This window comes from Pleuronectes platessa, chromosome 22 (genome assembly GCF_947347685.1).
Source record: "Pleuronectes platessa chromosome 22, fPlePla1.1, whole genome shotgun sequence".
Taxonomy (NCBI): Eukaryota; Metazoa; Chordata; class Actinopteri; order Pleuronectiformes; family Pleuronectidae; genus Pleuronectes; species Pleuronectes platessa.
Window position 1 is genome coordinate 6,171,744 of NC_070647.1, and position 72,089 is coordinate 6,243,832.

A 72,089-nucleotide genomic window follows, 5' to 3' on the forward strand; every position below is an offset into this window, starting at 1 on the left:
GTCTTGATTCTTGTGTTAATCATTAAAAAAAGTGTTCAGATATTACCAAACGTTAACTCTATGTCAGAAACGATACGCTAGAGTGCGTCGAATGGGATTACGAGCGAAAAATACGTCATAGTCACACCATGCCCATGTAGGGAGTCTCGCTACATGGCCTTTTAATTTTGTGCATATATATATACATGACACATAGACAGCTCTTTTAACAGTTTCTGAACTGTTGACATATTTGAAGATATTTGGAAAGAATAAACAACATTAAAAGTCAGACACACTGTTGTACTTAAACATTACACCAACGTTTCTGTGCTGCAACAAAATCCAGCATGAAGTTAAACATGTGCGGCCTCCTCTCACACAGACTTGATCATCATTCTGTTGGTCTTGACTGAGTACATCCTGTGAGATTTCCAGGTTCGCCAGTGGAGGCCGGTACAGTGTCAATGTGATCACCAACAGGATGCCGGTGACCATTTCAGCCTATTTGCTAGCTTTTGGTTTTAAAATGAGTAAGGATTGTGACTTTAATCCATCTTTCTTTCTTTCTCTCTCATGCTCTGTCATCCCAATGTGTACATTCGCTTGTGCCACCTCATACATTTTGTGATTATAACATACACTGTGCTCAGAGTGTCTTCTTAAATGAAAACTGTGATTAAAAAGTAAAACGGAAAATTCAATATCTATGTCTTGTACAGATGCTTTCACACTGACATTTGACACAAACACAATTGCCAAGTCCCTCTTCCTGTACGGGGGGGGGGGGGGGGGGGAGCAGGTGACGTGGATCAGAGAAAGACAGCAGTGTGTCTCCCAGGTGCTCTGTCACTAAGGCCTCACCCAGTGCCACTACTGGGAGGTGGAGTGGCGAGGCCGCTGGGTGGAAGTCGGCGTGGAGATGAGAGGAATCCATAGAAGGACATGCTCTCAATTCTCTTGGTTTGGCTCCAACGACCAGTCCTGGACTCTGTACTGCTCTGAGGATCACTACAGCGCTCAGCACGACCACCAGTCTGTGGAGATACCAGCAACTCTATCTGGATCCCACAGGGTCGGAGTCTACCTGGACAGGCTGGGGGCACCTTCACATATAAATTATTATATGGGAAATAATTTAAATTTGAAGAAATTTGTATTTTTCTGGTCACATAGGGTGACTGTGATCGGAATTTAAGTAAGGTTGATTAACTTAACTTAATGCATGGACACTGTAAAAAGGATATTGGGGCTTTAATAGAATCTTCAATTAAAAAATGTCTTCCAAGCTTAAGGAGTCCCAGGCTTTTTGTTTTGAGCAACAACGCCTTTATGTCCAGACAATTCATTTTTCACTTTGACATAGAATATATATATATATATATATATATATATATATATATATATATATATATATATATATATACTGTATATGAAACATTTGTAATATATTATTATTTAATATACAATGCCAACATTTGCTTATTTGCACCAAACACAGAACATACGACTAATGTGGGACAAGTTAGCAATGTCCAAAGTACACGGCTATCCACCAAAACCATCAGAGACATCCTCTGGGTACCATGAATAACAAAGCCCATCTGTCAGATACATGGTCATCCTCTGGGGAGCATGAAAGACTGTGCTAAAAAATATTTTCATAATTGTATTAATCTGTGGCTTTTAAATAAGAAATGATCTATCCCAGAAAACACTGAGTTCTTGTAATTTGCATGCAAATTATCATAACTGTATCATTTTAGACTACTGGATCAGGTTTCAACAACACAGCCACCGTTTCCTATTCGACACAAGTCTTGCGAACATCTAGGCGTGAGATGACCAGAGCCTTGACCAGAACCTGCACCGCCTTCTGAGTGAGAAAAATGTAAAGGAACCTGTTGTTGCAGTAATGTTGGCAGAGGGAGTGTCACACCCAGATTCCTAGCATATGCTGTAAATAAAGGTTCCTATAGCAGTCTGGGCGGGAGCTAACACGGAGTGAAGAAGTTCTATGTTTGACTTAAAAGGTGCAACAAGTTGGGTAAGGTCAGAGAAACAAGTCTGTGAAGACTTGAACACCGCTGCAGCTGAAGATAATAATAAGTTATTCAGGAGGGAGAAGCAGGAAGTGGATCTGTTCCTCAGACTTTTCTCTCCTCCCTCGTCTGACGTCTCAGCCTTTACAGTAAGCTTGAAGGAGGTGTGGCTGTTTAGTCTGAGGGGACAAGGAGCCGGGTCTGTTGTGGAGTTTGACCTGAGCTACAAGTTTCACCGAACACACGCAGGTGAGTGTTTGGAGAAAGAAATGACTGACCAGAGGACTCATTTTGTTGTGCCTGTTTGGGGTCGCTGAGACTAACATGTCACTTTTAAACTCAGCTCAAAATGAAGAGTCTGGTTCCATTTGTTGGACTCATCTTGGTGCTTCTCTTGAGCCAAACAGATGCCAAACAGACTAAGGTAAAAATAAAACTACATAATATATATTTATTTAATATAGGCTATGAAGTCCTCCCTCATGCTGTAATGTCTACCTTTAAGTTGTATATTTTAGAGGTCTCACTTTAAAACTCTTTCTGTTATATAGAAGCAGGGGACGACAGTTTCTTCTCAAGGTACAGAGCATGATGTATGACAGTACATCATGCATATAATGGAAGGTACAAGTTACCCTATATTCATATTGACTGCTGATCCTCCTCTTGTCATTCTCTTGCCGTATAAACCACAGGCACAGACTGCACGCAGATCAAAGCTCTCTCTCCACATGCATCCAGTGGAGTTTATGTAATCCGCCCTCATGGAGTCAAGACCCCGTTTAAGGTATCAAGTATGACATTAAGCATTAAGCATTCTGTCATAGTGACTGTGTCCTGCGCTATGCTTCGCCTACATCTACAGTTTACAATTCTGTAGATGGGGGGGGGGCTCTTTTAAGACAGTAGTAGACCCAAGAAAGTTTCTGCTGCTGCTCTGCAAATCTTAAATAGTATGTATAACTACTTGCTCAGGTGTACTGCGAGATGCGGTCAGATGGAGGCTGGATGGTGTTTCAGAGGCGCAGCGGAGGAGAGGTTTCATTTGACAGAAAGTGGGCTGCATATAAGAATGGTTTTGGAAACCTGACACGTAAGTAAATCATAACACAGAACAGTATTAGCTGCAGTGCCAGGCTATAACCGTGACACGCCCGACAAAACACACAGTGATTCTAAACATTCCGTGATGTCCTTTGTTAGATTCCAAGGAACAGAGAGTACTGACACAATCAGGGGATCAATGGACTGTAAAATAACAACTTCACCTGTTTTTAAATCAATGATTAAAATAAATGTTTTTATTGAAAAAAACTTGTATACTGTATACTGTGTGATTTTTGTATAATTTTTCTATTTATTTTGTAAAGCATTTTGTGATCTTGTTTGGATTAGTGCTATGAAATAAATTATTATTATCATTATTATTATTATAAAGATGTAAGAAAAGCCCCTTCTTATCTAAACACAGGCCGCACTTAACTTTAGGCCTTAATATAAACTACATTACTCTGTTACGATACAGTATGCAACATAGAGGGAATGTGAGAAACAACTTCTACTACTACAACTACTTCATGCAAGCACAAACCTGATTCACTTGCAGACAAGAGTAATACACATCTTTACTGCAGCAAAGACAACTTAAATGGTAGAAAATATGTTTCCAACATGCATGTAAATCCTTTCACCGTGCTCTGCCGATTCCCTCAGACGACCACTGGCTCGGACTGAAGCAGGTTTTCACTGTGACCAAGGACAAGTCGTGGACCATGAGGGTGGATTTATCGGACCACAAAGGGGTCGCCGCCTTTGCAGAGTATAAAAACTTCAGACTGGGAAATGGGAAGAAAGGTTTCAAACTGCATGTCGGGGAATACACAGGAGATGCAGGTACTTTTTCCAAATGTCCCCCTTATTTGCTTTGCTTATATTACATATACTCTGTGTTTCTGTATATATGGATTTCATTTTTACTTTTCAGATCGGCATTTTGCCTCACTTGCCTGCTTGTTTCACGGAGTAAAATGCAAAAATAATAATTTCTTTATGAAAGAGGAATGTCATATTTTTCATCATTCTGAAGTTAGAGCTGCTCTGTGTTAGCAGCTTCAGACTGTCTTGCTAAGGTGGGACCAGTTTTTTTTGTGCAATAGAGCTGAGTTAAGCATTTACAAGCTAATGCAATCATTCAGTGGTTTACAGTTAATGAGAGGAATAAATTCCCTTCTAGAAATAATGAATCACTCATCTGTTTAGTATTCATGACAAATGTAAAATAAGTGGATTTTAAACTATTGCCAACTCTGTTTAAAGGTGATGCCATCCGTGGTGCCGATGGAGGCGTTGACCAGAACGGCTACGGTTTCAGCACTTTCGACCGTGACAACGATGGCTGCTCACCGTGCATCTTTGGTGACATTGCTCAAAACAAATGTACCATGTCAGAGGGCGGCGGCTGGTGGTACAGCCGCTGTGGTTCTGCCAGTCTGAATGGTCACTGGCATCCTGTTGGGGATCACATTGGCTACGGCAGCGGCCTCCACTGGCGAGCCTGGAAATCTCACAGGATGTACTCGGTGAAGACCAGCAGGATGATGATCAAGTCTGTGTGAGAGGAGACCGCACATGTTCAACTTCATGCTGGATTTTGTTGCAGCACAGCAAGATTGGTTTAAAGTTTTAGTACAAGAGTGTCTCTGCCTTTTAATGTTGTTTATTCTTTCCAAATATCTTCAAATATTTCGACAGCTCAGAAACTGTTAAATGTTAAAATAGATATTAAGGCACAAATGATTTCATCTGATGCTAGAGCTATGAGCATCATTTATTTACAGGAATCCCTAAAATTACAGCAATTTCTTTGTAATAGAAACTGCATTCATCTGATCTTTTAATATTTTGAAAGAATGGAAAGCAGGAAAAAGAAGTGTTACTTTGTTGTTGTTTTCAGTGAACTGAGAATTTTGATTCATTTAATGCAACAAAGTCGATATGTAAGGAGCAATTCGAGGCAATAGCAGTGCTGACAAGTCACAAAGTGCATTTCTGTCATTATGAATCATGTTTGTGCAAACATAGTAATTAAAGGCTTTTGGTTAACAATCACACGGTGAGCTTTGTGCCTGGCATCCATTATTTAGCGGAGAAAGATGACGAACAAAGATCTAATATATATTTGACCACATGACATTTTCCAACTGTATCAATTGTCAGGGATTTTCTGAAAGCTCCTTTGAAAACTGACCAACTGAGCAGAAAGTGTGATGAAGCCTTGTATTTTACTCCTTCGTCAGAGAAGTAAGAGATGCAAACATCAAGTTCTCATCCCCTTACTCTGTGTCCGAGGACAGGACAAGAAAAGATTGCCTGAAAGACGTCAAGATACGTCTTGAGGTGAAGACATCATGTAACTCAGCATCAGCTCTACTTTAGATAATACTAGAGCAGTGCCCGTAGTGACCCTGACTGTTTGAAATGGGCTGTTCTCTTGGGCTGTGTTAATGCTCCAGAGCTACATCAGAATAGTCATGAGTGAGTCCTCCTCAAAGAGCTCTACAGTATACTGTCACTCTTTATTTTTTGCCTGAGTTGTATGCAGAGTTGTTTTTATAAACAGTCCATAGTTCAGAGTGAAGTTAGAAAACAGTGTTCATCCTACCTGGTTTATCTGCAATGGAAAATTTGGCTCAGCTAAACGCCCATGTCAACAAATTCCACTTAACCAAACGATTTAAACACCAATCAATTAAATTGTCAAACAAAGCTGATACTGACGAGGATGTTCCTTCCTGCTAACAACACAAGATGGAAACTCAGCAACCACAGTCAGCATGATGTTGCAATGCTGCCATCTCCTGGAGATATTTAACTACTGCAATGTCCAGATTGACAGATTTCCCGCCTTGTCCTCTTCCACCTCACTTCAGCTTTCATTCCCTCCATCATCACCTTTCTTTCCAGTTCATATTTCCCACAGCTAACACGTGAATGTTCTGGTAGCAGTAACGTCTTCAATGTTAAAACTGTTGGTTTGGGAGTTGGTCGGTTTCTTAAGCCTTTCCAAAGTTAAACACACAAGAGAAAAAAATCTGTAAATTCTTGCATGTCTGGCTAACAACCTTATACCTAGAGTAGTAATCCGGGATTACATCCAGGCCAAGGAGCACTTCATACTTTATTATTTTACTGTCAACTGAGTGTGCCCCTCAGTGTTGCCAGGGATACATGAGCGTACACAGTGCTGAACTGGTCACAGTGCTGTGCTGCAGCCAGGGACGAGATGAAGACCGATCACCCATCATGCTGGTGATCAGGGCTTGTAAAAGAAGGGAGGTCAGCATTTGCCCTCTGCAGTACAGTGCCATCTTTCTTCTACTGGCTGTGTTTGTCTTCATCTGTCCACTACATAACAAGGGCATCCTGGAGGTGAGAATCTGCCTCAGAGAAAACCTCCTTGAAGACTCGTCCTTGTTTGAAATGTCTAGTTTTCGACTTCGGGAAAGTCCTATAAAGCTAAACACACATACGTTGACAGATAGATTTGGCTTCGTCAGCTGAGTCTGGTCCACACTCTGCTGAGAATGTGGAACCGTATAAAGTATTTCTGCAGCAGCTGAGTTATTACCCGACAGATCTGGGCTATTTCCCTCGTGTCAAAGGGCCTTTCCTCAACTAGAGAGTTTTCTCCCTCCAAGTTTTCTCTACTGCCAAGGCTGGAAGCCCCAGATTATGTACATATTGAGTCACTAGTTTAGCTTTTCCTTGCTCTGATTTGATTCAGATTTGCACTTTATAATAAAAAAAACTTTACAAAACTAATGTTAGCTAAGTAGAAACAAGAAAAACATACAAGTAGCCTCTTTAATCTTGAGTAAATGGTGCCTCTTACCCTTTTTCGTAGTATCATCATGTATTATAATTCATGTCATAATATAAAACACAAACGTTATGTTACATCCAACATTAAGAGTCTGAACTCTTGATCTAAGCTTTAATAAATCTTGACCTGAACCTGACCTCAGTGTCCAGGCAGTTCCAGCCATATCGCTGAGTTAAGACATGGATTTATCTGAATATATCATTTTTGTTATTGGAGAATTGTCCAAATAACTAACAATTAATATTTTACCAAATGAATTGAGTCAAAAGTATCCAGTGTTGGTGAAAAACACTGGCCACAGTGTACAGTCAGTGACATCGACTGTATGTGAAGATGGAAAACGCGTCTCCACTTCCTCCCACTATCAAAAACTGAAGCCAAAGATTATATTATAGTTTAGTCTTTCATGTTATTTATGTGGTCTTCATGGCCTACGTCTCAAAGCTACTTCGTAGTGTTCTCATTAAATTGGTATCTCAGAAATAATCCCTTTGGGACTATAAACGATTATGTTTTGCACTAAACAGATATTTAATTTAATGATTTCTTCTGGTGGCACGAATATTTCCCAGGGGAACTAAACACTGAGATCGCAGGAAGCACGTGGAGCAGCCACTCCTGCAGTCGCGCGTAAAAGACTGCGACATCACCGGCTCCACTGGCCCAGAGAGGCGGACACGATGGAGCGGAGCAGCTGTGGGGAGCAGCTGTGAGTCAGGGCTGAACACACAGCACTGGGTGTGCATAGACTGGTTTGGGATGTGAGAGATCGGTGGGTGGAGTTACTGAAGCTGCAGGTGCCAGGAGAAGTTGTCCCCTCCGCACCCCGGGGTCGTGCGTAATGCGTGTGGCCGCCCGTGAGGAGGATGCTGGAGCATGAGGCGGGTCCGGACATGCGACTGGTCCGTCAGATCAGCGCAGGAATGAGGATCCAGGCCGGGGCCGAGCACATAGGCTGCAGCAGCAGCAAGGTCGGGGAGAGCCAGGAGAGCCAGGTGATCTGTGTGCAGTGTCAGGACGAGCTGGTGCGGGTTTGTCCGGGGAGTCCGCGGAGTCCTCGAAGCGCCGTCGCCACGCGCCTCTCCTCCGGATCCGCAGGTAAGGGCATCACAGCAAAGAACCAGCAGAATGCAAATATTCCTCATGTTTCATCGATCAATTTCCCTCACAGTCAGTGTAAAGTGAGGGTGTGGTGCTACTGGGCACTAAGTGACGGCTTGGAACAACAAAGTCTCATAAAGAATTAGTGGAATATCACATTCCCTCCAAGACTTTTGAATTGGAACACATAAACATTTCAGTCTATAAGCTTTTAATATGGAGGGCAGGGAACATTAGATACCAAAGCATTAAGATGCTACATTTAATTCAGTAATTGTTTCTTATAGGAGTGTGAGCCACTTGAACAGTCACAATGGTCGTATTGAATTAATAACATATTACTATTGGAATAACTTTTGTTACTATAATCTGTACATTCTAGATTGAGATAAAATAAGTCTTCTCGTGCCAACTTGCTCCAAGACAACAGTCTCCTAATATATAATAGAGTAGAATAAAACAATAGATTATTAAGTTCCACACTTTTAATTGCATGATCTGAGACTGTGTTAAGGACACACACACACACACACACACACACACACACACACTTGCACTCACAAGTCTTGATTAGAGTACAGAACTGTATGTCGTCTTATCTGATGCTCCCGATAACACAGTAGTTAATCCATCAGCCTGTGAAGTTACACTCCTTTAAGACTGTTTCACTACTGGGGGATATTTAAAAAAAAAGCTGCTATAGTTCATAAAGTAGATATTGGCGTCAATATGATACTCGTACAACAGCCTAACAAAATGTTTATCTCAATGTAAAGCACCATCTGATGATGAATTATGAATGTCACTAGAAGCAGCTCTGCGGCTGATCCGATTTGTTAAGTCTCCGTGCTGACTTCCCACAGCTTTGGTAATAAATGATACCTCCCGCAGCTTTATCTCCAAACATGTAAGCGAATACGAGTGCCTGAGCTGAAAAGACTCCCAGTCAGTGATGGATGTCTGTGCTGCTGCCCTTGCGCTTCCCTGCTGCAGCTGGAGGTGTTAGATTGGAGCATAAGGAAATGAGAGTTTTCTATACGAGGTTCTCAAACGGCTAAACAAGCAGAAACGTTTGTATTCACTTCTCTGTGAGATGAAGTAATGTGAGGTGGTACCTGGCTGCAGAGCCACAGAGTCTTTTCCTCTGCTGACACAGATGACACAGAGGGAAATGATTTAACCTCTAAATCCCCAGATAACTAGGAGTTCTAAATTAGGCCTTTAACTTCCAGTGTCAAGGTTATTTTATTAATTGACCATGGAACCTACAAACCACTGTTCCTCATCAAGTAATTCTTGTACTTCAATACTCAAAAATGTTCACTGTATGTAGTTGTTGACTTACTAATTTTCCATGATGGTTATATGCAAGACACACAAGATTGTAAGGACCTTGGTTGATTGTGGTTGAAATTCAGCATATTTAAAGCTTGATCCTGTCAATAGAGTTATGTGCAACATTAAATAACCAGCGTATCGAGTTCAAAAGGGATTATTTTCACAGAAATTAATGGAATATAATATAAAGAATTATGTTTTCTTTTGTGCATAATAATCTGATACTTAAAATCGTTGTGTTTTTATTAGAATGAGACCCTATAGAAAAGGCCTTTCACATATTCGGGGTGCACCGCAGGTTCTCTTACATTTTTTGAGGGGAAGGGGTACCCAGTTGGCTGCAATCTGCAACCTCACCAATAGATGGCACTAAATCCTACACACCAACCCTTTAATTTGAATTGCAGATGATGAAATATCAGACCTTACCTCAGATAGCTATCTTAAAGCTCCACAGCTTCAGTCAAAGACAAACATCTGTGCTGATAAAGCTGGTACCTACCAAACATCAAATGACAAAGTTAGAAACTAGCTAAATGTAATAAAATGTATTTATCAGCTACAAAGTCAGATTCATCCCCTGAGGAAAAGGGCATGTGGAGGCCAACACAAAGCTAACATGCTTTGTGTTGGCTTTATAAGTAGGAAACTGCAGGCTTACAGGTATACCATCGCTATTTTATAGTGTCTGCATCGGTAATGTTAACCATCGAAGGTAGGTAGAAAGTCATCAGACCTGCAATCGAAGTGCAATAGTGCATAATCTCCTCATCTTTATCAGGGCTAATGATGGTTTTCTTCCTGCACATCTTCCAGGCTTATAGGCTAATTCCAATCCCACTTCAAGTGTCATGAATTTCATTCATAGTGTCCTACCACAGTGGATGACTCTGTTCCCTCTCTATATAAATTGGTAGACTAAGGCACTAAAGCTGCCAGAGTCATGGATTTCACTCCCCCAGCTCTGCCAAGGTCAAGGGTTTTCTCCCTGTGTAGTTCAATGTGCGGAGCAGGCCACTGACATTGCAGGATTAGGAGTTTCACTCTAACCGCTGCAGGGTCGGACTTTTACCCAGGCTCTAAGGAAGAGAACAAGGCTCAGTGGTTCAGTGAACACACTCAGAACTTTGGAACACATGCCACTGTGGGATAAAGTTTTTTCCATAATCATCTACTATAAAATCATTGGTTGTGTAATGTTTTACTGGTCACCCATGTTAAAAAAAAACAATGCTTTGGATAGAAGACTAAACTATGTGTGATCTCTGTTCCTCTCACAGACCGTGAGCCCAGCAGCAGCAGCTACAATGTCTCTTCTGGAGACTTCTACAGCTGTGTCAGTCAAATCACCATTGGTAAGTGTACTGTTGAATAACTAATACGCTTCTCTGTTAAAGAGGAAAAATGCTATACATGTTTAATATTTTCTAATATAGATAGAATATAATTTTGTACCTAATATTTTGAAAATACCCTCCAGCGTGATTTGGCGTTGCCATCCCTACACACAAGACAATCTCAGTTTACCTTTTCCCGATGGTGAATGTGCTAACAAATCCAATCAGAGCATCTCTCTCTCAATGTAAGAACCTCTTGAAGACTAATTTCTTCTGAGAGCAGCCAACACCTCCAACACCTCTAATGTCTAACCACCACTAACAGGATCTTCTGCACTTTGTTTTATTGATCATAACTGGTGGTCTCTCACTGCACTGAAGAGTGTGTACAATCACTTGTGAGTCAATTTGATTAAAAGCAACAACCGAAATAAGATTTCAGTAAAGGGCCAAGCAACATCGGATGCAACCGCAGCGAAGAGCAAAACAGTAAACTAACAATTTGTAGTACTTTATATTTATTCCAATCAAATGTTTTATCGGTGGAAAATCCTTTGAACGATTTGATAAACCTCATGGACGCAAACAAGGCATCAAGAAATATAGGATATTAACAAAACCCCTGCATGACATTAACAATATCCACAGGGCAGCTCTTTAGATGACCCCCTCCAATTTTACACTCCAAAGTCTGTGTTGGGGGGGGCCCCAGGGTGTTCTCTGCCTGAGCGACAGAAGTAAAGCCCTTTACGGCTGCAGAAGAAACTGCTCAAAGTCTGACCAATCGTCTCGAGCAGTTCGCTTTAGTCAGTGTCGTTTGGGATAGAAGACTTCAGGTTATAAAATAAAAAATATATCTATATTTGCAATATGAAATGAACTGAGCTTATTACCCGATGTCTTTGGTCTGTCCCCATTTCTGCTTGACGCTCTAATGTAGCAGCTAATGTAGCACACCTGAATTGCTGACCAAACTGTCGGCAGTCAGGTTGTGGTAATGTGGCTGCCAGGGTTCGATAAGGATGGCACTCAGTCGAGCACATATTCCAAACACTCATAGAAACCAGTTCCCTAAAAGTGCTCGATTTATCAAGATGCATGGATAATTCCCTCGGAAAACGGGGAGAATGTTTAATAATGCCCTATGTTATCCTTCAACAAAGTTTGGGTGGTGTGTGTGTGTGTGTGTGTGTGTGTGTGTGTGTGTGTGTGTGTGTAACATTGCCGAGATCATCCTGCTGAATAGTTTGCTGCTATAAATGATAAGCTTTCCAACAGCGGGCCAGGAGAAGGACTACAAGTTAAGATTTGCTAAGCAGTAAGGAAATTAAATATTTCCCCCTGACATCAAACTTATGTTTATATATCAGGGCTTTCAGACAGCAAACAATGCATTGTTGACGAAGCTGTCTGAAATAACTTTTCTGTCTGTCACAAAACTGCAGCCTCCTGCCATTTACAGTTTTCAGACGTCGCCCTGTTAGTGAGGGAAGCTGGAGGCTATGACAGTGAAGAGTTTGGGTTCAGCTCAGGCCACCATGCTGCTGCTGCTGCATGCAGGTGTTCCTCTCCTCTCGCTGTGCTTCATAAACAAATAAATACAACTAATGAAGGGCTGAGGGAGAGTTTGGGTCCGTTGAGATTCACCCTCTTGGTTTTACAAAGAGAAAAAATCGATAGTGTTGCCCTGCACCTGGAGATCAAGCAGACTTAGTGGCCCTCGTGTGATTTAAAAGCCCCGGGCTTTGTTTTAGAGGAAAATACTAGTCAGCATCACTGTAGGTTCTTAAAAGTCCTCATCGATTATAAATGTCCATTAATTCCACCGTTTTTCAATGTAGTCGGAATTTACTGCAGCTGTGCAGCTGACGGACGGAGCTAATCTCCGTCCGTCCTTCAGGGCTGTGCTGATTCTGTGCTTTTTGATTTATCAGGTTTATTGTCTGAATTACAAAAGAATATCAAGGGAGCTTTGGACTTTGTATAAAACAGACATTTATCGTCAACTTTTATAGATGTCTTAGTCACCTACTAGCTCTCTCTGTCTTAATGTGTCACACTGCACTGCAGCGCCTACACCTCTGAAATCACTCCCGCACATTGCTCTTGTAAATGATGGTAACTTTGATGCTACAGTAAATACAGTCCTGTGAAGAATGTCTTTTTGCAAGAGGGAATAAATAATCGAGACGACTGAATGAGACCCAGGAACCAAAGAGACCTAACGCTGCCAGCAGAAGCAATATCTCACTCCCAACACATCTCATACAAATGCTTATCCAGTTTATTAAAAAGTGACACCGAGGGGTTCTGACCAAGAGTCTTTATGTGACGACTTCAATTTTCTCAGCTAACAACCTTCTGTTTTTCTTCATATCTGCTGATATGGACCAGTACATCATTTCAGAGGACAGATTTGACAGCAGTTATTAATATCACATGTTTTTTAAATGCTTTCTGTCCTGATAGTGCTCATCCAAATCGAGCCCCCATTTCGAAAGCTGGCGAGCATGATGCATGATCGTTTTTCTGTAACGCTTTCACTTCATAGACCATTTAAAGAAACCAGACACTATGATTACATGAAGCTCCGGTTGGTAATTTATCTCTGAAACATCTTATTTGTTGAAATCCTCTTCTCGTCCTGATAGACATTTTTAAATAAAGCCGGTCCATTGAAGGACTGTAATTAACACGACCGTTCTGAATGAATGAAACGAATGCCTGTCTGTCACCAATCGATCTGCCTGCCTGCCCATGAAGGAGTCTTTACAAGCCAGAGAGAAAAACACCACTGCAGCAAAGAAGAAGTTAGCGAGCGCAATCGGCCTCTGGCATGTTCATGTGCTTTGGGGGGCGTGGCCTTGACAACAGGACGATGGGAGAGGGTGGGATTTATCCGTTGCATATTTTCAAAATGTCGTCTCCTCTTGCTATAACTCTTCCAGGATCACTAATTCCAGCTTTAAGCTTTAGGAGATCAGCTTCTGTTTTTGGCCACAGTACGACTCCAGGCTTGACAATGTCAGCTCATGCTCATAGAAGGCTGCATAACAAACTGGGATACACATTCATTATTGCCTTTGGAGAAACAAAGGTCATAAAACGTGATAATAACCGTATTAGTTTGAGGTATATATTCTATCCTTGACCTTGAAGAGTAACACCATCCTTTGAAGCACATCTAATCACTAAGTGTAGTATTTCACTGCAGGGACGCTACAGCAGCACTGACTGCCTGGATCACATTCATTCTTTCAATCAGACTTATAAACCCAGAGGAAACATTTAACACTGTCAGTTTATTTTCCCAGAATCCTTCCATCCACGTGAAGGTCTTCCACCGGTCTCCCCCCCGTGTGATTACTCATGAAAGTCCGTTCAGACTCGTCACGTGTGGCCCAGATACCTTCACCTGCGTTTGTTTTCTTACCTCCGAAGGCGCGAGGAAGTGAAGGTGCTACATATCTGGGCCTCGCTCTCCTCAGAGAGCCACGTGGGCACATTTTTCTGATGACTGCGACACAGATATCGCTTAGAACACACTACGTCCTGAACGGCTGCGCACCGTGAGTTTTTGGAGGTCGTCCGGATGGATGCCAGGTGTTGATTACCTCACCTCCACCCACCACCCACCACCCACACCACCCCCCCGGCCGCCATTTCAGGTCACTTTCATTGGAGGTTGGGGGTTGTCGGCTCAATGAAAGGTCTTGAACTTCTATGTGAAGTGCCTTGAGATAATGTTTGTTAGGATGAGGGGCTATGCAAATACAATTTGAATGGGTGAATGTAGCTAACAATTATTTAAAGGGGACATATTATGCCCATTTTACCACAGTTGATATGGTTCCTTGGGGTCTTAATGAAATGTCTGTAACATATTTTGGTCAAAATACCACAAGGATCATTTAAAACAGCACCCTTTTTACACTGTCTAAAACAGCCCTCCTCAGATTGACCTGTTTTGAGTGCCCCCCTCACCCCCGGTGAGCCTGGCTGCGAGAGCCCCAGCTCCCCAGCGCAGCCCCGCAGTGGGAGTAGTGGGAGCAGTGGGAGTTTGAGCTGGCGCAGCAGCAGCATCCTTCCACACTGTTGAGTCAACGTTTAGAGGTGTCCCGGGGGTCCCTTGTTTATGCGGCCACTTAAATGTCTGACGGGTAGCAGCATCGAGCTAACGCTAGCCGGGCTCCACTGGCCCGGATAGCACGCGAGCTAACGCTAGCCGGGTAGCCGCCCCCCCCCAGCCGGGCCGGTGGAGCCCGGCTAGTGTTAGCTCGCTCGTCCAAAGCCATGTAGCGAGACTCCCTACATGGGCATGGTGTGACTATGACGTTTATTTCGGTCGTAATCCCATTGGACGCACTCTAGCGTATCGTTTCTGAACTAGAGGAACCGGGAGTTGTTTTTTTCCAGAGTTTTCGGGATGGTAGACATGCCAGATACCTTTTCGGAAAGTCTGAAAATCCTCCGGCGTTGTAAGCGTCCATCAAGAATGAATGTTTGTTATAATTAAATGTTATGGGCTGACGGCCAATCAGTCTAATGAGAACCTTTTTTCCTCAATCAGCTTGATAGAGTCCCACATTAACACAACGTTTCTTGCCAAAGATGAAACAGTGGGTTGAAGTGAGTCATTTGGGAAATTGCAATGCGACACGTTTCTGAGCACCAGTCGTCGTTGAGCAACATTTGAATTAAATTTCCTTGGCTATACCGCTGGAGACCGAGCACGCCTACAAGACACTTCAAATATGTCAAATCAGATCAAACACAGATATTTTTGTAAACTGGAGAGGTCTCTATTTTGTATAGGAGTAAAAAGAAAGAATTTTATATGGAATATACTCCTTGAATGTTTTTATTTGCAAACTTTCGCTCACTTGAAAGAGAAAGAGAGAGAGAGAGAGAGAGAGAGAGAGAGAGAGAGAGAGAGAGAGAGAGAGAGAGAGAGAGAGAGAGGTTAGATTTATCTTGTTAAAAAGTGTTGTACTAGACAAATTTCCCTCCGGGACAATAAAGATCTCACTGCTCCAGTTTTTGCAAGTGCTGACTTGAGCATTAACATTATTCCAGGGGACGCCCGGCCTCACTGGCGTGAAAGCCCCTTTATACTTTTTAGGGGATTGAAAGCAGTAAAACAGCAGAGATGAGATGTGAAGCTCAGATGAAGCCTCTCTCGTCTTCCTCAGCTGAATGTGTGGTGTGAGGCTCAGAGACAGCCAGGCGTTCCTCTACCCCGCTATTGATTGGGCCGTGTTTGTTCTTTGCTGATGTGCCTCCGAAATCTGCTGGGCTTTGTGTTTCACAGGAAACCAGGAGTTGTGTGTGTGTGTGTGTGTGTGGGGGGGGTTCCTTAGTCCCACCTGCCCTCTGGTGTGTTACATAACAGCAGTGTGCAGGAAATCAATCTCATCATTTATACGTACTGTATATTATGCAACTCAGCATTGTCCTAATTCACAGAACTTTCATTTTAACTTCCATACATACTTAATTCAAAGTATGGTCTGATCTATACTTTGCTTGTGATGACCTGCTGGTTATGGATAAAGGAACTGTACATATTACTGCATAGTCATAGTCCCAACAAAGTCTATGAGTCCTGGAGTCTGACTCATAACCGATCAAAGTCTAAACAGTCACACAAATCATAGAAATGACAAAGCAAATTTTATCCCGAGACATTATGTCTACGTAGGCAGTCGCAGAGACAAGCCAGTCACTGAATCCCAGACTGCAAATATTTTGTTAATTTAGTACAGTACTATATGAAGTAATTAAATAGACAAATGATATTTAATTCAGTACAGTTTAAAATGATTATAAATTAATGAAAGTCTTATGGAGAGTTCAGGCATATAAAACCAGAGGAGCAAACTAATCCAGAGGAGAACAGGCAGAAATCCAACCCTCGGATAAAGCAGGAACTCCTCAACACAAAACCCCTCCTGAAGACGGCATACTATTAATAAAGTAAAATGAAAAAATGTTTTGTCTCTTTTACTCAAACAAAAAGATGTGCGTAAAAGCTAGAAGCTAGAAATATGTGCTTTTCTCTCGACAGCTTGTATATTTTGTTCTGCTAAATATGAGATTATCGTGAGTTTGTTGGTGTTCCATGAGTTACATGACATTTGTTGTGTTTAGCAAATCCTGTCCTGTGTGTAGCCATCAATAAAATACTGGGCAATGACCTCACCTTACCTTCAGTTGGATTTCTTTATGCTGGTGACAGCTTTTACCACTAGAGGGCAACATTGGTAAATACTTTACAGTCATACTTTTGACTGATTCTTGTCTCCCAGCATCATAAAGAGAAAGAGTTGTGTTTGTAAATACAAACAAAAAAAATCCCATATTTATCAAGTACAATAGAGAAGACCATTGTTGTTGGGGTTATGTTTCCTTTTTAGAGCGGAAATAATTAATCCAATTAATTATTTTTTAACAATTTTGACAATTGATTATTGGTATTGGTCTTGTTTTTTTTGCAAAAATACCAAAACTTGTATTGCTCAAATAAAAAGTAAAGTATTTACAAATGAAAGTATTTGATGCTTTAGTGTGTCATACATGTTAATTTATGTTATTTTTTGACACTTGAAAAATGTGTGTTCGTTTTCGAACATACCTCAAACATTCCTTTGGTCTGATTGCGTTTGCAGGGTTTGAGCTCGGCGGTCAAGTGGCTATCGAGTTCTCCCACTGGAAGAGTCCTTTCCCAGCGAGCGGTCCCAATCTTCCCAGTCCGGACTGCGTTCACTCCGAGGCCACCGCCATCCCGCCCATCAGCGAGCATCCCGAGCCAGTGTCCTGCCCGGCGTCGCTGTCCATCACCCCGCTGCCCACCTTCAGTGCGAGCCAGGAGACGCTCTGTGACAGCAGCACAAGTACGTGAAGATTAGTGAAATTCATTTTTAATAAACGGGAGGCATCAGGAGGAGCAGACTAATGTTTCCATTTGTAAAACCCAGATCAGCTCGGAGTGACTGAAATGCTCCATATTTTCCAATAAGCCTTAAACAGAATTAATATTCTCCAAAACCAGTATTTTACATAAAAACTATACTCATGAGTCATTCTCATGTCCACACTGGTCCAGATGACATCCCTTCCTGAAAATGAAACATTTACAGTCACACAATGAAATCATTGAAACCCTCCAGACAAAGTTTACCCCTGAAACTCCAGAAGTGTACCCCCCCTCCTCCATCGGCATAGTGGTGAGTAAATAATGAATGAATTAGAATTTTCTTCGGTGAGCTATCCCTTTAAGTGGGAAACACTTGTTGGAGATTGTGTATCTTTGCTGAGCTGCAGTAGAGTTAAGTTAAAGACTTGTACACTGGGAGATGAATTTGTTTCACGCAAAGCTGCTGAAGCTTCATATCAGCCATAACTTAGAAATGCTTTTTTTTTACACCTATGGCTCTTGTGTCCCATCACTTCCATTGAATCTGATTTCTAAAGGCTTCTCCTCAGACCCAGCAGCGACATGAGGAATACACTGACCGATACACATTTTAACTTACATATAGGCCTGTCAGTATTAAATTAGAATAAATGGTGATAAACTTTAAATCCAATCAAATTTCATTTGCAAAGCCCATAATCATCAATCACAATTTACCTTTTAGGGCTTCGCCAGATGTGAAATCCTCTGTCCCTAACCCTTGACTAAAGCATGAAAAACATAAGAGAGAGAGAGACACGTGTGAGCGATCTCTCTCCCAGGACAGACACAAGCTCAATAGATGTCACGTGTAACAGAGCACATCAACCAAATACCAATTTTTCATATTAATGAATGTGCAGTCAAATGTTTGCTGCTATAAAATGTAATTATAAGTACAACTGTGTGCGTTATGGTGTGTGTGTGTGTATGTGTGCACGTGTGTGTTGCCCTTGAGCCTCCATCAGAGGTACACACTGATACTGTGATCAGTGCCAACTGTCATTGTTTTGGGCGACGACAACACTGACACAGCCAGCCCTTTTTTCTCATTGGCCGCTGTCAGAGCAGCTTGACCTCCGATTGGTTGCCAGTGAAAAGCTGAATAGGAATGCCACAGAGCAGCATGCGCCTCCCCTCTCTCTCTCTCTCTCTCTCTCTCTCTCTCTCCCTCTCTCTCTCTCTCCCCCTCGCTCTCTCTCTCGGTCACTGTAAACATCATGCTCATGCTTGTGTGTTTTTTCCCCTCAGAGAAGATTTGACAGCTTGTGTTTTTTTTTTTGGGGAGCTTTTCTGCTGCCTGGTGTCAGCACCCTCACTATGTCACGTCCGTTTGTGTGAGTGTGTGTCTGTGTGAGGTGCAGGGATGATGGATCGGCCGAAGCACTGGTGAGGAGTGAGGAGTAAAAAGTGGGGATGCTGGTTTCCCTCGTGGGACGTTGCGCTCGTTTGCTTCCCTCAGAAAGGTCATTTGTGCGTTGGGGCTGGGGGGGGGAAGAGGGGTGACCGCTGTGTTTGTGTGTGTGTGTGTTTTTGCGTGTGTGTGTGTGTGTGTGAGCGAGTGTGCGAATGGGGAAGAGTCTTCTGGCTGTTTTGGCGTCTGCTGCGGCTCGGCTGGAAAGCCCTCCCCCCCTCACCTATTATTCTCCCCCCCTGAGGTGTGGAGCTGCCTCCCTGCCTCTCTCCACCTTCACACGGTGAGTGTCGTCAAGTTGTCTTGGAGCGAACGCAGCTTGTTCTCCAGAGTGGCTGTGTTTTTGCTGCAGTGCTCTCTCTCTCTCCCTTTCTCTCTCTCTCTCTCTCTCTCATGTGTTGCTCACTCTCCTCTTTGCGCCGCTCCATCTCTTTTTTTCGCAGTTCCCTGTGACCAGACAAGCGTTTGACCTTGACACAAACCCACACTGTCTCATTTGATCTGCAGGGTGTCCCCCATTCTCCTGATTGTAAGCGTGTCTCACACTCTTTTCCCTCCATGATGTAGGACTTGTAGGACGCAGCAATGGGACATGCCGCTGCGAGGAGTGTGTGTGTGTGTGTGTGTGTGTGAGCATGTGTGTGTGTGTGCGGCTGCAACTGTGTCACCAGCAGCAGGTCAGCAGGCACCAAATCTCCACCGCTTGCCTTCAGGGAAAATATGCACCCCCCCGTCAACCGTATCCACCACCCCAGGGCATGATGGGTGCATCCAGATGGAACGAACGATCCCTCCTCACAAGTGACTGACACCCAATCCCCTTGGCAACACGTCACACACCCCCACGTCCTCACATTCTTCTTCATGTCACCCCTCCAGTCTTTTATTGTCAATCAGTGGGAGCATCTCCAGGCTGGGATGTGCTACGAAAGAAACCATATTGTTACAGAGTGTTTTTTATTTATTCATTTTACATATTTGTTTTGTTTTTGTCTGTCACACCAACTCGGCACAAACAATAAGTAGATGTCCCCAGTTATCAAATGAAAATATGTTGACCCAAGTAAATTTTTTACAAAAGAGCTTTTTACAAAACCTAATTCTATGTCTATTTAAATCGTATTCATATGTCCTGGTGCTGATGTTGGGGCACTGCAGGGCAATTGAAAGAGTAATTAAGAATCAAAGAATTGTATTTTATCAGGGTATTTAACATCACATTTTTCTTGAAGCAGAAAGGGAAAAACATCCTGACATTAAGTCATTGATATTGATCGTAAGCTCCAGCAAGGCAGGAGTCTTTATTACCCTCAATGCTAGATTCCCCATTCTTAATTTAGCTCAACTTTAGCTGCTTTTAGACCTGCACTGAACTCAGGAGGGGGGGGTTAGATAGAGATGAAGCAAAGGGCCTCAAGTCAGAATCAAACCCAGAACTTTTGCTGCCAGCTCCACTGTAGAATGCCTGGACTGGAAAATTCATAGCAAGCGAGTGGGCGTGTCAATGACGTTTCCACAACTAGGGCGTATGGATCCTCTTTCGCACAGGGTGTAAAAGAGGAGACCCTCATGTAGAAGACACAGACGAAGATTTCATCTTGGAAAGACAGCGAGACAATAACATGTGACAGGAAATTATACATTATGTCCTCCCTCCTGCATGCTCTACCCAGACGCCCATCCTTTAACTGAATGTTCCAGATATTGTCCTGTTGTTGTGAATGCTTCTGACCCAGACTATTTTCTGTTATGTTCCTCATCTGTGAAATCCTCTGGACATTGACCCCAAAATTGGGTCTGACAATAGTTTTGGTGATCATCACTATTACTGTCAAAACTTTGTGTTCAAATCTGCAGGATTGTTTGTGCTGTCCATGCTATTTGCCCCCTTATACACAATGCAGAGTTGTTGTACGCTCTGTATAGCAGAGTGGCAACAAGTTTCCCTGTGCATGTCTTTTCTGTTCAGCTCCGACTCTAAGTGGAGTCGTAACTCAGTGTTTTTATCGTCTCCTTCTTTTCATCCCTGTATGAATGAGTACATATGTCTCGCTCCAGTTGGATCAACTGAACCCGCAAGGCCACGTCCTGCACCGCCCAGGCCAACTTGCATTTAATGACATCGTTCTTTAGCATAATTTGACAACCAATAAAGGGTGAGGGAGAGATTTATGACACGGTCCTTGACTGGAACAGGAACATGAACATTGCGGCATCGACACATTCGTACTTTAATAAGCAGCCTTTAGAGCCACAGAAGACACGATACAACTGTTTTTATCCAATTAAAATCCAGTTTGTATCCATTCATCAAATCCAGATCCTTTAAAATCCAGTAGCTGATTTAGATGTACCACTATCATATTACATAAGACCATCTTACTCAAACCGTTCCTAGACATGAACTGAAGTTTGTCTTTCACACATTTACAAAGCGGCAGGAGATTCTCTGCCCAGAAGCAACAACACAGAAATCCTCGGAGGATTGGGGCGAGGAGTGGTTCAGCAGGCGTAGGAAAGATGGAACATATTCATTCTGCTGCAGAAATTGTGTGTTTTTGTTTACAGCACATAAGACACTAGCATCGGCTCTTATAACCACAAAGTCTTTTGACATCTTCGTCTTTGTCTTCTAAGCTTATGGCTGCCCACTGCTCTGTGTGTCCTGCAGCAGATGGGTTAAAAGCAGAGGACAAATTTCCCTCAATTGCATGAGTGTGTCCGTGCATGTGTTTGGGATAGATAAATGTATCTTGTATGGCGCTTCTCTTTCATCCTGAGATATTTCTTTTCTTTCCGTTTTTTTAACGTTTCATCTGTTGCGTGTTAGAAAGGTCATCAACTCCCCCCCCACTTGCTCATGAGTATTGCAAAGGATCTCCTCCAGACTCTCTGCAGACTTTATACGGACATTTGCATTCATACATACACCTCCTCTTAAGAAAGTGCTATCCAGAGTAACGTGCATGTCTGAAAGCAGCTTTAGCAGGCAGTGACCTAACTGAGACCTGCAGCAGCAACCTGGCAATGAGACGAACACCACAAGATATGAAATGTTAATTAAATATGTATCTGACACGTTGAAAAGAGGCGTGTAGCCTACTCACTTCCACACACAGGATTATTCATGAGCCTCTTGCTCCAAATACTGAAGGTCCTGATTCAAAACTAGTGGGTTGTTGAGTTTAAATTATTGATGGGATATGTACTGGACACGGAATGAGAATCTGAAACTGAGCAACAGGGATAAGCTGGGTCATTTTACACTCTCCTCAACACCAATGGAACAACTGAACGTGATTATTAACTTTGTTTGTTCTTTAAATGAATGCTGATGTAGTTGCATGTCTGAGGTCTGTAAATAAGTGTGTTAAAATTACTCAGTAACTGTTGTATTTATATTTATTTACCTTCTGCCGGAGAAAAACCCTTAAAAACTCTATTGAGGCATCTTTGATATGTGCTTTTGTATATTGTCCATTTTTTGTTTCAATACAGAGCGGCTTGCATTACTATTGTTCCCACTGTGGGACATTAGAGGATGTACTGTCTGTGTACATGGAGGACATCAGGGGCGTGATAAATACAGGGAAATAATCTATTGAGTAATAATACTCCCTGTATTGATGCAGAGTTAGTGAATGTTTGATTATGTGCTGGCACATGGTCTGTCTGACATTATGTGTTCAAAGGTCAGCATGTCTGGACTGAGAGAGTCAGTGGTGCTTTTATTTATATAGCTATTATTAGCTGTTAGTTAGCTGCCGGCTTGATGCACTGCTAATGTACAGCTTGTAAGTTGTAAGTGTATATTTCCTGGATTTGTAATTTCCACTTATCACTACAGGGGACAGGGGATGGCAGAAAAGAAACAATCCCCTTACAAATTGCTAATGAAACACTATATTTTGCATTTACTGTGAAGAGAACAGTCCCCTGCTCCTCTGCCTGTTTGCTGCCAAAGATTCAGCACCATGGGACCTCGGTTGTGGCTTGGGTTACAGACAAACCATAGGCCCATTAAAGTTTGATGGATACATTGTTTGACTGGCCGCTGTCTCAGCATAGCAGCTTTATATAGGCTAATATGTGGTGTGTTAGGCCTCTGAGAGCCAATATTTATAGTAAGCAATTCTCTCTCGCTCTAATGAGACCAGCGTTGGAGGGCTGTGGGTGCTGAGGAAACGGGGTCGGCGAGGGTCTTGAATAGAAGTTGACAAGCCGATGCTGCTGATCGCCAACAGTCGTTCTGTCTGTTGCATACATTACATTAAACCACAAGGGTTCGTTCAAATTGTGAAATCTCTTCTCAATTGTTTTGTAGCAGTTCTCAAACCGAGACTGCAACCACAAAACAAATGTCCACAATTTCTAATCCCGGAAAGGGTAAGCCGTCGCTACAACCCGCCACCACAGCAGCACCGGCCGCCTGTTGAGCACCCAGTATGTTTTCATTTTACGACTAAAGATATAATATGAAACAGTCCTTGATTAAAATGTCTAAAAACAAATAGACCTATGTTATATATTTGACTTGTGTACTAACATTATCCAAAAATGCTCAAACCAAGCGAAATCCCCAATTTTATTTAAGATAATTGGACGTTTCATTTTGCCGTATTTTTCTTCCACTGTTTGTATCGGTCGCTCATTATGGATTACGACTATTCATTGTAACTAGGAATCAACTATGTGAACAGGATTTGATTCTGATTTGCGTAGATTGGTAATACTCGTAAAAACAACAACTCCCATGATCCCACGCGGCTTCACAACATCATCAAACTCGGTCTTTTGTTATCGTTTTGGTTGAGAGACCCCTAGTGGCCGAAGTAACTTGGTGGCCTTGTAAAGAAGGCCATTTAGGGCAAGGTGTAAGTGCAATGTCACTACTTTGGTCCAATCATGATTGAGTGATCACGCCTACAGTAAAAGTAAGGCTAGTGTAATTTGCTAATAATGAGCAAGTGTTGGAGCATTGTGGGAACACAAAGTTTTCTCCGGCCGGCCTCTTGTAGCAGCTCCTCTTGGGATAGCTAGACGTCATCGAGTGAAATGTTCAAGGCTGCTGTTGGTAAACCAAGAGGGGGCTGAGTACTGATTCTTTCTTTAAGTAAGAAAATTCATCACATTTCTATTAGCTACATCCATCGGCTCCGGATTTCGAAAGCATCAGTGGCTGATTAAGAGCACAGACGCTTCCCCATTTCTATCTCTGTCCCCGCTACCACTGCTCAGCAGAAAAAACTAGCTGAGTCACCTTGGCTGTCTCCAACGGAAATTCAGCATGCAGACCTCAGAGACAGCCACCCCCCCTCCACTGAAGTCTTCCTGCTCTCCAGAGACTGAAAGTAATAGATACAACTATTTAGACGCAATTGATTTAAAGTGCTTTGCTAATCTTTGAATCATTTCTTTCCCCCCAAAGGAAGACATCTGGTTGACAAATAGACCCAATTAGTTTGTGTGTTCTCAGGGAATGTGCATGTCTTTTGCAAGGTGTTTAAGGGAGGGTTATGCAAGAGAGCTCTTCTCCTCTATCCCCTATATTCCTGCTTCTATGTTTTTTTCTTCCCGTCTTTGATGAAATTGCTTTTACACTATGGCAACAGCAAAAAATAAAAAGTTTATAGTAGTGTAAGTGCTTATTTAAAACTTGTAACGGTTTTTATTCCTAAATTTGACTTTGACCGTGACTAGAAAAGAATCCGACTGTTCGTCATTTCCTCTGTTGCATAAAGCTTTAGTTCAGTCTTGACCTCAACAGAATTCATTCAGCAAGGTTAACTCTTGTGTACTTACTAAAAATCATGGCTGCCCAAGCTCTAGCTACACTGTGCTTAGCCTTAGTAAGGAATTTAAGCTTCTCCCAACTCATTGTATCTGCTTTTTGGCACTGAACTTTCAGGCTAGGTCTCATTGTTGCACATCACCTGCACAGAAATAAACTGCACCCAAAAAAAATTGTGGAACATTTAGCAGCTAATAGCAAGATATTCCCCTCAGGAGTTGGTTGAGAGCAAAACGGAGCTAAAAAGGATGTGAATATTGAACTTGCATAACTCACGAGCATAACTGCAAATTAATGTAATGTTCCCCCTTGTCTGCAAGATGTTTGTGTTCTACATAGCAACACTTAAATGTGATATTATGACATATTTTAATACATCTTGTTGTGCTGCATCCAGCTGGTAAAAAATCCTGATGACTACTGGTTTAAAGAGTGTAATTAGACTTAAGGAATAACAAAACCATATAAAGTCTGATGAGAATGTTATTGTACAGTATTTTTGTGAACATAATCCTCTCACACTTCCTCTAACGTCATGGGGAACGTACAGCTCCTACATGAAGGCTGGGGAAACCCAGTAATTATTCATGGCATAACCTTTAAAGCTGACAGTGAGTTTGTGTTGAGGGGTCTAACCGTACAATTTTTTTACTGCTCAGTCATAGTGCACCCATAAATGTTTGTGACCATAAAATATCCCTGCTGACAGATTAGCTGATCAATACCAATCACTCAGTCAATACTTGGCCAGTTGCTAATGCATCCAGCTTTCAGAACTCGCTGTTGGCTCTTCTTTACTGTCACCCACATCAAGTCCTTTTAAGTAATTCTAGGCCATTCCCTTGTTCTGGTTGTGTCTTTACTTTGAGAGCAACTAATAAAAAACAAAAGGGAGAACGAGAGGTGCCAGTGGGTCATTTGACTCAAGTGGATATTCAGATACTAAGTGGAATCTTATTCTCTGTGCCCAAAACCTGCAGGTGTGAGTTTATCTCTACATGGGTCTGAGCCCCAGCGGCAGAGCCTCCACCGACGCATTTCCCCGCTGCAGCCCTCGGCCTCTGGCTACCTCACAGCGGACAGACCTCTCGTCTTCCCCTCCTGTGGGAACTCAGACATCATGGAGGAATCCTCGGCTGAAACGCCAGACTCCAGCACGCAAGACAATGGGCCTCCCCTCGGTGAGAGCCACCACTTAGAGAAGTTAGAGAAGTCATTGTGGTGGTGCTGAGTTATTCTTGATGTCGAGACAGTTATGATTATAGCATTTGAAATATATGTCATCATGTCCTAGAAACTTTCTGATGCTACCATAACTACCACTTTCCTAACCCTAATCTTAACTGAACCATTACCCTGGCCTTAACCTAAACTTAAACCTAACCTAAATTAAATGACTTACTTTAGGTTTATTTTGATTTTTGTCCCCAATAAAAAGGAAAACATATCCGCATAATGTGACCGAGTAAATAGATTTAGGTCCCCACAACATGACACGCTCTTTCTTCAGTTGACTCAAAGAATAGTGTGGTATTCCATAGACTTTAAATAATTCTGTTCCAGAGTAAACGACTAAGTTATCCAAACAGATGCTTGCATTATGCAATAGTAAATCTAAAATGATATTGGTGAGATTTTAGTCTGGTAGCCATGTAGCAAGTGTTCAGTGTTATCATATGGTGTTAAACCATTTTCCACATCCCGCCCTGCAGCTGTGAGGGATGTTAAGGTGCTGCTCGAGAGGGAAAGGTCAGAGGTCACCAGCAGCCCGTCCAGAGACGACGACTCCACACTGCTGAACCCGGCCACACACAGCAGCATCCTCTACGACAACACAAAGTCTGAATCGAGTCCCACAGAGGTTAGTCGGGCAACTTTATCTCTGGGCTCCCCAAAGCCCGCCTCACAAAGTTAGCCAGCTGAATACTGACCCATCCATTTGTCCATCATAATATCTCTCTTCCCTCATTATCACTCTTTCATGGTTGTCTCTCTTTTGTCTGTCTATCCTTAGGGGAGGAGTAAGTCCAGCGGCCTTTGCTTCAGTGATGGAAAGAGTCGCATTGACTACATCCTGGTGTACAGGAAGTCCAGCTCGCTGTCAGAGAAGAGGGAGGTATTTGAGAGGAATATCCGTGCTGAGGGATTACAGATGGAAAAAGAGGTAAAGAACAAACACAAAATGGCCTTTTAAGCTGCTCAGAAATTCAAAAAGTTGTCATATTAAAGTTGAAACAGCAACCAGGGTGGTTGAGAGAGCTATAAACACTGCAAACTAAGAAAACACATGCACTGCAAAAAAAGTCACAACACATGCAAATACAGAAACTTGTATGACAACGGAAATGTTTCAAAGGGATCCAAACAAGTGATGAACCAGGCTGTAGTTCAATGCCTTGCTCAGTCCTATATTTCATGTCATCTAATTGGACAAGTTGTCAGATACAGCTGAGGGATGCTGTGCCGTTCGTCGGTGAGTCACTACTGATAGCGGCAAAAATAATTTGCTGATGGGAAATTCTCCCCTTCTGCTTCTTATTAAGTAAAAGTGCCACTTGAGTGACAGAGTGGAAAATGTGGATGTCGTGTGTGTGTCTGTGTTGACTGCAGCTCTGTCAGCCAATGCACTAACATCAAGGTCATTGTGATCCAGGATATGCAGAGGAGGGTAATGGTGCTCGTCTCCTTCAGCAGGCCACTTGTGTGCGCTTCTTGTGTTGAGTCATTTTATTATTTTTAGGTCCCTTTTTCTTTCAGCTCCTGATTCTTGAACCTTTACTCTGACTCCTACTCAGTCAGTCAGTAACAGTCAGCTGAAGAAAACAGCAGATCTCTGGAAACATATTTCTGTTGAGCAAGTGTTGTGCTCCTGCCTGCAAAGTTATTATAAACTACATCTTAACTGCACAGCCAATGGAAGAAAACACTGATGCAAAAGCTGACCTGGAGTTTCGTTGTTCTCCCTGTTTAAGTCCTCTTTGTTTCTGACGTTAAACTTTGTGTGTTTGGCTTCCTCAGGCTTCCTTGACCAATAGCGACGTAATCTTCCTGAAGGTTCACGCCCCTTGGGATGTCCTCTGTCGCTACGCAGAGCTCATGAACATACGCATGCCTTTTAGGTGAGATACTCCTAAAACTGTCTTCTGGTTGAAACATAAACTTCTATGTACCCTGTGGAATTTACAGGTTAACAAAGAAAAGTCACGTAGGCATCATGTTGGCATCATGTTGGCGTTTAATTCGTAATATTCCGAAACATCTTTTTGAACAATTGAAATCCTACATCGTTTACATCCATGTTTTCTTGCCCACAGTTATCCTCTGCACTGTCTTTTGATGCTGATTGTCAGCCATAGTTTTTTAGCCATCCAAGGTGGATTCCCCACAAGCTATATGATTGAGATTGTGAAGCATGTATATGAAGAAAAATATATTTTGTTCATGAAGTCAGGAGGCATACTATATTACCCAGAATCCTAATGTGTAATAGTGAAGTCTCTGATTGGCAAAGATCACTGTTGCCATGGAAATGTTTACTACAACCAGAACTGAGCAACAACGGGTTCCCTTTCTAACATCTTGCAGTTATACACTGTCACGCTCTATACTCACATTTTACTCACATGTACAAAACAGGAACCCAAAACATTGCTCCAATATTCAAAAAAGGTTTTACATGTGGGAGGTGGGCAGGGGTGGGGGGTCACTGTAAATTGTAAAATTTGGAAAAATGTGAGCATTGTACAGCATCTCTTCTATGTCCTCGTCATATCCACTCTTCTCATCTCATCATATAACATCCCTTTACTGGCTAAACTAGCCCCATGCACAGACTTTTAGTTTCACCACTTCATATTCTTATATATTTTTATATATGTATTTTGTTGTTTTTATATTTATATAGTTATCTTTTTGTAATACTCCACTCCAGCAGCACAAGGACACGTTTATACTAGACACTGACACAATCACATCATTGCATTCTGTAGCATAGGGTCAGACCCAGTCATGCCCCTGTATCTGCAATGTTCTACCTATGTATACAGGTTTTATGTATGTATGTCGGTTAAGTGTATAAGCTACTGGATGACCAAAATTCCCCACGGGATTAATAAAGTATCCATCTATCTATCTATCTATCGTCGATGCCCAAAACAAAAGTTTTAGATGTAATGTTAGTATTAATAGTAGTTTTATCATTATAAGCAGCAGTACTAGTTGTTGTAGGAGGAGTGGAACTTGTACTTGGAGCCACAGCAACATCAAGAATATGAATGGTCATAGCAGTAGTTGCACCATTCATTATCATTATCCTTGTTACTGAATTGTCATCCTGTGGTTAAGTTAATTATCCTCAACCTTCCATTTTCCAGGAGGAAAATCTTTTACCTGCAACGACGGCAGAAGTTCATGAGCCGGTGAGTGTTCCGTCACAGTGGCCATATTAAGGCTAGCTGATCAAGTCAGGCTCTGGCAGCTTTAACACAAACCTTACCTGCAGGATGGAGAAGCGCGTGAACAAATTCCGTGGCTGGCTTCCCCAAAAGCCCATGAAGTTTGACAACAACACTCTGCCTGACCTGGAGGAGAACGAGAGCTTTACCGCCCCCTTCAGTCGATCGAGGATACATCAGTGAGTTTCACAGAAGTGCCCCTTTCGAAGCTCCTTCCCGTAGAAGATGATTTTAACTTAATCATACATTGCTGCCTGGTACATTTTACTTTTCCTCTTTTGTACTTTTGCCATTGGAATTCTGTCTGTATCCTCTATAATTTTAATTGGCACACACACACACACACCCGCCCCCACAGAGCATTCTCAGCTAACAGATGTGTAATAATCGCTTTGTTTCACTGCAGTTTCATCATCCACAACAAAGACACTTTTTTCAACAACGCCACCAGAAGTCGCATCGTCCACCACATCCTCCAGCGGGTCAAATATGAGGAGGGAAAAAATAAGATGGGTGAGTTTTTCTAAGGACAGATATAATTGAGAGAAAAAAAAGGGATTGCTTGAGGGGGAAATATCAGTGTGTGCATAGAATGGAGAGCAGGAGCTGTCTCAGTAAAAACCTGTTTAAATTATCTCGTATGCATTTTTTCTTTATTATAATTTCAGGCCTGTCTTTGAGCCACTACACCTCTAGATTAGCTTTCCCCCCCTTAAGTTCATCCTGCTCCACCTAAAGAGTTTGGTCATCTTGATCGCGGTGAATTCTGTTGAGGATCTCCTGCTGTGTACTCACAATGGCTCCTTCGGACATTATACACAGTTGTTATGAGGGGGCTGGGCAGAGAAACTCGAAACCCTGTATGTTCTCCCATGCAGCCCCTCTGGATAATGTCAGGAGATTATCTGGAGTTCAGTGCATGTATTATAGCTGCTACAGCCACAGGACATTCAATGGATCAGACAAGCGCTGCATGTTAGGGATGTTTCCTGCTGTTGTAAAAGAATGGACCTGTTCAGTTAATGCACTTAACATGAGTTAATTGACACAGATGGTTTGGAAGGAACTTATCAGCTCCACTGCATCAGGCATCCGTTTCTCCTCTTTCATGCCGCTGTCTTTTTCATTCCAGGGCTTAATCGTCTTTTGAGCAACAGCTCGTATGAAGCAGCTTTCCCTCTTCATGAGGTAATTTGGCTGATTTCCATAATGACTATTCATTCATTCAGTTCTGTCACCGCTTGCTCTGACACGGATGTGGTTGCTGATGTGTGAAAAGGCGCACCCCCTATTCGCTGATCATTCACTACACCAATGGCTGTATAAAGATGGGCGACGCATCACCACTTCCCCCCACTGTACAAACATGAAGCCAAAATGTAGTGCTGCCATCTCGTGATCATAGAGTGGAGCCACGGCATTGAGGTCCAGCTGATACCTGCATTCGACCAATCCTGATTCAGTATCAATCCAGACAGTTCCCCCTGTTTTTATAGCATCAGATATTTGAGTATCAATCAGTGTGATAAGAAACATGTCCCATCCTTTAACATGGAGGAGGCAGGATTTAGGACCTATACTACAGCCAGCCACCAGGGTGCAGATGTTTTGGCTTCACTCTTCCGGAGCTGTCATGTCATCCATCTTTATATACAGTCTGTGCATTACACTAGGACTATACATAGGTTATGTTAGTCTATTATTTATATATGTGTGTGTTTGTACGTTAACAGGGGAGCTACCACAGCAAAAACTCCATCAGAACGCACGGAGCAGAGAACCATCGACACCTGCTGTACGAGTGCTGGGCCTGGTGGGGGGTTTGGTACAAGTACCAACCGCTGGACCTCATCAGGTAACTAATATTCAAACAGTTTATACATTCTATCACTGTATATATTTTGTTTACACTGTACAAATCTTGTTTCTTATAGTTCCTTGTGTTTATTTTAAGTGTGCATTTCACCTATTTCTCTTTACTGCTGTAACACAGTACATTTCCATGGGACTAATACAAAATAGTTGAACTAATAAAATACTATCTTATGTGTCAGACAGTAACAGAACAAATACTCCATTACCTTATAGTAGAATGTTTTAAAAATCTAAATCCAGTGACCGTGCTCACACTGAATATTAGACAAATCTCAGGCAGCCATTCTGGTGTTTTTGAGCATGCAGTAAAATGTTGAATGAATGTTTTTAAAATTGAAATGTCAAGAGTTTGTTTCTCTGCTGTTTCAGGAGGTATTTTGGGGAGAAGATCGGACTGTACTTCGCCTGGCTCGGCTGGTACACAGGGATGCTGTTTCCTGCCGCCCTGGTCGGCCTGCTGGTGTTTCTGTATGGCCTCTTCACTCTGGACCACTGCCAGGTCAGGTAAACACGCCCCCTCTCTGTTCTCTGATAAAAGTACTTGACTGGCCAGGATGATACTTTGACATGCAGCTCAGTAGTAAGCACAGATCTGAGTCAAGTTATTTAACGATAAAGTCCAGCGATTGTTCTCAACACAAAACTAATTTGGTGTTACAGGAGAGTCAAGGGAGTGTGAAATTGTCCCTTGTAGCTAACTAACTCAGGATTCTCAGGTTGATTTAAACGGGTGAATGTGAATGTGCTCTATCATCACTTATAAGACCGTGTCTGAAATTCTGCAGTGGTGCACAATAAGAATGTGGTGACTATTTCTTTACTTTTTTTAGAACATCATCATCATTTTATCAACTTAAAAGCCTGTATGGACGCACACACAAACACACACACACACACACACACACACACACACACACACACACACACACACACACACACACACACACACTCAAAGTAGCCTTTCTTCACTGTAACACCAGGCTTACCAGAATCGGATTTCTGATGAGCTTAATGCCGTTTGTTCTTCTCCAGTAAAGAAATCTGCGAGGCCACTGACATCATCATGTGTCCCATCTGTGACCAGTACTGCCCCTACCTGAGACTGTCCGACAGCTGTATCTACGCCAAGGTACCGTGGCAGCAGCAGCGGGACACAGTGTTCCCGACAGCTGTGCTTGTTATTGTTCTCGTAGGAAAATGTGCTACGTGCCAACTAAATCCGTCAATGTGCCTTTTACACCAAATGATGAAGCACAATGACAAACTATCAATATCCACTACGAACTAGGACTGGGTGTTATGGCGAAAAATTATATCAAGATAAATATGTTATCAGTAATTGACAAATGTTACATTAATTTTGCTCTTGAGTGAAGGTTGTTGTTTTAAACTCTTCTTTATGGAAAAACAACAAAAGTGGTATATCTCCTCACTGTGCCCCCCCCGCAAAAAAAACTAAATAGGAAACACTGGATATATATGGAAACTTTGTTATATTGCTCAAGCATCATGTTAAGAACCTCCTTTCTTCATTTTCAGGTCACCCATCTTTTCGACAACGGGGCAACTGTTTTCTTTGCTGTATTCATGGCTGTCTGGGGTAAGTTTTACATACCAGCCGTTTGGAGAGAGGACAGGTCAAATAAATCTGGTTTATCTGAGCTTTGAATCTGATAACAGCTGATGACACCGAGCAGAGTGGTGAGAGTGAACCAAACGTGTGGAGCCATAAAATCAAAACAAAGAGCCGAAAGTGGCTAAAATGTCCTGTTGAGCTGAGGGGAACTGCAGAGGTTGGGTGGCGATTCACACATCACATTTGACCCAGTGTAAATACTAGAGCAGTGCCTAGCGGGCAGTTTCCTCGGCTTCTTTACTGCTTCTGAAACTGTGTCCACGACATGGAAAGACCTGCTGCAGGACTCAGTCCACAGAGCCCTGAAGCCTCCGCTGCTGCACAAAGAGACGTTCACCCGTTTGTTCTAATTTGAGAAAATCAGTTGTTGTTGTCATAAACGCCCATTGTCGTGAACGCGCTGTTGTTGACGTTGATGAGTCCCACTCCTACAGACCCCTGGTCATCTCTTTATATAAAGTGTCTTAATATTAAAAGTATTGCATGTTCAAATAGCACCAAATTCAACACTGCACCTCATTGGGTCCTTAACAATACACAGGCAAAATGTGAAGCCAACAAGATGAACAGTTCTCCGTATATTTATTGCACATGCAAACAGACAGATGTCTGGAATAACTAGATAGATTACAAGATAAATTCAGCTTTAACATTTACCATTTCTGTATCCTGGACAACGTTAACACATCAGAGGCTTCTCAAAAAAACAACTATTATCACTACTTTTTATAACTGGCTGTACATTGTTTGCAAAGACTGCATTTACTCCAACATGTTTGTCATTGAGCTCTAACCACGAATGTCCACATTTTTCATTTACTTATGGTAATTGCCAGAGGGGCAGGGAGCCTGTCACTGCTGAGCAATGTCCCAGGGAATGAAAGGTGCAAACAGAGAGCTTCCAGAGGTTTCATGTTGTTCATAGGTGTCCTCCCTTGAAGACACCACAGGCATTGACACAGCAGCAGGGTCATAGTCATATAAATGATAGCTGGCTTCTTTGTAACTGTCTGGATAGACGGTGGAGGGGACTGGAGGAAAAGGAAAGAAGAAATAAATGAACCATACGTCACAGTGGTGTAGAAAATAATTTACAGCTACAAGATGTTTGAACATTCTCTTTTTATATTGTTGTATGGCAAAATTATATTTAACAGTAGGGTGAGGGGTAGACAGGACCCGAGCTTTAATGCCACACATTAAATAGATCTCATATCATCTTATCATATATGTAATCTGGCTACTATGGAAACAAAAGTTGCTTAAGAATAAAAACCGGAGACTTAAAAATACATGATTTGTATTTGCATTGCAATTAAAAGAAAGACGTGCAGCCAATGTCTTTTATTACTATTTAATTGCTCATGAACCTTTTCTTTCTCATGGGCCAGTCAGTTTATACTGATTCCATATGACGTGAGTATTAATCTGTTTTGACTAAAGAATTTTCAAAAAAATTAACAAAGATTGAATCTGTAAATAATATCACAAAAACAACTCAACACCTCCCGTATCCAAAAAACACAGCTAACTGAATGCTCACCAACGAGTTTGTCGGCAGTGTCCGAGTGTTTTAGGGCCTCTGCTACTTTGTTGTCGAATCTGCTGAATCTCAGCAAGAAGCCCAGAAGTAAACACAGCTGAATAGCAAAGGTCAACACGCCCAGGATGATGAGGATGTTATTAACTGTTGAGGGGTAAGAGGAGAGAAGAAGTTACTAGGTGGTTTCATAGCTTGGTGTGTAACACTAACACTGTCGGGACATTTGAATTGGAACTAATAAAAAGTGTAGATCTGGTCAGTGCCAGTGTCTTCGGACTCTGTCAAATCTGTATGAGGAGATTAAATGTGGCACCCGAACACACAAGAGATGCATCTCTCACTCGACTGTATACCTACTAATGAAAGCAGTGCACGCCCTGTTGCATTAGTGTGTGTTAATAATTCAGACACTCAGACATAGTCCTGGTGCCAGTGGAAACTCCATCTGTTTCACACTTATCAATGTTTTATAGTGATTTGCAGATAAAGTGGAATTAGGTTTCAGTCAAGAGGAGGTAAAAAAATATAGTAAGCAAAGAAACAATAGAGAGAAGAAGCGAGCAAATATGGGTTGAACCATAAATCGTTTGCTCTAATTTAAATCAGAATATCACACCTTGTACCTAAAATAAACACAGCATCCTTTCCACAATATTTACTCTTTTCTCACAAGTCATTTTACATCTTTTACTTAATCTTTTAGATTATGTAAATGTTGAAAAAATATTAACAAAATGTCCTTTAAAGGGCTGTTTTTCTCTGGAGCCAGTGTTATAGTCCAAGATACCTAATGTGGGGGTTTAACCAGTTGAATTTATACATTGGAGTGATTTGTTATATATCATATCATTATATAATATCATATCATAACCTTGGTTTTTAACTACCGTTAGCTACCATTAGCCTGTACTCTTAGTAGGAGAGGATGTTTAAAATGTTTAAAATTTCTCTAAAGCTGAATCTTTTCCTAGAGAAATTTCCACCCAACAGGGTTGAGAGCTATTTTCAGTTTTTAAACTACTACTTAATCTGTTAACTACTAACTACATAATCTGCTCCATAATAAGTAACTCTCTCCTTATATGAGCTTATAGAGGATTTGCCATGATGGTGGTGTAGTTTGTAGACTGGTGATTGGTCAATATCCTTTATCTGTTATATCCTTTCCTTTCTTGGGGATAATTTGATTCCCAATATTGAATTTGTGAAACATTGACATTAATAGTGTACCAGATGATGACAGCTCTGATGTTGACTCCCAGCGGATGACCTCTGGCTGGGTGAGGCTCAGAGTCAGGTTCTGGCTCTGCAGGAATCCCATGATTCAAATGTCTCGCTCCCTCAGGGGAGTCCCTGTGTAATCAGATAGAGTTATCAGCTTCTATTCATTTATATGGCAAAGATTAAAGTGATCAGCTGCAACATCCAAATGAGCAGATCATTTTATTGAAAGCCTTTTGGAGGTATTTGCAAATTTTGTACATATGAGTGTCGCCATAAAACTGTCCATGTAAAAGGGCATGAAGGGTTGTGTGATACTTTAAAAGAAACAGGAGAAAAGAAATTCCACATGTGTGTCACCTGTCAGGAGCCTACCACCTGCCTAGGTACTCACAGGCAGAGCCACAAGGATACAAGGTAAACCATATATCTCTAAAAGTGCTTTAGTGAAATGCAGTTCACCACAGAACCAACATCACAGAGTGAGCAAACAAACTACAAGAACCACAACAGGGATGGCACCTTGCAATATACATTAAACTAACTGTGAGTAAACTAGCTGGTGCTATGTTAAAACTGGATTAAAATGAATGATTATCATCAAAAAACAATGTTGAGAGAAAAGGACACATGGAGGGTTAGATCTGTTGTCAGGTTTATTCTTGAGAAGGAATGACAAATCCTAACTTGTATTAATATTATTATTAGTTATCTCTCCCTTCCATCTCGATAACAAACTAACTTCAAATACCATTTAAACCAGTTCCACAACTTTAAACAGGGCCAGCAGTAAAGTCCTGAAGCCTATTGAAAACTAACTAACAAGTTACCATTTGTCACTCACTATAAATAAAGGATTTTTAAAAGAATGTATCAAGCTTCTCAGGATGATGGTTTAAAATTTGATAAAACAATACAATTTTGCACAGTTGCGATAAAAGATCAGCAGAGCAAAATGGTAGAATTGGGCGTACAAATAAATAAGACATGGTAAACTGGAATTGAACTTAAGTATAAATACACAGTATGATTATGAAATTGTGCAAGAGCAACGTAGATGACTGGAGTCGTTTTCACAGCTGCACACACATGCAGAGGCAACTCTGATCTCTGCGAATACCTTCTTATTCCAGTTTTACATCTTTATAAAGTTAAAACAGAACAACACTTGCTCGTGTACTGACCTTGCGTTCACCACTTCGTATTGGAAGCTGCTGCCGCTGTCCAAATGAATATGTCTCAGGTTCAACTGCAGCGAAGAAACAGCTCAAATCCCTTCATTAGGGTCCCTCAGAAGTGTGCACCCCTGCTGGCTCCACATGAGATACACTGCCGTCATTGGACACGTAAAAAAAAATTGTTTTGCTCTGCTGCACGTTCAACGGCGATGGAGAAAATCTACTGAAAGCTAGTGCATGAAATACGGAGGTTCAGAGCAAAGTCCCTGCAGAAGCACTGGCAGGTAAACACAAGCAATAAGTTAGCTATCCACAGGACTTTGTTCAGCACAGCATGATCCCAGGACTGTCTGTCTTTATGTGGTAATGAGAGGGAATTTCGTTATGCTCAGTGAACATCACAACATTAATTCTGATTATTTTGGCATTAAAACCAGTGGGCGTCACAAGTTAGTACTAACCAGTCAGAACTGAGCCAGTAACATGCAACGAGGAAAGATGTCTTCACCCTTTCACAAGGTGGATGTTGAATCCTCACCTTTAAATTACTAATAGGGAAAAAAGGGTGTAAAACGATTGAGGTCCAGTAGTGATACTTAGTGTTTCTGCTTTTGAGGGTTGCCCAATGCAGCGTCAAATCTTTAAGTTATGACCTTTTTATACAATTATTTAACAAATTAGTTTTAAGAGTATATGCAGGTTTTGTAAATGCAGTTAAACTCGCTATAGAAAGGCGATTGACTCTTATTCATTGCCAGTAGAGCAGTTTGCATTGTGGAAAAGAGGCTATTGTAAAATATATATTCTCAGAGATATTTTAAGGTGTTTTGACTTTATGGATAAGACAAAGTAAGTGTGAAATGGGGAGGGAGAGAAAAAGTTACCTGCGACCCCTGCAGTTGGGCTGAAACCTCCGTATATGAGCGACCCACTATCTTACCTGTTAGAGCATCATAAAAGTAACATAGTCAAATATTAACCAGTCCACCAATAATATGACCAACTGGGATTTGTCCCAATTTAACCAGAGCTGGCCCTGACCTCACTGGGACTGGGGGAAATCCTGCCCTCCTCCATGACCCTGTGCCATGTAAACAACTGATATTTCCACACCATCCTTCCCAGCCCCCCCTGCTTTACAACTAAAATCTGTCAGTATTAGACCTGAGCACCAGTTAATGAAGTACAAGGAATATCAATATTAATATAAATAAGACATTCTAGAAAACATATAATCCTGTAAATAATAAAAAACAGTTCTGAGCTTATTTCTTTGCTGCCTGGTGATTCCTCCTGGGTGAGATTCTGCATCTCATCCACAGACAAACTTAAGCATAGCATCTAGAACTTAATTATAAATAACATTCCTTTTAAACATTCTTCAAATAAAAAATGTTATTTATACTGCGGCTCGGCTGAATACTTGATTTACTGAAAGATATGAATACATTTTTGGCCAAAATATATATTTAATCAGAATTCTGTATTTCAGTCAATGTTGTTCCATAACTTTCAGATAATCACTGTCTTGTCTATGAGGTTCATCACTCCCATATACTATCTGAACTAGTCGCCACAGGGGTGGCTGTTCGAAAGTGTGACTCAGTTAATGCAGAATTCGATTTTCTTTTCTTTGATGCAGTTTGTAAACATGATTGCCCATTGGCATTAATCAAGCTTAGTAAATAGAGATATTTCACTCTCACCTTTGTCACAAAGTCACAGAACAGCTCTGGAAGTGGTTGGAATCAGGACGCAGACCGAGAGAAGAACGAACCAAGTTAGAGAGACATCAGCTTAATGCTACTGACATCAAATTGGGAGAGTAAAGAAAACATGTTTCCCTGATAGCTGCTCCTGATATTCACCCTAACAATGTTTCTTTTCTTGTGATGAGAGGGAAAAGAAGTTCTGCTTCTCTCATTGAAACACTCTTTGAAACGTGCTTCTGGTTTTTTCCCATTGTAGGTTTTCATGTTTTAAAAAAAACTGTTAGCTGAGTAAAAGGTGTGCACTCTCTCTAAGCCAACATGAAGATTTGCATTAGGCCTATTTGTCTTTCGAACGAGCTCGTTCTACAACTCATAGCTTCGAACAGCCCTCAGGCTCACAATACCCCCCCCCCCCCCGTCGCGTCTTCAGTTCTACTGATCTCACACAGCACCCTCTGGAATCCAACTGACGGAAATTCGTCCAAGCGAAGGAGACCTTTAATCCCTGTATTGACTTTCATTTGTTTTGGTTTTAAGTTTTGCAACTTCACTGTTTTGGTTCACTCTCATGTCAAACAGCAGGTCATCACTTTCAACAAACCAGCTCGGATAAATCCTCAGAGCAAATGATTAGTCAGAGTGAATGAAGTGAGTAAACTTTGGACTTCTGTTACATTACATTCATAGCCACGAGCACAACCCCATGAAAAGCAGAAAGGTGATAATATATCCATAATACATGTCCAGTTGTTCTGGTGCCTTACACATCAGTTTCTATAGCTTTCAAGAAGATACACTACCTCAGGGAGTTTAAGGCTGAGTTTTGGAGGATAGAATATTGAGGAGTACTCAGATGGTCCTAATGCTGTTTTATTGATGTATTTCAGCAACAGTCTTTCTAGAGTTCTGGAAAAGACGCAGAGCCGTCCTTGCTTATGACTGGGATCTGATCGACTGGGAGGAAGAGGAGGTGATGTAGTTGATCTCTATGCAGATGGTTTTTTGCAGTTTAATGTAGATAACTCGTCGTTCTTTTGAGTTTTTGAGTCTTTTCTATGATTAAAAACCCAAACAACAACAGTATTTCGGCCTCAAGAGCAGCTGTGGCCTTGAGGAATATTTGTTTTCTGTCTTTTTGAGGTGAGTCTGCAGGCATTTATTTGTTTAAAAGGTGGGATTGTGGTGGATTACACAGAAAATGTTGAGTTTTAAAACTTGTAAAATGAAGGCTTTCCCAACCTTAGGTCTGAATGGGGACCTAGTGGCCAGGGTCATAATGTCACTGGTGACAACATCGCTGTGACCGTTGTGCCCAGGCCCTGCCCACTCACCTTTCAGCCAAAACCCTGTCTCTCTAACATTAGTCAACAGGTAGCCTATGCTAGAACAATGCCAGATATCCCACAAGTACCTGCTACAAAGTAACACAGAAACAACTACAATTGCACTCAGTAGAGCGCATACTTAAACTAAAACAAGCCTCATAGCTACAAATTGGTGGTATATACCGGTTTAAGCTTTATTCGTTACCATACAGCTGCGGAAAAAACCCTATCTCCCTATGAAATAACTTTTATTCCACTAGATTTTTTATTGGGATATTTTATTAACTCCATGTTGTCCTTGTCCTTTGTTTTTCAGGATGAAATACGTCCTCAGTTTGAGGCCAAATACTCAAAGAAGGAGAGGATGAACCCCATTTCTGGGAAGCCTGAGCCTTACCAAGCCTTCACCGACAAATACAGTCGACTTGTTGTCTCAGCATCCGGAATCTTCTTCATGGTGAGTCAGTGGTAGTGTCAATTATGTGTCTAGCTCTCATCTTGGTAATAATAGTGTCTTACAGTCATACTTATTTTAATAGAAAGTCCTGTTACTACATTGTTTTTATCTTTTGTCTATTTTTGAATAAATTCTGTATAAACAACCTAAGAGGGGTGTGCCCCAGGGTTCCATACTGGGATCACAGTGGTTCTCTTTGTGATATTTTATCAAACTCCATGTTTATGCAGTTGATACAGTTATCTATTGGTCATACCCTTCCACAGTTTAGTAGAAATCTCATACACCACTGCTGATTCCAAGTCGCCATCCTCATGTCTGCAGACTTTTGCATTGGCAGGCTTTTAAATATAAATCTCTCCTTGAGCTGGTTCCTTTTTTATGTGTGAATTAACACACACGTACACATGTAAAAAACTAAAGAGGACCTGGAATTGACAGAGCTGATTACTATGGGGGGAGTTTAGGTGTATTTTAAAGAAATATTATTCCTGGTCAACGTGACTGCTCCTGAAATTTCTTTTAGAAAATTTTACTTATTCATCATAACCTGATCTCTGTCATTGACCTTGTATCTGGATATTGCCTTAACTTGTGTGTAGTGTTTGACAGTTGAATGTCCTTTTTTATTGTTTGTGTTGACTGGTGTAACAAGGTTTATGCTGTTCTTGGCTATTTTCTCCTGAAAATGAAATCTTAGTCTCAATTAAACTAGGATATTGAATTATGTATTTAATGCTCTCCTTACCTTCCTACAGTATTCTCTTTTGTTGCATATGTGTGTATTTTTATGGTGTAAATGCAGTGTGTGATAGATGTTGGTGTATTTGTTGTTGTAATACCTTTTGCATAACACTCTGATGTGACAGATACTTGTGGTGATTGCCGCTGTGTTTGGCATCGTCATTTACCGTGTGATCACCGTCAGCACCTTTGCCGCCTTCGGCTGGGCTCTCATCAGGAACAACTCTCAGGTGGCGACCACGGGCACGGCAGTCTGCATCAACTTCTGCATCATCATGCTCCTCAACGTGGTGAGTTTCTGCCGTCCACCGACATCGTTACCGTTTTCTCTGCTGAGAGAAAAGGTAAAAAAACGATTAAATTGTGAGCTGAGAAGATTGTAACACATCACAGCCGAGACCCATAGACACAAAACAAAAAAAAACTTGTGGATGTTAAGCAGCAATGAATTTATAACAATTGTACTAACCTATATTTTTTCCCCTAGCTCTACGAAAAAGTTGCTCTTCTTCTCACCAACTTAGGTAAGTTAACTACACCAGCAGATTGAGTAACGTTGAAGCTGTAAGAACGTTTTATGCAGATTTAACTTTCATCACATTGGCTAAATATTTGATCCCAGACTTTATTATCAACAGATTGCAGCTATTTCATTAGAATATTTGGTCATTTGTCACCTTGGTAAATTCAGTGAAAGGATATAAGGTCTCTGTGCATGGGTGAATTAGAGCCCGACCGATTTATAAGTTGGCAAATATGAGCCTTTCACAGACATATCAGCTTTGGCAGTTAGGTTCATGATATGTTCCTTTAATTTCACTGAATAAACAAAGCATTTACTTGCATTTATAACAACATCTTAGGAATCTAAAAGTCTTCACTCACTAATATCGGTATGGGCATCGGCCCCCAAAATCCATTGGGCTCTAGCGTTAATTTGGGAAAAGATTTAGAAACATCTCCATATTTACGTCTCGTTTTATCTGTTCGTGTCACTGTTGCTTGTTTCTCTCTCTTAAACCTCCACAGAGCAGCCAAGGACGGAGTCCGAGTGGGACAACAGCTTTACTCTCAAGATGTTCCTTTTTCAGTTTGTCAACCTCAACAGTTCCACTTTCTACATCGCCTTCTTTCTGGGGAGGTGAGAAAGGCCCATAGGTGGTACAGTACATGTGGATTGATTATGTTGTAAAGTTGTGTTTAGTCAGTAAAAAGATGAAAAATAAATGACAGGTGATGAAAATCATTGAATAAGAGAAATGACAAATAATATTTTACATGTTTTAAACAAAGGTTAAACCAGTATATCACTCAGGGTATAAACCTCAGCCAAGGCCCACATCCCGTTGTGAAACCAAATTTTTATTTGGATCTGCACTAAATTCCACGCACTCATAAAGATCTGTCAATGTCTGGCATTTTCCTTCAAGATCCATGAATTATTCTCTGAGAAATCAAAGCAAATGTAAAAAAATAAAAAAATATCTTGCAATGTGAAATTCACCCCTTGATCTGGATCTATACCAATAATGCATTTAATAGGTTTTTGCATAATGCTGGATACAAAAAACAAACATAACCCCCTTGTCTGATGTAATAATAGTAAAGTGGAGGGAAAAGAGGTTGTTTGAGTCGATGTATAAGTTAATTCTAACGTCATCTCAGTTTGAGACATTAACCGAGAAGACCCTGACCATGGCCATGAAGGGATTTTACTAAAGTTTGGAGATTATGACATATGATTTTTACATCTTATCCCAACAGCCAATGGGGAGGCTTTACTGCAGGGTTGAAATACGTGTAGAGTAAATAATGAAAACATTATTTTGCTTTGCTGGGAATCCTTTCACCGTTGAGATGCAAACAAAAAGCTGTTTGCTTCAAAGACAAACTCACTAACAAAACTCAATATCTACTTAGGAACCAACATGTAGTTGTGGACGTAGTCTGAATAGAGTCGTATCCTATATTATTAGATAAACAAACGTAGCCTTTTGAATATTTACTCATTTTAAAGAATTCCCCCTAGGAAGATAGAGTAAACATAAGATATGTTAGGCCCTTAGGGCTCAGCTCATGAAAACTCGACCCAAGGTTTTAATAACTCAATATGAAGGTTTTATATATGTAGAATAGATGAATTATGGAATCAATACGCAAGGCATTTGTAGCTTAAAGCATCACATCCATTCTGATTCATTTACCGCTTAAGGCAGAGTAATGTCAATGCTTTGTTGTTTTCTTTTTTTCTATTGTAAGTCACACTGTACCTTATGGGGCTTTTAGTTTCTCAATAAAACCAAAAAATAAAAAATTCGTATTGATTGTCCTTCTGCCTCCTGACATGAAAGAAACAGACTTTACTCTAACAATTTTAAATTTGTTCCGTTGGTTGGCAGGTTCACAGGGAGGCCTGGTGCATATCTACGCCTCATCAATCGCTGGAAACTGGAAGAAGTGAGTAGGGCATCCTCGTGGGACAACAACAGCAAAGCATTATGGATCCAAGTATTTCTGGTTTAAACATTTAGCTAATACCCTCTGCCCCGCCATCAGGCATTCAACCGCCATCAGCAGGAAGAGGTTGCTCGCTTATGGGAACATGTGGGGAAAGATCAAACACGAAGTGGTCCTAGGGGACGGAGGAGCCTGAGGTGGTGCTTTTACGTGCTGAGCTAATGCGCTCCCACTTGTTCCCCTGGTTTCACAAATGGAAATGGAAAATCTCTGTAAATGTGACATGTGCAGCAGTGTAGGCCCAGTCAGCCATTTGTAGCTGTGCAGAGTCATGATTGTGCTTGGAGGGTTTAATGCCTTGAATGAGAATTTGCAAATCTGCTAAAAGCTCCAGGGAAATCTCTAAGAGGTTCTCTCACTTTCAAAAAAAACACCTGGAATATAAATTTGTGTAACATTAGAGACCTGTGCTGCATCTTCAATGTAAATTAGCGGATTTACAAAAGTGCCTGTGCATTGAAGAGGCTCTTCAGATGCAAAAAGCACATTTTGAACCATTTTGAGCTAATAAAATGCAAGATAAATAATAAAATGCTTTGGAATTTAGAACGATGCAAAAGTGAGTTCTGCAGAGAAAGCGTCTCCCACAGTCTTACCACATACTAACTCTAACAAGCCTTTGGGTATATAAAAGTCAACGGTAGTGTGTTTTCACACTGGGTATGTTTACTCAGTTTAGTATTCATACTAAAAAACAACTATCTGCTACTATCCAATACAGTGCAAAAAGGAAATGAAGCGTGAAGGTGGAGCGGCTCACATCCAGAAAACGCTAGAGCATCAAGAGCCAATATTAATTTACATAACCACTGTGTTCATTGTGTAATATATAGGCTACTCATCAATGAAGTGTATGGTAATTTACAAGAGATCAACAAACTAGAACTTATATTTGATGACAGCTTTCTAAAGCTTGTAAATTACTGCAAGAATCCATCTCCTCCTTCAACAGTGTACACAGAACATTTAACTGTCAGCATTTTCTTTACTTTACACACTAACCCATTTTTTTGTTTGCTCTCTCTTTTCTACGAGAGAGAGAGAGAGAGAGAGCTTTATCATGCACATAGGGTAGAAATGTGTAAATATTACGATCATCCATACACTATTTCCATTCTAGTATTTTGTCCAAAAAGTCCCCAGATTTGCCATTAGTCACGTTTTTTTAAAATGGCACTAAGAGTTCAGATAATAGAAAGTCCATCCATCCATCCACTTATCCTTTGATGGTCACATGGGGAAGATGGAGCCAAGCTGACATTGGGCGAGTGGCATGGTTCACCCTGGACAGGTCGCCAGTGTGTCACAGAACCAACAAACAGACACACAACCAACCATATGAAAAAAGGATTGAAAAGACTCCATTTGTGCTTACAGTTTAAAATGGCCATTTCTAGCTGTTTAAAAGTTTAAGTTGATCCTACATCCTTCTCTCTATCCTCGTCTCTGCAGTGTCACCCGAGCGGTTGCCTCATTGACCTGTGTCTGCAGATGGGGATCATCATGGTGCTTAAACAGACCTGGAATAACTTTATGGAGCTTGGCTACCCGTGAGTGCCAAGGTTTTGCCTTTTAATCCTCATTGCAGCTAAATGACTCTTCAGCCAGATGTGGCATCACTGCACCGTGTTCTTGATTGCAGAATGATAACGAATAACACAGTAAGATCATTGGTTGCTGCCATTTCCTGCTGCCTGCTTCCACTGCTGCTGTTTGTCTAGGCTGATCCAGAACTGGTGGACGCGGCGGCGGCTGAGGAGAGAGCACGGACCGAACGCCAAGGCCACCTTCCCCCAGTGGGAGAGGGATTACAACCTGCAGCCAATGAATGCCTACGGACTCTTCGATGAATACCTCGAGATGAGTAAGAAGCATCTCGAGCGCAGAACACACTTTTTAGTGCTAAAAAAAACATACCCATGTTCAGACCACAACCTTTACTAACGGGTTTATATCTATAAGATTATCCCAAATGTACTGAGCAATTTAATCTTCCGCAACACAATTTTGGAACAGTTTCATTTGGTGGCCAAGCAGCTTCACTCTGTGTTACGTAATTGCGACGATGATCTGCTGTGGATTTTATCATGGCAATTCTTCACCTGTTCTCCACTGTTTGTTACAATTTAAATAAAGATTAAATATTATATTTCATCTTATTCAATACTTTTAAGTAAACAAGGGATCAAATTATGGTATAATGCAAAGTATACACAGGCTGACTATTTAATACTGTAATAGTGCCAAGCAAACATCCACACTCACATCCACACCCACACCTACAGTCAATTTATAGTCTCCAATTACCCTAACCTCAATCTGCTTGTCTCTGGACTGTGGGAGGGATTTTCCCATTAGTATAAGCTTCAGGTCGATGCTTTATTGCATCTTACCGTATCTGCCGGATGTGTGGTGATGCAACTGTTGTCTAACATGTTACCCATGATGAACACGTCTGTGGATCTAAAGGCTCTCGATGCGTGTTCTGTGTTTCAGTTCTGCAGTTCGGCTTCACCACCATCTTTGTGGCAGCCTTTCCTCTGGCGCCGCTCCTAGCCCTGCTCAACAACGTCATTGAGATCCGGTTGGACGCCTACAAGTTCGTCACACAGTGGCGCCGCCCTCTGCCATCACAAGCCAAAGACATTGGTAAGTAAATGTTTTAAATTAAATACGGTGCATTTATCTCTATCCCGTAAATAGGAATTTGGTGTGAAAGTGAATATGTGTGTGTTTGTGGCAGGGATCTGGTATGGCATTCTGGAAGGCATCGGCATCCTGTCTGTCATCACCAATGCCTTCGTCATCGCCGTTACCTCGGACTTCATCCCGCGCCTTGTTTACGCCTATAAGTACGGACCTTGTGCCGGTCAGGGTCGAGCAGGGGAGGGGTGAGTGAGAACCAAACAGGTCATTTCTCTCATTTTGACACAGGAAGCGCTTTCATAACCTTGTTTCTCGTGTGATCCTCAGATGTATGAGGGGTTACGTCAACGCCAGTCTCTCGGTGTTCCGGGTGTCTGACTTTGAGAGGAGATCGCAGTACAGGACAAATGGCTCTGATCTCTTTGGAGAGGCTGTGAAGTACTGCAGGTATAAGGTTACTGCTAGGGGTCGGTGGTCGAGCCTCCAGTACTTTCCAAAAAACTGAAACAACATTTTTAACTAGATTTTGCAGCAGGTGTTTGTGTTACTCCAGGACAAATTACATGACCTATTTTGTGTATGCTCATCCATCACTTCATTAAAGATCCTATATTAAATCAACACTATGTACATTTTACTGAGCAACAGCGCCCTCTGCAGCCAAATGTGGTGATTCATTGTGTTGGGCTCCATGTCCAAGTGGTTTTCATATGGAGATAAACAAAACCACAAAAACTCACTGAACTGAACCACCACTGAACAGGGGATATTACCCATGATCCTCGGCTTCCTGAACCAAAAGAGCTGCCGCTTTAACAAATACACCAAACTGTGTTCTTTATATTTTCTATCTTTTAAATGTTCATTGGCTGAATATTGAATATTTAAGCTGGTCTTTAATGACTTCTACGTCTTTTGAACTGATCTTCAGTTCAACATTACTCCTGAACTCCCATCAACCTGATTCTGGCCATTAAAGCTGCGTCTATCACTGGAGATTGTAGCTGCTCACCAAAGTTACATAGAGCAAGAAAAGCCGTTCAGGGTGAGGAGTGGGAAAGACAGTGACACAATTCTCTATTCAGTGAAACATCAAAAACACATTTTGAAGCTGCTATTTTATGGTAAAAATGTTGCGTTATGTTGGTTTAACCAAGTTTGAATCACAAAATAAATAGTTCAAAGTGGAAAAATACTGTAGATATAACCATGTAGCCAGGACTAATCTAAATACCTGTTATGCATACAAACGTTATTTTGAGGCTAAATATGACATTTTATTATAATTTCTTGCTTGTATTTATACAGTATTGTCAGTGGCCTGAGCTGAAAACCAGTGAATTTTACTTTTGTTTAATTTGTAGACTTTTGTGTCATCAGTTCTACTCTGCCATGAACTTTGACCTTCACGTTGTGATCCACCAGGTATCGTGACTACAGGGACCCTCCAGATTCTGCGGAGCCCTACTCGTACACTCTGCAGTTCTGGCACGTCCTGGCAGCTCGACTGGCGTTCATTATCGTTTTTGAGGTCAGTCTGTGATTAATGACTCCAGACAGCAGGCTGAGCTCAGAACTGGATTCTGTTACAATGTTTTTATCGATGATAGATTTAACCAGATTAATTCAACTCTTGGACTTCTTTTTAAAAGGCCTTGAAACAGCACTAACTGCAGGATTCAGTTTTGCCTTTGCGTAGACAGGTTAACCGTACAATTCATGACGGTCTGTTTGAGGAGACACTTAAATTTGATCGATAGTGGATATAATCAGCACTAGAATCAATACAAATGGAGAGCACAGCTCAATCATAGATACAAGTTAGATGAAGGGAAAAAAATCCCTGGAACCATCCTCTTAGTCAGGTCAACTCCGAAAGTTGATGGGTTCTTCGTTGAACCATACAACAAGTGTCCAGAAAATCAGTATAGCAGTTTTTGCTTGATCCTGCTAACATACAGCGAAGACAAGCAGCAATGAATATATAACCCTGTTGGTGGAGATAATAATCTCCTAAATCCGCTGGTCCCTTCAGCCCTACAAAACATTTGGTTGCAACGAAACATTTGTTTGCAAAGCTCTTAGCAGCTAAAACACAACCACAGAGCTAAAAGAGAAAGTGAACATTGTACTTTGAGTCAGCACAGAAACACTTTATAGATGTAATCTACGAAGGAAGGTTGAGGCATTTGAATCTACTTCAGTTTTATAGACCTTGTACTATTTTGGACATAGGTTTGTGAACTCATGTTTCCCTTTTAAAGAATTTACAGTAACTAAGTTACCATTATTCAGGTGTCTCTATCTCACGGTGGGCGACAAAGTCGCAGAGTTAGTTTCCCCCCCCAAAGTATCCATGGAACTGATATTTTCTGAATATTTTGAGTATTCCGTTTGTATTGAGGGGTATCCTCTGACATTTGTGATAACTGTTTGCAGCACATGGTCTTTGCCATCAAGACCTTGATCGCGTACCTGATCCCAGACCTTCCCAAGGACCTGCGGGACCGTATGCGCAGGGAGAAATACCTGATCCAGGAGATGATGTATGAGGCCGAGCTGGAGAGACTGCAGAAGGAGAAGAACGAGAAGAAGAGGAAAGTGAGGGCCCACCACAAGGAATGGCCCTGAACGCACCAAACTGGTAGAAACACATTCTTAAACAATTTATTCATTTATTGGACCAACTGTTTTTCAGAAGAAATTTCTTCTCTTCATTCTAATTCAACACTTAATTTTCAATGTTCACTTGTTTGGACTCACCGTAGAGTATCTCTTGTTTCCAGGTCATCAGCTGGTGTTTGATTTTCAATGCAGAGTGAAGGAAAGTGATGAGTGCTGGGTTTCCTGCATGATACTAGACCCTGGCACTCTCAGCCTGCTCCTGCCACGTCAGACCAGCACCTCCAAGTGGACAGTTGACGAACTGCGCCCAGCAGGGTCACAGAGATCCAGGAGCGCCCCTGAGTCTGCACCATGAGAGATGTTCTCTTGAACATTTGGCAACGGGTTTTGCTAAAAAATAGATACATAAAGACTTTATGGGGATGGCTATCGACCACTTTGGACTGTCAACAGTGGATGTCTTCAGATCCTGAATGTAGGTTTCAAGCAAGGCACAGCTTTTACCGATTTCTTCTTTCAGATGTGAGAAAAACACTCTGCGGAGCTTACTGAATGACAAACCCTGTTTACATTTCTCCTTAAACAATGTTTAAGGAGTTAACATTTGGCTTTATTGTAAATAAAGATATTTAATTGAATGTCAGGCGCTCTGCTCTGTTATAGTGTAGTGCAATTAAAAATTAAAAATAATTTAAGAAGTTACTCTACTCAAGAAGGGGCTGTGTCCACAGGTTGCTTACATTGCAAATGTATTTGAATTTAGATTGATAAATGCAGTAATAAACATTATTTATTGTAAAGAAATTTGACTTTGAATTGGTTGTCTGTGTGTGTGTGTTCTAACTATAGTGTAACACAAACAGTCACTTAGTCTGTGCACATTAGTTTAGATAAAGATATGAAATATGGGTATAGGCAAGGGTAAAGCTCAACAAATATGAAAAATCTTGTTTAATTGATAATTATTGCATATTTACATGAAATTAAACCTTTGTTTTCATTACTTTCCTGCTTTTCCGGTAATTACTGCTTAATTTGTGGTTTGGATTGATATGATGAAGTTAAACATGCGAAAAGTATTTTATGGTTATACATCCGACTAAATCTAAGGGACTGACACTCCTATCACGTCCTATCAAATTATGTTTTGCTATAATGCATTAATAAAAGCAGCAGAAAGCCTCTACAATAATACACCACAAACTCTGAACCACAAAACAAAATAACAGCTTCCTTTCACAATTTATTGATTCACTTAACTGTTCAGTTATAGTTACCAACTTTATCTAAATGGTGATTCAAAAACTGCACCTGCAATCTATATATGACTTTTTCATTGCTGAATGTAAACAAACACACACAGACACACACACACAAACAAAATGTTTCTTTGCCACCACCAGGGGGAGGCAGAGAGCTAAGTTGCACCGAAGAAGCAGATGTCTCCTTGTAATTGGAACATCATTATTTAGGGCAGGTCAAACCAAAAATAACACAAACAGGAAGGTTTAATAAACCCTTTTGGGTCAGAAAATGTACTTTTATGAGACTCCATTTCAGGATGCTACTGCTATGATGTGATATTGTTGAATTGAAATATGACGACTTGACCGTGGGTCCTCTTTAACCTTCACACGTTGTTTCAGACACACTCTGTGGCCCATGAAGCTGGTCTCAGTGGCTGAGCAGCTGGTTTTCCCTCTCAGTGCCGATGTGTGTATTTATAATCATCTTTACTGACCTGTGATTTATGATGAAACACAACTCTGCCTTCAAGACACTTTTATGAGCTTGTTCCCTGGTAAATTGGAAAATCAACTCTATATTTCACATTTAATGTATAAACATATATTAACATAACCCTGTACACCTCATAGACATTGTTTATTCTGGACAAAGCATCTGCATGCATGTCCAACACCACATAACAACAGCATTGTGTTAAACATCACAGCACAAGTTCTCTATTACCCAAACACATCTGTTTATCTAACGCCTATAACTGACTGGTCACTTTGAAAATGAAACTAATCACAGGTCGGGTGTAGGGGCTTGTCCTTCAGCGTGGATTACTCTGTGGATGTGGCCTCCATACAAACTCCATTTTGATTATTAAAAGCAGGGGGCAGAGCAGACAAATGGTGTTTTGTTTCCTATTAAGGCGACTCTGCTCCCCTCTAAGAGGATAATCCCTGACACACGCCCAATAGTTACATAAGGCTGTCAGAGGATAATATCTGACATTTCCTCATATATCCCCGCACTTTGAAAGCACAGCACTCTGTGTAATCAGTGTGGTTCAACAGAGGTGTGGTAGAGCAGGGAGCGTGCAGAGAAAAAGAAAGAGAGGGATGGTGTTCTGTATGTGGAGAGGACAGAACGCTCACTTTGTCACGGTTTTGTTTTCTGGCCTGTTGAGGAGTACAAACAACACAGGGGATAACATCTAAATTGTAAAGCAATCAAATTTAGTGGAGACTGAGCGGTGGGATTATTGTTGGTGCCTCTGTCAGAGGATAGGATCACATCATGGCGAGTGTCCAAAGCAAGACACAACAGTAAAAATCTCGATTCAAGCTCCAACCCATGTTCTCAGAGCCATGATGACGGCAGAGTGAAACACCCAGTGGTACTCAGAAGCAGGCAGGTTTGATTATTCACTGATCTGTCTCTGAGGTCCCAGAGCTCTCACCGGTTGTCTGTCTTTCTCCTCCACACCTCCTCTGACAATTTGGCTCTACTTCCACTGCCAGGTTGTTTCTTCACCATTCACCATTTCGCACTGGCAGACACACTTCCTGTGCGCCATATATCAAGCCTTTAGTGAAATGTCATGCCTGGTGGCAGAAAGAATTAGTGAAACAACACTCACTGGGAACCAATGTAAACACAGATGGTGAATTAATTTGTTAGTCATTACACTGTGCGACCAAGCAGAGAACTTGCCTGTTGCCACTTAAAACAAACTCGACTCATCAGTATCTTTCCACGTCGGTGTGACACTGCAAGTTGACATTTGGCTATTTCATTTTTTTTTAACCATAGACTATTTTACCATAGATTTACAAGGATAGAAAACATGACAGCTCCCCAAAAGTGAAGCCAACACAAAGCATTGATCGCCACAGGTGGCTGGCTGCTGCATGGACAGGAAACCTGCCGTCTAAACATTAGTTGATAAGACAAGGACCAAACTATTAAAGTCTAAATACACGTCCAATAAATGTTTCTCTCAAATATGTTTTCTGTAATTTTAGGTGTTTATGTTTCCACTAAATTTGACTTAAACTACCTCCGGCGAAAATGTAATGTTCTCGTCTGCATTTGTTTGCTTATTTGTTTGTTGGTTAGCAGGATTATGAAAAAACAGTTCAACGGATTATCGGTGGAAGAACATTTATGGGTCAGGAAGGAACCCATAAAGTGTTGGTGAAACTCACGAATTGGCCCAAAACATTAATGCAAATTTCATTGAGTCTTACTATGATGAACTGGTTTTACCACCGCAGTATCCTGTGACTTTTTGTTCATATTTGTGTATTTGGCCTTTGTTACCTGATCAACTTACAGAAGCTGTTTACTGATCCTTTAGTGCATTTATCAGTCGGTTTCAAAGTGGTATTATTTATTACTCTCTGCACAACCAATCACATGTGTTTCAACCTGAACACTGAACCTCTCACTTCTACAGGCTGCTGATCCACCCAACTATTATCATCATCATAATCATCATTTTTATTGTGCGGAGCACGACTGAACTCTCCAGGCACTCAATCCGGGGATCTCTATTCCCTCTAGTGTTTATATAAATAAGCACTTATCTATGAGAACAAAATGAATTCATTATATCCTCTGGCTTTGTGTGACTTTCTGGAAGAGCTAAGTGCTGCCTTAGGAATTATTTCAATAACAATTTTATTTCACCTTTGGCGGTTTTCACATTCAATATTCAAATGAGAAAAATATTCAAACTCTGCCGGCAACATGGAGGAGAGATCCTGCGGCACATTGTTTGGTTGTTGTTGGCGTCCCCATTTATTGTTATCGGTTGGCGCACTTGGCTTTACACTGTGTCAGTGTAAGTATGGAACGTAAAGTATTTATTGTGTTTAATGTTCTTTACTCAATGCCTGGTTGATGCAGGAGCCATAACCTTAAAGGGATAGTTCACTGAATAATGAAAATTCACCACAATGCATATGGAGGGGTTGGTGACGTGGTTGATTCTTGTGTTTCGTCTCATACAATAAAATGCAATAAATACACTTTTGTAAAAGTATAAGCATCCGAAGCCCCATGCAGCGTGTGAAGTGGTTCACTCCAGCTTCAAAGCAAATGCACATCATGTACGTCCCTCTAGCTCAGATGCTTTTATTCCAGTTTGTTTTTTCCCCACAAGTCCTTCTTCTTATGGAATATTTGTATCCCTCGGAGGCTGAAACACAACAGAGAGAAAGCCATGCGTCCAGCACATGCTTCCTGCCCCTCGTAACCGTCACGCCGTACAGATGGATCCCCAAACACGGCTTCTTTAAATGTCAAGGCTCTAGCTGCTTAGCTAAGTATTACAGGTAATGAGTGCTGCTTGTAAGCTGCATGGCAGACTGTTTGCACACACAGACATTAAACATCGAGGCCCTGATGTCACATCCTGGATCATCCCTGCAAACAGCAGGAAAACAAAGAAAACATGAAAATAAAACACTCCTGCTGTTTCCTGGCTGCAGTTGCCAGGGCAACACAGCTGACATGTCCATGTCTGTTTTCCTCTCTCTCCTGGTGTTTCTCCGTCTGTCTGTCTCCAACAGTTTCTCATTTATTTGGCCATTTCTACTTGTTTACTGATCCACTTTACTCTCAGTCAATCACTTGCTGCAGTCCGTTTGACGTGCCTTTAAAGGGAAAGGCTAAGACAGTTTATTTTTCTTAAAGAAATCGTTACACAAGCCCTCGGATTTTGTTTTTTATTTGTCTGTCTCAGACTTACAATTACCAAAAAGAACAAATTGAAGTTTATTTATTTTTCTGCAGTGGCAGCAGCTCCTCTCCAGGGGATGCACATCTTCAGTTTAGACAGTGTTAGTAATTTAATGAGTGTAATATGTGGGAGAGCATAAAAAAATCCTTTTCCTTATGGGTTCATTTTCAGCAGCCACACAAGCTTCCTTTGTTCTGTGTTTTAAAATGAAAAGAAATGTGGGATTGAAAAGCAGCCAACGTATGCAGCAACCTCAAATTACTATCATTCAGAAAAATGGAAACAAGCTATGTGAAATGTAGCGAAATGGGATTTCTATCTCAAAATCACAGCTTCTTTCATATTGATTTGTATTTCTTATTTTTGTTTGCAAGGCACTTTTATTTTGCTCCCTTCAATGTTTCTTCAGCTTTTTAGTTTTTCTGAGTTTGCACAAGAAACTTTATGATATTTTCCATTTAGAAGTCCGCAATCTTTAGTTATTAAACCCATGACCATGACAAGTTAGCAGCTGCGACAGTGAACAGATTCACATTTTGCTGCCACACACAATGATCCCCCTGGTCCTCTGTTAGATGGAAATGCACCTCATTCGCTTTCCTCTGACTTTGAGCGCCATTGAGGTCAAGTGTCCTGTCGCAATCAGCTGCAAATCCTTAACTGAACAATGGGCATGTATTCGGAGAATGGTAGTGTGATATGGGTAAAATCGACCTTGCTAGAAGAGGAGAAAAGGGACATTTGTGTTTTTTAATTCAATTCTAATACATTACCAACACTTTATTTGACAGATGGACTGTGCAGTCTGCAACACCACCGGCAATGACATGCAGTAAACACTATTTCCAATGCACTTCAAAATGCTCAGCAAATGAATGAAAAACACAAGTGGACACGTTTTAGCCTCCTCGAATTGAGGTGAGGATGCAACGTGCATGCGTTGGCAATGTATCAACAGCGTGAACACATTGTGCCTACCTCAGGACTCTGTGAGACAAGAGGAGAAAAGAGAGAAAGTGCAGGGAAATGATAAACAGTTGGAGCCCTGAGCCCTCGCTTACGACTAATGTCTGTTCAATCAGTGCGTGTTTGAGGCGAGTAAACACCGAGATTATGGACAAATGCTCCTCAAGCATAATTTCAACAAATGTCTTGAAACTAAATGTTGTTTGTTCTCAGTCTGAATACATCTGTGGGGTATGCCGCATGTATTATACGAGTGTAGTCAGTAGTGCACCAGACAATTTTACAATGTCTCTAACACACTTGAGGCTCAAACACAATTTCTATAAATATGTTGAAAAACATGTTTTTCCTCTTTTGAGAAATGGACAGCGTTTATAGAGCACTTTTCCTGTCTTATCGATCCCTCGATGCTTTACAGCACAAGTCACATTGACACTCACATTTATACTGCACTTCTATATGCCATGCTTATTTTATCTCACCATTAACACAGCTGTCAGAGTTAATGGTTTAAAATGGTCTGTATTTATATAGTGCTTTTCTAGTCTTAATGACCACTCAAAGCACTTTACCGTAAAGTTTTGCCATTAACCCATTCACCCACACATTCATACAGTGCAGCTATCAGCAGCACTTTATTTTTATTTGTTTCCTATGAATATTCACTGTCCTCTTAGCTCTATCTTTGGTCTCTGGTTAGGTCTGGCTGGTACCTTTGTCTGCTTGGTGCCAGGTACTGTAGCGTATTCCCAAGTGACGCCTACAATTACACATAAATCGTGTCTATTTGACCCGAATCCTAACCTTAAACTGTCCTTCACCATTATCCAAAGCAAAAAAAATTCCTCACCTAGAATTGAAAGTCAAAATTGTCTCACACGCACATTCCCTGAGTACTAACGGGGACAGATGATAAGGCCAAATAATGGGTTGAAGATACGAGTGGAAACTCATATCCCCCAGACTGTGACTTTACATCCGCTCTAATATTGGTTCAAACAATTCAAAGGGCAAAGCTGTCATCGCCCGCCTCAGAGACATAGGAAATTACTCTGTACAGAAGACGCTCCTTTCACCTTCCTACTGGTGGAATCTGGGTCAGCTTCAGCTGCAGTATCCGTGCACGGCTTCTTTCTCACATCTGTCCCTTCAGTACCAGGGCTTTACATCACCTACTGTCTCAGGAAGGAGGAGGGGCTGGATGCTGCCCTTTACACCTGGCTGTCTTAGAGTGGCTGTGATTGTCTGCTGAATGGAAATAAGTTAGGGCTGCTGCAGCTTTCTTATACCTACTTCTACCTGAGAAAAAACCCTGAGAGCAGGGCTGGAACCACTATGCACATTTTAATATACAGTAAATACAATCTCATGCTGACCTACTTAACTCAATAGGGATTTAGCCATTCTTCTCTCTGCCTTTTGTGCTGCTATAATCATATGCAATTTGGTGGTTCTATGAAAAGCCCCAAGAGAACCGGAAGAGAGGCGAATAACGTAGTTCAGAATAACCTGGTTTAAAGGTATGGTTCACCGAAAATGTTTATAAAACTCCATGTTTGTAGCCAGTGGACATTTAGGCTAAAATCATGGTTTCAGTCGAATATGTGTCGGTGCCCTGATGACACTTGGAATGACACCACAAGAGCAGTATGGAGGCATGTTGTGTATATTTCTGTTGTTTTAACACGTCTGAAGAAGAGGTCACTGTTTACCCCTGAGACTCCTAAAGTGTTTTGTGGACTCAAAACACTTCAGCCACCGCTCCATCGTCATAGTGGTGAGTAGATAAAGGGTGAATTTTCATTTTTTGGTGAACTATCCCTTTAAGTAAATCATTATAACCACTGTAACGAAAGAGATACAGCAGAGTCACTGCATTAACAGAGAGTCCACAGCAGCTGACTGACAGGATGAATAAACCTTGTGCTTGTAACTCACATTGTCAACTGGTTTTACAACACCGTCTAATAGCCTTTAAAAGTATTTATATCTATAAACTCACACGTATATAAAAAGCACACACACACACACACACACATGCACACTTAATTGCTTCCTGTCTTAACAGCAACATGAACCATCAACACCTTGATCCAGTTTCTCGATGGCTGAGACAGAGGGAGGCTATTTTAGGAAAAGAAGAAACAGCCTCTGGTCTACCTGATCAAACCAATACACTGGTTTACCCCAGATGCTCATGATAACACAATGTCTTCCTCCAGAACTAGACGTGTCAGTTTCTCGAAAGCTGCATTTAAAGCTTAAACATGTGAAAAAACGCTGACGTAAAAGCCCACTGATAAAAACTAAACTGAGAGGATCCTTGGATCTTGACAGCAAAACTAAATAGCTGCACAAAAATAACACTTTCCAACCTAAGCAATCCATCACTTTAAAGAGGAATCCACAGTTGGAGTGGCCAGTTGTCATTTCCTTCCACTGTGGACAATTTTAGCAACAGCACAGATTCAATGCCTCTGCTTGACCTTGACAATGTTTTGGCAAAGAATCTGAAGATGACACCGTCTCCCACTCGACCCGCAACACTGAACAGCATGTGATTGTCACCAGGAAGCCTGAGGTGAAATGACCTTATATTAATTGTGTCCTTACAGGCTTACTCTGTCATTAGCGTTTGATTACACTTTATCTTGCTTTATTCATGGCAGTCATTAACCCTAGTTCATGACCTTCTCTTCTTTTTTCTTAATTTCATGGTTGTGTTATATTACCGTGATTATTGGAAAACCCACAGTACTCATTAGAGACTGGGCTCAATCACTGCATGAGATCACAATTTCATCAATGAAATGTCCTCTTTAAAAATCAATTCCTGCTCTTTCGGTGGGGAATGAAATAAAAAGGCTTATTATAAAGAATGTCATTTGTAAATGCTAGATGGGCTGTATTTATATTGCACATTTCCAGTCTTATTGAAGGCTCAAAGCGCTTCACACTACATTACCTACAAGGAATTATATTCAGTCATGCACACATTCATACAGTGCTTCTATGCGTGGGCACTTTTCAATCCCACGTCATTCACATTCCGATGGAACAACCATCAGGGGCAAGGACACGATGGCAGGCCGTACTGGAGGAACCAGGTAATCGGAACACTGACCTTCTCGATCGAGCATGACCCAGCACTGCACCAAAGCAGCACTTTTCTTCCCAACTAAGGCCCCTATTGACAGAAATTGGATGAAGTTCATAATTATGTGTTTTTGTCCTAATCCAAGGAGTCTAGAATGTTGCACCGCCATGCTTCTTAAGGCCGACGCATTCTTCTGCAACTGCGTCGGTGGCTTTTCACGCAGCTGTGTCGCAGGACTCTTTCTCTTTTTTTTATTCTCTTTTTCGTCAATTGTTTATTTACATAGCCTCTGCGGCTCCTCGTAGCCTTTTTCTGGCGGACAAATCCACCAGTCAGTGACGGGTTATACAAGTGATCATACTTTCGGATCTCTTCTGCCAAACGCTCTTCTATTTGGTACATATTTGTTCTTCTAAATCTTCAGTTGTTTCTGCTGGTATTATGTGGCATGAAACCGGAAATGCGACTCCGGAAAGGATGTAGTAAGCAGACCAATCACATCCCTTGCGGGCTGCGTAAGGCCCGCGGAGTTTTGTCTATAGTTAGACAAATTGGGCGACGCACGTAAGCACGTAAGCACGTAAGAAGAGATACATAAGCACGTAAGGGGCCCGGAAGCCTCATGCGCTTGCGGGCTCGTGAAAACGCAGAAGCATGCGCCGGCCTTTAGCCCCGGACTAGTACTAAAGAGACTCTAGTCCATCATCATTTCTGTTAAACCATAGACTGCACATAAAGATGGATGACGTAACTCCCCTTCCTCCAAGCTATCCAGAAATGAAGCCACAATATCCTGGAAATGAACGCTGCCATCTTGTGCAGAAGATGTCATTAGGACCAAGAGTCTGCGCAGCAGCAGTTGTGTAATAGAGCTTAAGTATTAAGATCCTTGCTCGACCAATTATGAGTCAGTCTCAGCTGTCAATTGTGAAATTCCGACCTGTTTTATAACGAATAAATACCTAAAATCAAACTTGAACTTCAGTGGGATGATAGAATAACAACTACCAAAAAGAACGAAACCATCTTCGGAAAAAATGTATTTGACTTTTGTGGACATTTTGATTGCAATAGGCAACTTTAGCACAACATGCCAATAACTCTGACCCACTAAACCTTTAAGCCGCACAGATGTCACCTCTTCGTGCCATTTTAGGAGAAATTTCACTGTAATTTTCCACAGATACTGTGCAATGGTAATGTTGTGAATCCTACAGAATTATCTAACAGACCTCGCAACACTCAGCATCAAAAAGGGCATCAAATGTGCGCTGTAAAACTTGTTTTTGCTTTTGTTTTTGCCCATTTTAATGAAGAGCGTCATAAGCTCATAATCATGCCACCTAGTCCCAACTCCCCTCCATGAAATCGCTGCTAATAAGCTCGCCTTACATGTTGACAATATCAGGTTAGTCTGGCTCTAATCTGCAGTCATAACATCAGCATTCCTCTCTATCTCAATGTGGGCTGAACACTCATCCCTTCAACAAATGGCTCACATCACTCTCACAGCACTGAATCACATTCCCTCCTCTGTCTGCCTCCCCCACTCTGGCATGGCCCTTACTCTAAAGCACATTAGTTGGTGAAACATCCATTCTGCAGCACTTCTCACCTAAGCTCTTACCGCTTTGGTCTCAAGCACTTTCACTAACTTATGCTCAGGTGCTTTGATTATAAAAACTCAAAACATCAGCTACAGTGTTTTGTTTTGCAGAAAGAAACTTTCTGGCTGTGATATGATAAATGTAGTGGATTTTGAAAATTGTTTCACTTTAAAGTCACATTTAGCCTGACCTTTCTCTCCCGTGCCTGGACACGTTGGCCAATGAGCGGCCTTCCATTAAAAGCCTGTACTCAGTTCCCAAAAACAACTCCTAAAAGAAACCCCTTGACCCGAGCTTGTGAATCTACCACATAAGTTCAAATAAAGACAGACAAAAAGTCTCAAATTCCTCCCAATATCAAGAAATTAAGCAAAAATATCCCGGATACAAACACTGCCTTCTTGTGCATTTAAACCCAGAGTCTGCGCAGAAAAGATGGGGGGGCTGACACATCTACTTGAATCAATCTCAGTTGTCAATCATTATGTTTTACCCGTTTTTTATAGCATTAAAGGATTTACTGTGGTCCAATTGCTAACATGGAGGAGTTAGGATTTATGACCCATATTGTAGCCAGCCAGCAGAGGTTGATCAAGGCGCTTTGCGTTCCCTCATGGTAAACAGTCATATCCAACATTTTCAGATACACTCTACGATCTATGAATCCAACTGTGAATCTGGCAGCGGTGTCACTAGTTAAGAAATACAAAAATAACAAAACTGTGAGTTTGCAAAAGCCATACAACAAGTAACAGTAATGTCATCCATCAAACAAAAAATGGTTTTATTAAAGGTATATCTAACATTACATTATTACAAAAGTGAGTAAAAAGACGGAGACTAGCAAGGTCATTTTTGATTAACTTCACATTTGATTAACTTCACATCCAAAAGATAAAAAACATGAGGAAACCCTGCAGGATGTAATAAGCTCAAATTATTACGGAACCAATTTCCTCACCTTTCTGCAACACCCAATTTAATGGTGAGCAGAAGTTTTTCACAGTTATTATAGAACCCACATGGTGCATTAGATATTAATCTTTTATTCTAGTGATTGAATTTCTGTCCATTTCACCCTTTTTCTCCCCTCTCTCTACTCTGTGGAGCGAGATCTGCAGAACAAGATTGTCCATTTCAAAGCTGTAGGTACGCCAGGAAATGTACAAGTCAGAAACCTGTTTGTTACTTATTTGTTAAATAATTTATAGTGTCAATAATATTCTTCACTCCGAATGGTTTTATTTGCGATGAAAAATTTAACGAATGCCAATGCAAGTGGTGATTTTTTAATGGAGGTTTCTTCATGCATTAGCAGACATTGTTAGAATCTATACAGCACATATACAGCAAAGTGTGGAACAAGTGCTACCAGCGTTAGAGGACCAAACTCCACTAAGGCTGCACACGTTCAGCACATTTTATTTAAACATGAAGTCCCTGGAGATAGGAAATCTCTTCTTCTAGGGAGAAATGCATCATCAATTTTTGATGCATCTCATAAGAATGTTTGAAACAACTTTACATCAGTTATGTGCGGATATTTCAGTTCTGGCTCCATTAAGAAACCCAATGCAAAGAAAATAGTTACATCGACTTTTGAAAGTATTGCAGAGTGAAGGATGAAGAATCGTTTGAGGAATCAGTTATTATGCGTTACCTTTCATTATGAACCACAGTCTGCAGGTAGTATGATCACCAGTGTTTCTGTTTTTCCTTTAACATCACAATGCTAATTGAAATGTTAACAGTTGTGGATCAACTGTTATGAGGCCGACATTAATAAAATCATGTTAATTAAACATTGGGAACAATTTGCTAAATGGGGCCATTGTCTCGTATGAGTCCCCATTAATGTTTCTATTTAAGATACAACTCACACATCAATTACACTCCTGAATTATGGATAGTCAGGAAATTACTACATTTATATTAGGCACAGAAGAGATTACACGCCTCTGTGGTTTTGGACTTCACGTGAAAGGATATCCTTCTGCTCTGTTGCTACCACTGTTGCTACTGATTCTAATTCAGCTGCTCCCAGTACTACCGTCAATACCACTACTCCTATATTATAAGACCTGTAACAATGTGAAGTAATGCATCAAATCTAACTGTACATTAACTAACTGTAACTCATGTACATTATTGTGCAATAAATCAATCCAAAATGAGAGTGTTTACCAGTGATACGCTTTCATAAAAGCACTACATGTACATTTGCACCTGATAACACAGGTCCACAAAGCCAGTGTTATACTTTCTGCATCAAAAAAAACACAAACACCAAGTAGAAATATCATGAAGAGCCAAGTCTCAGTTCTGGCAATGTTCACAAGGCTGGGAAGAAGCAAGTTAGCCAGTGTTCTGACAATTTTACATGCCACTGCTAATGCTACCATTGTTAGGTGGCAGGCAGATAGGTCAAGAACCATTCCTATTATCTCCTTTTCATTTGACATATGTATTGTTAATTGCCCAATGAAGTGCAGTGTCTAAATCTGGTGTGATTTGGACTAGCGATATGTTAAATATTAAGATCAACAAACTTTGAATAAACAGGCAAAGAGCAGCAGTGGCTGGGACTTGTCAAATTAAGCGACATTGTAAATCACAAGAACAGCGAATTCACATCATCTGGCACATTCTCAACAATGCTAACATCCACTGATTCTCCAGTTTGGGTTTGAAGTACTGAGTCAAGCTTCACCAAACTTAAAATAAACCGGTGAACAGCTCTTGAAGCCCTGAAGCTGCACCACTGTAGAGTCACGCAGCCAGTCCTTACTCGCCACGGCTCAAGGTCACTTTTACAGTTTTATAACGAGAGCTGCCATAGGACAAGCGAACATGCACTAGATAAAAAAAGGGAGTCAGAAATTAACAAAAGAACCCTATTAGAGGTCAAGCTAAAAAAAATACATCCTTTGATTCTCATGATTAAGCTGTATAGACTAATCCTCTTTAAAGAAAGAAAGGCAAGAAATTAAGACAAGGCTACAAATGAAATTAAGAGAGTTACTTGTATCTGTAAGACTCAAAATACAACAACAAACTGGAGAGCTGCTATTTTCTGCAGATACAAATGTTAATTCATAAAAATGATATCATTTAGTAAAGTGCCAACATGTTCACACACCCTCAGCACTCTCTATGTCACAATGCTGAACTTTGAATGCTCCTTGTAATGGTGAACAGCGTTAGGATCTTAAATTAGTCCCAATGGGATCCATCACTACCTGAAGCCTCCATTCAACACCTGAAAAATTCCTCTCACCAATGAATGCATGAGGCAGTTGTGAAACACTCATCGTGTCCTTAATAACACAACATAGTCTTCCTACTTGGAAAAGCTATTGGCCAACAAGTGTGTAAGGGGGAAAAAAAGGTTTGGGTTTTGCCTCTTTTTTTTCCCACGCACACTGGAAAGGCTTGTAAGAGGATTTTTGAAAATGCGATTTGTTGACTCACTAAGAGGTTATTTGTCATCCTTAAATCCTACTGATGTAACACTACTTTTCATCTTTCACCCGAAAAAGCCTTGTTTCATTCCACATCAGAGTAACTCCAAAAAAGGTCGGACCAGAGAGAGACGGCAAAAATGCTGAAGATAAGAGCTAAACAAGTTGAACACTGGTATATTCGCCTGCAGGGATAAAAGAACACACGCATGCTGCAAAATTGAAACTGTTTATTTCATCCCTACAAATATCAGTCATTGTAGTCTTGACAAAGTGATACTTTCACTGCTTCTAATTAAAATGCATCCTGTGTCTAACAGAACAACAAATATATAAAGTTGAGAGTGTGTACATGTACAGCCATGGAAACTATAACAAGACTCTTGGCACGTTGGAAATGATTCCACACCTATACGAACTGACAAGGAGGACAAAGGAATGTAGATCACGATGGGCTTGGGGCGCGCTGGCATACCTCCCTCTGATTTCTGTGTCACTGATCTGGGCTGACTGGGGCTTCATGGAGGAGCCCCAACTCCACAAGGTGGAGGTTGAGCGGGGATGTCCAATTTTAACAGCAAGAAAAGGGAACAGGTTGACAAGCATGAGGGATGCTGTCTCTTTATTTACAGACATTGTAAGAAGTATTCCTTTGTGGCACATTTTTATACTTTTACTTTTTTCATTTGGGCATTTGTCAAGCAAAAGATCCATGCTTATTCATTAGATTAAATGAGACACAAAAATAATGAGAAAGAAATCTCTAATTCAAGTGGTAATCCAGCCATGCAGATTGAATTTGTCTCTACACTAATGTAATGGAGAGGACTGGGACTTTATGTGGTGTCACAACAATATGAGCAACATGTGTCCCAGTTTTCCAAATGACCCCTTTTCAAATGACCCAATTTTAGTAAAAAAAAAAGAGGAAATGGGTTTGTCATTTGAGTTAACCAGACTTTAAAGAGAATTCAGTTCACTGAATGCATTTTGTCAGACTAAAAACAAATCGGTTTATCTGTCTGTTTTCTTACTTTCTTACCGCCAAATAGCAGTGCAATGAGCAACTACTTTGTCTTTGGGTATTGTATTTGGACAGTGTATTTCCAATTGCATTTTAGACCAATCCATAAAGATGTGATTGAAGGGTAGACTTTCAGCTTTAATTCAATAAGAATAGAACTTGTCCTTAAATAGGTTACTTCTGAGACTGTGCATTTGGAAAGACAATTTATAAAAATGGCTCTAATTCCTGAGCAATTAATGCTATATTTTTGTTAAACCCCGTGAATTTAACCTGAAAGTCTATAATTCAATGACATCTTCATGACTTTCATCCATCCAATGTAGTACTGTACATAGATAAGATCACAAAAAGTGACACTGTCAAAACATAAAAATTTGACTTTCACATTGTTATATTAGTAGGTAAATTTTGACCTGACAAAGCTCAGATAATTTCACATATATACAGCTGCCATGTTTAAATGATATGCTCCTCAGGAAGAGATAAACGGATTGAAAATAACAAGGTTCTTTGTGACAGCAACATTCACAATGTATATACTGTACAAAACCCATCAATGCCTCTTGCAGTTTATCAAATCAGGTGTGAATATTCCTCTCTGCCCAATTTAAAAATCCTCCCACATTATTATGATCTTTCTGCTCTTTGCGGTGACAATTTCCTCTTGGTAGCTACACAATTTCCATATGAATTGAATGAAAAACAGACCACTTACAGCACAGCTGAGACACGATTGATATTCTGCCCATACATAAGGACTGAACAGTCTGCTTCAGAACAACAAACCCTACAGTGGAAAAGTACTTCACAAGAATCACAGTAATCTAGTTTACATCAAATGGAGGTTTTCACCTTGTACTGAATCAAGACTTTAAAAAAAAAGCATTGTGGTTCAGACTTTAGGAATACATGTGTGTAAAATGTAATTTTCTTGCTACGCTATTTGAGCAGGATCTATGGGGGTCTGTCAAACTGTCTTACTTCCATTCTTTAGAATTCCCTCAGTGGTAACATGACCCAAGTTCATTGCTGGTGTTTTGGAACCGCCAATATCTGAGACCTCTGCTTGAGGCTCTAAGAAGGCCACCCTCTTTCCATTTGACCGCCGCTCTCCTGACTCTGCCTCTCTGGGGTCTGAACAGAGAAGGATGGCTCGCCCACCGCACCCTCTCGATCCACCCCGGCTTTCTCTGCACCTACAGGGGGTGAGGTAGAGGTAAAGCAGCACCAATATGATGCTGACCACACAGGAAGCAAGGGTAGTGAACGCAGTGTTGAAATGCTCTGTTCCACTGCGATGGGTCAGGCCACTTGCAGAGGCAGCGCTCAAGTTTCCGACCACAACATTGACCTCAACAGACTCGTAGGGGTCATAGTGGCGCTGGCGGGCTACCACACACCCATATGTGCCAGAATCCTCTATCAGTGCTCCTTGGATTTCAAGGGTGCCATTGGGGAGAACTATTAAATGGGCACTTGGATCATTTGTTGATGAATTCAATACAGTCATTGGGGTAACCCAGAACACCACAAGGCCCTCCTGGGTTGAAGATGCCAACCCTGGACATGGCACTCTCAGCCATTTACCAGGCTCTTCTTGGTAAGTCTGAGACTCAAGGGGCATGTTTGACACTCCCTGCTGGTTACAAATAGGTCCTGTTCCAGAATCATCCCTGCATGGGTATCCATCTCTGAAGTCCATCAGGGGTTGGTACTGTTTCCACATCCAGTACTCAAGTAAGGCGAGTAAAGCACAGTCACAGACCAAAGGGTTTTCCTGCAAATAAATGCTACCTTGTTGGGTGAGAGACAGCAGACTCTGGACAGGCACCTGAGAGAGCCTGTTGTAGGACAGATCAAGAAAGGTCAGGTTACGGGGCCCTCCAGGTTCAAAATACAGCCCAAAGGGAAAAGTCTTCAGTCTGTTCCCTGAGAGGTAGAGCCTCTGCAGGCTGTGAAGATCACTGAAAGCCCCTGGGTTGATCAGGACGATCTGGTTGTCATACAGCAGGAGTTCTTTCAGTTCATTCAACCCAGTGAAGAGGGAGAAGTTAAGCACTGTTATTTGGTTGGATGAGAGGTCCAGGTGCAGGAGATGTGGCGTGACATTGAAAGCATTTACCTCAATTTGGCTTATGGTGTTTCGGCTGAGAACCAGTGTAGCAAGTCTGGCAAATTGTTGGGGAATCCAATCTGTTGGCAGGGTAGTGATAACATTGTGGCTCAGGTCCAACCGTGTGGCATAACTTGGTAGATCAAAGGGCGTCGTGGACAGATTGCGGCCGCTGCAGGAAATTATATCACTGGCACAAATGCAATCAAGTGGGCACACAGCCACAGAGGGAGGGAAGCCAAGACACAGGAGGAGCAGCAAGGCTGCAGCAGGAGGGTTGCAATGGCGGCCTCCAACATTGGTCTGGGCTAAAAGCTGTGACGCAATAGGGCGCATCCTGGTCTTCCCTCAGGGTGGGCTCTCAGGTCACGGTCTCACTGGGTGTACACATGTCAGTTTTAAAAGCATCCGATAATTGACAGCTTTTATCAACTGAGGAGAGAAAGCAAAGCAGATACAGATAACATAGAAATTAATCTTCCACAACATTTTATTATGGGATATATATCCCCATACTGTCTATTTAACAGAATCTACAATATGCCTCAATCATAGGAACATTTCAAATAGGTACATGAGTCAGCCACACTGTTAAAACCAGTTTTTAACAGTATTATTATATATTATTATTATTAATAAGCCAAATTGTAAATCAAATCTAATTAAGCCGTATGAACACATACGGTTTAATTATGTGTTATGATGAAAATGTAACACAGGGAAAGGCATTATATGAATGCAACTCTAAAAATAAATAATGATCCACATTTAAATCCATCAGTGATCGCTGCTGGCATCATCTGCACCTGACAACTGTTAGAAACTGCTAGAACAAGTGTAATTTAATCCATACATGTTTGTAATCCATACCCCTCTTCCATTTCCCACCAACACAATACAATCTGCTGCCTGCTTTATCCAACACGTTGTTTTATCTATTCTTTTCATTCCTTTTTCTCCCTTTATAAGGTATTGCTCTAATATAAAATGTATCTTGGACACTTTCCCTCTTCGGTCTCAATTTTTGCAGATGATTATGCCGCTCAATATAAAAGGCTAATAATTCTGATCAATAATTAAAAAAAAATAAATAATGCAAAATATGTACCATGCTGAAATGTTTTTAAAAACTATAACATATTAATTATAAGTTGCATGCCTCAAATTTTCCAATTGTCCACAAGCAGGTGTTTTCACTGCAAAGCTGTGCACATAATGATGATTTAATAAGCAATAAGTAATCATGCAGAATAACTGTAAACTGTAAACGAGTACAACTGTGGAACATTTCAATTGATTGGTTATATGTCCATAGAAAATAAATGTGGATCAATCAAAGAATAGGCTATAACTATAACTATAATGCACTCTTCTTAATTGTAGGATTTGCCTTTTATTGTCGTTTTTATGCCATTGTAAACTGAATGTAGAATGTTTGACTAGAGACTTTTAAAGAGGTCACGTTTGGCTCTGATCAAATTATTCTGGAAATCTTTCAATATTTCCTGACTATCTGGACATAAGACAATTATCAAGCACGGTTAAGCAGATGAATTAATACTGAAGACTTGTCTAATACCTTGTGGAGTAAACAGAACATAATAAAATAATGTAAGAAATGAAAGTGAAAGTGAATGAAAACGAGTAAAATTAAAACTGGTTGTGGGTGAAAACTGTCCAATATCACTATAATTACTGTTATTATTATTATTAGAAATAAACTCTGTACTTTCCTGTTCTCTTCCTGCACATGACTGGGAGATAACAGGCACTTTTTTCGTGGAACCAAAACAGAACAAACAATGAAGCCAGCCGACAGCTCACCTCCGCGCCCACACCGCTGCCTCTTCACAGCATCGTCTCCACGTCCAGACGCGGAACCACGTCCCGCTGGTGAATCCCAAAAATCCGAAACGCAACTTCGCGCATTTGTCTGCTTCCACCGATGAGGATAATCCGCCGAGAGTGTGCGGGAGGTTGGGGGGACGGGGAAGCCGCGGCTGAACTGCTCACCTGCAGGTCGGGTTGCGTGTCGCTGCGGGAGGGGTCGTCCTGAGAGTAAATACGGACCTGATCAGCAGCCAACACGACAATAGTGAGAGAGGGGATGCTGCCCGGAGGAGGACAGGGAGGTGGAGGAGGAAGAGGAGGAGGAGGAAGCTTCAGCGCCACAGACTCAAATGATTCTTCCACAGCTGGATTATTTAAATCAGGTTCAAATGAGTCAGAGGCAAGTTAACCACCAGGCTCAAATTCGTAATGGATTGAAAAATTATTACTTTACGTTTAAGGTATACACCTTATACACCTCACACCTGAGTGGCAGATGGTCGTTTTAAAGGGATAGTTCACCAATAAATGGATGGTCCATTATCTATTGACCACTATGCCGGTGGAGGGTTGAGTGAAGGTAAACAGGGTTGCAGCCAAATCCAATACAATTGAAGTTACGGGTGAACACTTCTTCAAACATAACATGCCTCAATACCGCCCCTGTTGTTTCATCCCAGTGTCCGTAAGCCCAGACATATAAATTCGACTTAAATTGCATTGGATTTGGCTGCAACACCGTTCAACCCTGAAACTCAAAACATGTTTGATGAAAACAAAAAAAAAGCTTTAAAGCCACTGCCGCCCACGCAGCACCGAATGGCAAATGAATTCAGAGAATGTCTGGTAAACATAGAGCCACATATTTCCCTTAAGGGTTGGTGGAGCCCGAAATCAGAGATAAAAAGGAGCGCAAATATTAAGATAACTTTAGTGGAGTGGTCAGAATCGCTATAAATCTGTACAAAGAAACCCTTCCATTGAATGGCTGACTTAAATTCAGGTAATAGTACCATAGAACCAAGAGATCTGCCATGGTGTTCCAGGGGTATTGATTAACGCCTAAAGATCTCTTCTCACTGTAAGAAACCAGCTGCCTCTATGTGTGCAGTCTGTGTTAACATAACAGATTGAGATGTTGTTCTTGCAAGCGGCTCATAACCCCCGGAGAGATTGCCATCCATGTCCACGACTCCGGCACTGGGCTGTTAATGGTGGCTTGCCAAGGACGATTTGGTTCATTAGAGATAACATCATTGTAATTAAGCATCTGTGACCTTGAAGATGTCTTTTTGATTTGACAGAGCCACAGCTTCGTCATTGCTGGGTTGCACTGTCCTGTTTTGTGAGTATCTATCCCAGTCTAAAAAAAAATGCCTTGCGGAAGCTAAAGAAGCATTCTTTTTTTTTTTTTTAAGAACCCCTTTTAAACTGTAAAAGCAGGGCAGCATTTTAGGATTTCCTTGTTGAGGCAGAATATTTCACATGGCAGTAAATTGTGAAAAGGGTTTAGCCCGCATATTGTTTGTCTGCTGCCTTATTTGTTGACTAAATTGTTCTCCATTAAGAGTGACATTGAAAACTTCATTTTCTTAAATGCTAAATGCTTTCTATCCGTGCACCCAAGGCTGTTTACCACTGCAAATGTGTGACAGTACAACAAGCAGATAGTGCCTTTCATGCCACATCAAAGTATTCTTCCACCTAATCAGTTTGTCAAGGTTGTAAGCTGTGTGCTTGGAGATCCCTCTACAGTGCTTTTCTTCCCCTTTAACTCTTTTTTTCAGTCCTCTAGATCAATATAAAAAGCCAATTCAACACCTGACAGAAAAAGGAAAATCAATCAAATTCTCACTTCTGAATATAAGTCAAATCCATAGCTGAAAGAGAAATGAGACTTGAGAAGGAGGCCTGTTGTTTTATAATCCCGACTTCTATCTTATCACAATGTTCTTGTAATTATGAGCTTTCCACCCGGGACACCATGACAGGCAAATCGCTCCATGTTTCCATGGCGCCGACCGTCGAAGGGGATGGCCTCTGGGGAATTTTCACCAGACTGTCCGTCCTCGCTCCGCAAACACAAGGTCAGGTTGTTGATGCGCATTATGGCTGGACCAACATATTTATAATTTCTTCACAATCTCAGATAGCTGTTTGTTTCTTTGATATAAGAATATAGCAGCAGTAATGATCCACATAGAGAAAGAAAGGATATTCTCAGTCAATTCAGCCGGTCACTTTCCTAAGATCAGCTTTTATTCCTTCAACTGTGGATTCTAGTGCATCTGGATTTTAAATGTCAATCCACTGGCCCAAAGCACTAGTTTCCTTACAGAATGATGAGGAGGACCATCCTATCATCACTATTAGAACACAGAAAAACATCCTGAACTGTAGACAGGAGGTTTACACCATTATAAGTTTTGCAAGATAAAGGCAGGCATAAAAAGAACCACTGAATTTACTATTCTTATGATTTAGTTTCTCCTTTTCCAAAACAGATATTGTATTAGTGTCAAGACAAACCCTTTCCAGTTTGCCACATTGGGAAATATGGCTATTTGCTTTATTTTCAAAGGACAGTGAGGATTGCTACTGTACTCTCATGTTGCTCCATTTAGCATGACGGTGCAGATATTTCGACAGAAGCATTAGGAAAATGTTTACTTTGCTATGTAACAGTGCAATATCTCTTCAGCTCAAACAAAAAAAAAATGTGTGTAGTCACTTTGTCTGCCCAAGAAACTGGCACATGACCCATTTTAAAACTTGTCATTTTCACACTTTGTGTCAAACAAGCTGTACCATGGTCGATAGTTATTTTTAGAGCTGTTGGTAGATGGATGTTATCTCCTGTAGCTACTCAAGATCTAGGCTAGCTGCTCCCAGTCTTTATTCTAACGTTAGGTTGTGGGCTCCTGCAGATGTAGCTTCATGTTTTCAATAAGATTAGAGCAGAATCAACTCCTCGTCTTGCTCCTCATCTTTATAAACGTGTGCTATATATGCGTCAAACTACTTATTTTTAGGGTATAGAATTTTAAAATGAAATACTGTGCGTCTTTCTTAAAGACATTTCAACATCAGTATTTAGCGATTAAAGATTCCAAGGTTTTCATGTTTTTTGTCTAGTGTCCTCTCACAAGTAAAGACATCCACATACAAACCGACCAACATAGACATTTATAGGAAAAAAATTACAAAGTACAGAGGTCAGGTTACAAACTCACAGACTGATGCATTTAGGCTACAATTATATGGTGGCAATTGTATTTAATAAACATCCTCAAATTGAGAATATGTAAATACTGTGTTAAGAGCTGCTGTGGATAAGAACAAATTTAATTTTGGCACTATTGTTCCCTCACTGGGACAGAACTATTAGGTATGAACTGTCTCCATTTGAAGCAATTGAACTTTGAGTATCTAAAACTGAAAACTAGAATGAATGAGCCCACTGATGAACAGGAAAATCCTCAATCCATCTTCTGAATACAAACACTTGGAGGTTGCTAGTGTCAAACCATTAAGCTGATCATCTTGTGCCAATTAAAAAAAATTCCCTTTGCGAGCCTATATGGAATGATGCAAACTTTGCACAGTTGTTGTTAAGCCTTAAAATGAGCAATTAACGTAAAACTCAGACATGAAGTATAGTAAAGAAGCACTGCCCTTCAAAACTGTCCCTATGTTTTATAAAACGCTGCCGTGAGCTTCTGTTAATGATAACCCTTCAAACTGCACAGGGCTTAGGCCCCGCAAGAGTGGTTTTAATGGAAGGAGCGGCCATACTTGATTGAATACAGATAATTACTCTAAGGGTTGACAAGTCCACATGTGTGAAGGGAGAGTGAGCCATTATGTTTTCCAGTGTGCATCTTCGTTAGTTGTTGTAATTAAAAGATTGAGCAACCAAAGTCTACATGCTAAATTTCAAACGCTAATTTGCAGAAAACAACTTATTCGAAGTAAGACTGGAGTCACTCTGCTAAAAGGCTCAAACTTGTCTCGGAACTTGCTTCTCTTAACGCATGTGACTTGATGGGTACATAAGTTTAGACACAAGTTTTCAAGTGACCAGCTGGTGTCGACATGATAATATTTGTTACTTGCATTACAGATTACTAATTTATTAGACAAATGTTGTAATTTCTAGTTGACTTATGTACTCAAGGTAGCTGTATCCAGTTGTGGTTTCAGTTATTCATTTAGGAACCAGTTTTACTGGGCTGTGC

At 41.1% G+C, this 72,089-nt stretch overlaps 3 protein-coding genes across 4 annotated transcripts; 2 read left to right on the top strand and 1 right to left on the bottom strand.

Moving 5' to 3' along the window:
- The first annotated feature begins 1,895 nt into the window (after positions 1-1,895).
- Positions 1,896-5,129, top strand: LOC128428669 (fibrinogen C domain-containing protein 1-like). 2 transcript variants are annotated; one of them, XM_053414896.1, is made up of 7 exons: positions 1,896-2,270; positions 2,365-2,445; positions 2,576-2,600; positions 2,717-2,808; positions 2,997-3,114; positions 3,735-3,914; positions 4,338-5,129. In XM_053414896.1, exons 2-7 carry the CDS (start codon positions 2,371-2,373, stop codon positions 4,634-4,636), a joined length of 789 nt encoding a protein of 262 aa, XP_053270871.1. In that variant the 5' UTR covers positions 1,896-2,270; positions 2,365-2,370; the 3' UTR covers positions 4,637-5,129. The 2 variants fall into 2 exon arrangements, with proteins under 2 accessions (XP_053270871.1, XP_053270870.1); XM_053414895.1 differs by having other exon boundaries at positions 1,912-2,270; positions 2,573-2,600.
- Positions 5,130-18,839: 13,710 nt separating this feature from the next.
- LOC128428821 (anoctamin-4) lies at positions 18,840-49,576 on the top strand. Its single transcript, XM_053415074.1, has 27 exons — positions 18,840-19,331; positions 25,820-26,020; positions 26,552-26,700; positions 26,854-27,003; positions 27,858-27,958; positions 29,213-29,257; positions 29,341-29,472; positions 29,700-29,806; positions 30,426-30,481; positions 31,027-31,148; positions 31,538-31,672; positions 32,201-32,297; positions 32,708-32,768; positions 39,346-39,428; positions 40,100-40,240; positions 41,110-41,274; positions 41,472-41,508; positions 42,014-42,125; positions 43,384-43,441; positions 44,954-45,051; positions 45,223-45,365; positions 45,998-46,150; positions 46,245-46,392; positions 46,475-46,594; positions 47,573-47,678; positions 48,587-48,791; positions 48,934-49,576. The coding sequence occupies exons 2-26, from the start codon at positions 25,960-25,962 to the stop codon at positions 48,776-48,778; spliced, it is 2,772 nt and encodes a 923-aa protein (XP_053271049.1). The 5' UTR covers positions 18,840-19,331; positions 25,820-25,959; the 3' UTR covers positions 48,779-48,791; positions 48,934-49,576.
- A 13,518-nt stretch (positions 49,577-63,094) lies between these two features.
- Positions 63,095-68,086, bottom strand: LOC128428664 (amphoterin-induced protein 2). Its single transcript, XM_053414889.1, has 2 exons — positions 67,846-68,086; positions 63,095-66,453 (listed from the first exon to the last, which is right to left on the bottom strand). Exon 2 carries the CDS (start codon positions 66,355-66,357, stop codon positions 64,876-64,878), a length of 1,482 nt encoding a protein of 493 aa, XP_053270864.1. The 5' UTR covers positions 66,358-66,453; positions 67,846-68,086; the 3' UTR covers positions 63,095-64,875.
- Between the last annotated feature and the right edge of the window lie 4,003 nt (positions 68,087-72,089).

Excerpts from the sequence above, each read along its gene's own strand:
- LOC128428821 (XM_053415074.1), top strand. The coding sequence starts at position 25,960 with ATGGAGGAATCCTCGGCTGAAACGCCAGACTCCAGCACGCAAGACAAT. Across the intron at positions 27,959-29,212 it reads AACATACGCATGCCTTTTAG|GAGGAAAATCTTTTACCTGC; the intron begins GTGAGATACTCC and ends TCCATTTTCCAG. Across the intron at positions 45,366-45,997 it reads CGATGAATACCTCGAGATGA|TTCTGCAGTTCGGCTTCACC; the intron begins GTAAGAAGCATC and ends TCTGTGTTTCAG.
- LOC128428669 (XM_053414895.1), top strand. The coding sequence starts at position 2,371 with ATGAAGAGTCTGGTTCCATTTGTTGGACTCATCTTGGTGCTTCTCTTG. Across the intron at positions 2,601-2,716 it reads GACGACAGTTTCTTCTCAAG|GCACAGACTGCACGCAGATC; the intron begins GTACAGAGCATG and ends TATAAACCACAG. Across the intron at positions 3,115-3,734 it reads TGGTTTTGGAAACCTGACAC|ACGACCACTGGCTCGGACTG; the intron begins GTAAGTAAATCA and ends CGATTCCCTCAG.
- LOC128428664 (XM_053414889.1), bottom strand. The coding sequence starts at position 66,357 with ATGCGCCCTATTGCGTCACAGCTTTTAGCCCAGACCAATGTTGGAGGC.